The sequence below is a fragment of the Nicotiana tabacum genome, chromosome 13 (assembly GCF_000715075.1).
Source record: "Nicotiana tabacum cultivar K326 chromosome 13, ASM71507v2, whole genome shotgun sequence".
Taxonomy (NCBI): Eukaryota; Viridiplantae; Streptophyta; class Magnoliopsida; order Solanales; family Solanaceae; genus Nicotiana; species Nicotiana tabacum.
The window spans coordinates 78,805,197-78,877,285 of NC_134092.1; the positions used below are offsets into that span (position 1 = coordinate 78,805,197).

General features: G+C 37.8%; 3 protein-coding genes, 1 long non-coding RNA gene and 2 other non-coding genes across 8 annotated transcripts; 2 read left to right on the forward strand and 4 right to left on the reverse strand.

The window, feature by feature from the left end:
- The first annotated feature begins 7,668 nt into the window (after positions 1 to 7,668).
- On the forward strand, positions 7,669 to 14,882 carry LOC107818565 (uncharacterized). 2 transcript variants are annotated; one of them, XM_016644603.2, is made up of 12 exons: positions 7,669 to 7,821; positions 7,927 to 7,992; positions 8,081 to 8,251; positions 9,394 to 9,459; positions 10,962 to 11,027; positions 11,505 to 11,618; positions 11,999 to 12,150; positions 12,307 to 12,397; positions 12,522 to 12,590; positions 13,056 to 13,147; positions 13,766 to 13,829; positions 14,478 to 14,882. In XM_016644603.2, the coding sequence occupies exons 1-12, from the start codon at positions 7,747 to 7,749 to the stop codon at positions 14,580 to 14,582; spliced, it is 1,131 nt and encodes a 376-aa protein (XP_016500089.2). In that variant the 5' UTR covers positions 7,669 to 7,746; the 3' UTR covers positions 14,583 to 14,882. The 2 variants fall into 2 exon arrangements, with proteins under 2 accessions (XP_016500089.2, XP_075084157.1); XM_075228056.1 differs by having other exon boundaries at positions 12,005 to 12,150.
- Positions 8,376 to 8,460, reverse strand: LOC142168576 (small nucleolar RNA R44/J54/Z268 family). The gene has a single exon (XR_012698427.1). It is a non-coding gene; the product is annotated as a small nucleolar RNA R44/J54/Z268 family (small nucleolar RNA).
- On the reverse strand, positions 8,772 to 8,862 carry LOC142168575 (small nucleolar RNA R44/J54/Z268 family). Its single transcript, XR_012698426.1, has one exon. It is a non-coding gene; the product is annotated as a small nucleolar RNA R44/J54/Z268 family (small nucleolar RNA).
- A 15,009-nt stretch (positions 14,883 to 29,891) lies between the features above and the next one.
- LOC107828230 (two-component response regulator ARR17) lies at positions 29,892 to 33,271 on the forward strand. Its single transcript, XM_016655512.2, has 5 exons — positions 29,892 to 30,449; positions 31,653 to 31,732; positions 31,932 to 32,009; positions 32,137 to 32,207; positions 32,311 to 33,271. Exons 1-5 carry the CDS (start codon positions 30,305 to 30,307, stop codon positions 32,399 to 32,401), a joined length of 465 nt encoding a protein of 154 aa, XP_016510998.1. The 5' UTR covers positions 29,892 to 30,304; the 3' UTR covers positions 32,402 to 33,271.
- Positions 32,902 to 34,005, reverse strand: LOC107828231 (uncharacterized). The gene is made up of 2 exons (XR_001657694.2): positions 33,591 to 34,005; positions 32,902 to 33,442 (listed from the first exon to the last, which is right to left on the reverse strand). It is a non-coding gene; the product is annotated as an uncharacterized LOC107828231 (long non-coding RNA).
- A 20,597-nt stretch (positions 34,006 to 54,602) lies between these two features.
- On the reverse strand, positions 54,603 to 60,852 carry LOC107792696 (uncharacterized). Of its 2 annotated transcripts, XR_012698040.1 has the most exons (6): positions 60,353 to 60,852; positions 57,739 to 58,672; positions 57,164 to 57,259; positions 56,933 to 57,069; positions 55,105 to 55,636; positions 54,603 to 55,009 (listed from the first exon to the last, which is right to left on the reverse strand). XR_012698040.1 is itself a non-coding variant. In XM_075228057.1 (5 exons), exons 1-5 carry the CDS (start codon positions 60,601 to 60,603, stop codon positions 55,456 to 55,458), a joined length of 1,599 nt encoding a protein of 532 aa, XP_075084158.1. In that variant the 5' UTR covers positions 60,604 to 60,852; the 3' UTR covers positions 55,023 to 55,455. The 2 variants fall into 2 exon arrangements, 1 of the variants encoding a protein (XP_075084158.1); XM_075228057.1 differs by lacking the exon at positions 54,603 to 55,009 and having other exon boundaries at positions 55,023 to 55,636.
- Positions 60,853 to 72,089: the final 11,237 nt, after the last annotated feature.

A 72,089-nucleotide genomic window follows, 5' to 3' on the forward strand; every position in this document is an offset into this window, starting at 1 on the left:
GCAGTAGCCTTGAGAGTGAGAGCTTGCGTCGGTCGTGGGGATTCAAGGTAGAGTTGCATGATATCCCAGTCCCTTGGAGTCTCATCCTTTATGTTGATACTGTTAATTTTACATTCGAACAATATTGTATTTTGAATATTTCGTATGTATTCAGTTAGAGCTCATGACTCTGTACTACCTAGTTCTGGGGAGATGTATTGAGTATTGCCATTTCGGCTTGTATTAACTCTACTTTCACTTTTATGTTAAACTCTGTCTTATTATATCATGTTTTGTTGAATTAATGTTGTTAAGTGAGAGGCCTACCTAGTCTTAGAGATTAGGTGTTATCACGACCCCTTTGGTGGGATTTGGGTCGTAACAAATATATATAATTCACGAATAGGATATGTGGTATATAGCTAGAAAAGGAAAGGAGATATATGTACTCGATATCCAAAAACCTTCTTGATTTGGTGAAGAAAGATTGCAATTTGGAAAACAAAGAGGTTGTGATACCGGCACTGGAGGAATCGATCACTACCCACGTGGAAGGGTACCTGAGTGTTTACACTTATCCTTTTACGTTGGGTCCTCTCGATCCGGTCATCATCGATTTTTGCAAGAAATAGCAGGTGACTCTCGGCCAAATTCATTCTTCTTTCTGGAGGATCATGATACTGCTCCGTTTCTTCGTGAGCAAAATCGATGGGCTTCTCTTTACCCTCGACCACCTCGTAAGGTTATATAGCCCTCGACTCTACCGAGGCGGGTTGATAAAGCTTCAAAGTCGGGCCACCAAGGTGTTTACCTCGAGTATAGACGAAGATAAAGATCGGGGTTGGATGGGCCGGTTCGTTAGGGTAAAGACCTCGGACCTGATTCCAGCTGAGAGTATGCCATTCCCCGAGAAATGGAATATGAAATGTAAGTATGATTTCCTTTTAAATTTTTGTTTGTTGTTTTACTTTTTCATCTTTTCTTATCAGTATTTTTCTCGATGCAGTCGTTGCTTGGATGCCAGGTGCGGTTCCCCACCTCGAGAACTGGGTTAGGAGCCTGGTTTCGACATCTAAATACACCGAGCGCGCATGGCGCGATTTGTTAAAGGGCCAGTGAAAGGCTCGTACTCATGGTAAACCTTCTTCTTAGCTCACCGATTTGCTTACCGTTCAAGCATGTTTTTCAAGCATAAGTTTTACTTACTTTTCTTTCTTTGTAGGTCTCAAAAAAGACGCGGTTATGAGACCCCCCATCAGGTGATGAAGAATCCTTACCGCCTATTTCAAAATCGGAGAAGGTGATTAAAAGAAAAAGGGCCTCGGACTCCAAGGGTCAAAAACCTAGGAAGAGAGCGGCTCGAAAACCCAAGGCGAACATAATCCCTTTGACTATGGAGTCGGTCCTGAGTCTAAGGGAAGAAGAAGAAGAAGAAGAAGAAGAAAGTGATTCCGGGCTGGTGGCCCGTGCACGGGCTAGCATCGATACTCAAAATACTTCGGCATCGGTGGAGTTGACACTGCTCCGTCCAGGCTTGATGGGGTCGAGTAGGAGGCTTTGACCCAAGTCCCCGAGCCGAGGGAGATCGAGAATGTTTTACCTCGGGGCAAAGAGATCGTGAGAAGTTGTGGATGTCGGTGTGCGAAGAGAGCTTGAGGCTCCCCAAGACGGAGGTGGTGCTCAAAAAGACCTACTCGGGGGAATAGAGATCGGGAATTCCCCCTCTTTTCCTTCATTTTCCCAGTCGATGATACGTGACGCTCAAGCTGTAGAGACTTGTCATGGGGAGGGAGCCCATGGAGAGGAGGATCCTTTCCATGGTTATTTTATCAGGGTAGAAGATGCCACCGGTCCGAGTGACTTAGAGGTTTCGAAAAAGAGCTCGAGCGAGGTGGGAGCATCTTGCCTTTTCAACGAAGCCCAACGGACCCTGAATCGGGTAGGTTCATACTTTCTTTTACAATTTTCATACTTGTTTTTTTTTTCTTGTATAATCCCTTCCTTTTATTTTTGTAGGCTTTTGTGCTTCATCATGAGGCTTTTCTCCAATCCCGAGGGGAGCTGAGTTGGTACGAAGCCGAAGTTCGAAGGCTTACTGAGGAGAGAGATGCCTTCAAGCTTCTCAGTGAGCAGAGAGAAGGAGAAGTAAAAAGACTTCGGGGTGAGCTTGAAGCATCTCGGAAAGAACAAGCTGAGTTAGTCGAGCAGGTAAAAAGAATCTTTGGATTTAATGATATTGATTCAGGAGTGATGGCTAATAGTTCGATCCCGCAGGTCGAGCAATAGCTCGACGTGATCAGGCAGCTTCGTATTGAAGTGGACGTAGTGAAGTCGGAGGCCGAGGAATGGAAGAAGAACATGGACCGCATCACCTCAGAAAAGAAGACTGCCCGAACTCAACTGGCTTCGGCTGAGGCCCAACTCCAAAGCTTGAAAGAGAAAACCTTGGTGTAAGCCAAGAAAATCGAGGAGTTCCAGTTTCGGTTGAGCTCAGCAGATTCTGATCGAGAGAGATTGGCCACGGAACTTGCAGCGGCCAAATCGAAGGTTGAGAATGCCATGGCCAATGCTGATGCAATGGTGGTTGTTTATCGATCTGATGCCGAAGCTGCTCAGGTTCGAGCAAAAGAGGTTGATGAGGCTGCTCAGGCTCGAGCAAATTGGGTTTCCGAGCATGTTAATACCAGTCTCGAAGGGAGATTCTTGAAGAGATCCATACTCGTGGCTTCGATCTTACAGTCGAGATCGAGAAAGCTAAGGAGCTTGAAGCCGAAACTAGAGTGTTGGCTTTTTCCGATGATGATGATACCGAGAGTACGAGCGGATCTAACAGCGAAGGGGGCTTCGAGGGCGAAGATATTACTCCTGCAGAGGGCTAAGTCCTTTAGTATTTTTTGTGTTTCTTATAAGACCGTTTTGGTCTTTTGTAAAGAGATTTGATCGGGTCATGCTGCCCTTGTAAATGATTTTTGACATGTATAAAAAACTTTCTTCCTTTCTGCTTTATAGAATTGTGAAGTTGTATTCTAAGGTTGGGGTTTACATAATTTGATCAAAACCGAACTAGTGTAGCCCTTAGGCCTTTTGATCGAGTGAGTACTTACTCGAACTCGAAGTAAAGTAACCCTTAGTTTTATAGTTAAGCGAGGATGGTTTCTCGAACTCAAAGCATAAAACAGCCCTTAGGTTTTATGGTCGAGTGAGTGTTTGCTCGAACTCGAAATAAAAAATAGCCCTTAGGCTTTATAGTCGAGTGAGTGTTTGTTCGAACTCGAAATAAAAAATAGCCCTTAGGCTTTATGGTCGAGTGAGTATTTGCTCGAACTCGAATTAAGGTAGCCCTTAGGCTTTACGGTCGAGTGAGGGTTTGCTCGAACTCGAATTAAGGTAGCCTTTAGGATTTACGGTCGAGTGAGTGTTTGCTCGAACTCGAAATAAGGTAGCCCTTAGGCTTTACAGTCGAGTGAGAATAATTTCTCGAACACGAATCAAGGTATCCCTTAGGCTTTTTACGTAGTCCCCGATTCGGGGTTATAGTTCGAACTTGAATCAAGGTAGCCCTTGGGCTTTGTAGTCGAGTGAGAATTTGCTCGAACATGAAGTGACGTAGCCCTTAGGCTTTATACGTAGTCCCCGGTTCGAGGTTATAGTTCAAACTCCGTCAATGGTCGGCCCTTAAGCCTGTTTGCATAATAGATCGAGAATATGAAGCAGAAGAACCATTCTGAGGTATGAGGTATGAGATATCAGTAAAGAAAAATTTCTCTTTATTGGTTATTATACATGCGTACATATTTAGGACTCGAGCAAACTATGCGGGCATGGTTCGTTTGACCATTTGGCCCTTACAAATTTTTCCTATCGAGACCATGTTGCCATAGAGTAACGAGCTTGCCCAAACTTGATATCCGAGGGCGATGCCCCCCAGTATTCGAGGTTGATTTGTAAAGAGGCCTCTGATACTGTTGAATCGTTCTAAGTTAGCACGATCAATGGTTGTCTCGTTAAAAACCTCACCGGAAAACCCATTTGGGACAAAATCGGTCTAAGGAAAAAGGAGTGCAACATGTGCTTTCACACATAAAGGTTTTGTGTTTGAAGAATCCATCCCTGTTTCTGCTCGAACACCTGCAAGGATTAGTATCGAAATACAAACGAACATGGAAGGGTCGTACCTTAGCAGTAGTATCGTTTTATGTGTGATACGTTCCAATTGCTCGGTATTTATTTACCGCTTATTATACCGAGCTTGTAGGATCCTTTTCCGACAATTTTGAGAACCTGATACGGTCATTCCCAGTTCAGACCCAGTTTTCCTTCATTCGAATTTCGGGTGTTGAGAGTGACTTTTCTTAGTACCAAGTCCCCTATGTTAAAATGTCAAAATATCATCTCAGCTCATTGACGACCGCATTAATTTCTTCATCCAACAACTTCCTTTGATCAGTTTTATCTATTTAAATTCTTTGCTTCAACAATTAACCTAGAAATCTTTCATTTAGTTCACGCGACAGCAACAAACACACATATCAAGCAACTAAAACATAAAGTCTAGAAAAGAATAAATTATAGCTTGTTGTTTCAAAATTTCACGCGACAGCAACAAACACACATATCAACCAACTCAAACATAAAGTCTAGAAAGAATAAATTATAGCTTGTTGTTTTAAAATTCGCTAAGGTAAAAGAGAATAACAAGAGGAGAAAAGCAAAAGATAACAGACCATGTTTTTAATCAAAATTATGCATAGAATTTTCTTTGTTAACGTTTTTGTTCCTCTGATCATTTCATACCTATGAGACAAAGACCTAGTTAGAATATAGAATTTTGCAATTGTTCTCCGTTCACCATTTTGTATTAGTTGGTTTAAGATTTAAGAAAATTATGTTTGTTATATCAGATAACAGCTTCTGTTATCTTCTGGACCCGATGATTTCTTCCCACATATTACGTATTTGATCAATAAAGAACTCTAGATTATACTTACATGAATAATCCAATCCAAAACATGGTCTGTTATCTGCTAAAAGTAGGATTCACAAAAGATCTGCCACCTGACCCTGCGACATCGTCTGGTGTGACAATATCGGTGCAATCAAACATAGCCTTTGACTACGCCGGCAAACACTTGCAAGCCACAGGTTAGAGGACATCAGCGTATATATTTTAATCTTTGTAACAAAGTTTAAGTTTATTTTAAATTATAAAATTTTAAAAAAAAACATGAAAGATATTATATCATTTTACATAGTTTAAATAAGGAAATAAAGAATTAATATGAAGTAAAGTCTATTAATTTAAAGTCCAAAATATCAAGACTTTTTACGTAGGTCAATAAGGAAAGATTTAATAATTAAAATTTTAATTTGAATAAGGAAACATATAATAAATAAATTTATTTTATTTTAAATTCCTAAATATTAGGACGATAATTGTAAAAGACTATTTTGTTCAGTGCAAACTCTATTTTTAGAGAGTAAAAAAGACGAACGACATTTCGCTAAATGCCTTTGTGTGTTCTGCGTCTATTATTAAAAGGACATACAAAATATAGAATAAGAGTGAATTACATGAAATAACAATTGATGTCGAAATACATGCAATAATGTTTTAAATAAATAACAAATACTTTACATATAGATGAATTCAAAGTAATTGAATATTTTCTAAATCTTCAAAGATGAAAGATTTAGATGAGTTAGTTATTTAGTAGTAATTATAATTATATGTATTTTATTGTATAAAATAATGATATATTATGTTGTTGTATTTGGCATAATCTACCTTATTTGAGTTTTAGTTTTTCTTTGAAGCAAGGGCAAATGCCACATTTATTTTGTTACTTTTCTTAAAAGGAAAATATAAATCTATTTCTTATTTGGCTAATTTTCTTTTTTGGAGAAAAATGTTTGTATACTATTTTTTAGTAAATTGCTCATATATAGGTCAAATGACCAAATCATATTATTGTATCTCATTTTATATATTTCTCTTTTCTCATATGATTTATTTTTATTTAAAGTTTGCTATGTGAGCTCCATATAAAACATGGTTATTTCAATTTCAATAAATTAAATTTAATGAATTTCATAATGAGCACACGGTTTGGACTCCACAATAACTTTGGTATTCATTCCAAATAAACCTAGACAAATTATAAATTAAATAAGCAAAACCTAAACAAATTACTATAAACACAAATCAGAAATAAACATACATGTATTAAACAAATCAAATATATAAATAATTACAAAGAAAACTAATTGCAATGACATTCTAATCTTAAATTTTAATTTGCCCACTGACTTTAGACTTGGACATTTGATCTAAACCAAATATAAATAAATTATCAAGAAAATCAAAATAGAAACACATCGACTGAACAACCCTCACCTAGACTTTTATAGAGCAACATTCAAGTAACAATTTTTCAAAATTCAATTTTTTTAAAACTTTTTATCAATTCTATTTTCCATCTCAAAAGAGTAAAATTATGGCATTGAGAATCTAGTTTCACCTTTTTCAAATGAGAAGAAAATTACTCTTAAACTAATGCTAAATTAAAAACATAACATAAGTACAATAAGTTCACTCCTATAGGAATACAAAAAGATGAATGAAAATTTTACATATAAAATTACCCCTAAATGTAACATACAAACTGATTTTGATGGTCATATCTTTTGCTACCAAAATCAAACTTTTATGGCCCTTGGTCGGACATTTTTTTTATAGCAAGAACCATCTTTTGGTGACCTTGAAGAAATATATATAAAATAACGGACAAACACTGACAATAGTCTATAGAATAACATATAATCTTTAACCATGAATTAAGAAATATGATGAAATTAAAGAAGAACGACAGTATTTTAATCAAAATAATGGATGCTCAAAATCATATTTTAAGCGAGTGATGTTTAATTTTAAAGACCTAAATATATTATTTTAGTCCTAAACTTGTACATGTTTTACTATTGTTATTTGCAATGGGAAGCTATTGCTTTATCGATATTAGAGAACCCGTTTAACCTCATTTAAATTAAATAAGAGATCGGCCACTTTAATTTCACAAATTGTTAGAATTTTACAGTTAATTAAAGAAACTCTATTCGATTTTGTCGTTATTTATGGTAGAAAGCAATAAATTATAATCGTTCAAGTTTCCATGTTTACCTAATTAACGTTAGGTAAGTTTTTAAAGTTCGTTATTTCTGTTTTTGTAGAATAAGAAAATCTTTTAAATTGATTTTAAAGGCCTAAGCCTAATGCAAATAAGAAAAAATTTAATAAACTAAATTTTGTTGATCTTAATGTCCTAAATATTAGGAGAATCGATAAATGACAATATTATTAGATGTAAAATCATATTTTAAAGGGTAATAAATGCGAATGATATTTCACTAAGGACCTCTTTTAATATAGTATAGATATATAGACAGATATAGATATAGATATATTTTATATATTTATTGTAGAATCTGTTATTCTTATACTAATTGTAGATTATGAAATATTTTATAAATCCGTAAGTAATTATGAAAATATCCATCTAGAAATATCATTTTCACTTTGGGCTTATGATCTTCGGCCATCCAAAACAAATATGGCCCATTTTCAACATGGACAGAGCATTCCAAATTTCCAATTATGCTCCAGCCCACAAGTGAGAATAAAACCCTACAAAATCCTATTTTTGGTCGATTTGAACAATTGAAGTGAAGTTTCTAGTTCTAAAAGTAAATACACCAAAGAATCATCGAACCATGGCATCTGCAGATCAGAAGCAAAACATTGTTTCAGCTCTAAGCAATCACCTCTCCACCCTGTCATTAAACCCAGTAAGTTTTTTTCAGCCCTAACATTTTTTGCAGTATGCATGAATTAAGTTGAGTGCATGTAACAAATACAAATTGATGGATTATTTTTGGTGCTAAATTATGCAGAATTCGGATAAAGACATTAAAAGCTTGTGTACAGACATTTTAAATTCTTCCCAAAAAAATAAAGAGGTAATATTTCAACGTTCGCTAGCTTTTTGTACTGAGTTTTGGATTTATTTAGTTTCAATTTGACGTTGAGATGAAATTTTCATTTCAGTTAGTGAAATGGGTGGAGTTTGCCAGTAACTTCCCTGCTGATTCTGGGGCAAGCTTTAAAGCTCTAAGTGAGTTGAATGAGGATTTGAGTAAAAAGTCTGTTATTTTGGGCAATGGATTCAAGATTTCAGCAGCTGATATAGTTGTTTTTGCATCGGTGTATTCATTCATGGTATGTATTTCCTTCTCTTAATTGTTCTTTCGAATATTTTATCATAGGAAATCATTTTCTTGATTATATTACTAGTTAGAAAAGGTTAAGCTGCCAAAAATCACACTTGAATACAAAATGGTATAATGCATCAGAGAGATTCCCATCGATAAATCATCAATACCCTTCTGGGTTCTGATGTCCCTGTCTGTTTTATCGTCATTTGCACGGACAACATGAAAAGACATAGGATTAAAAATAATGGAAAATGAGTAATTATAACAAAGGTGCATATCTAAATTTGCAATTGTACATGACATACCAGTACAAGCATAATTATACCCATCATATGCTTCGATAAGGAAACCTATGGTATTTTCGTTTCAGATTTAAAATAAGAGCATAATAGAACAATAAACAACTATCTCACGTATTCCAATCATACCATAAAAATTGGAACAATGCAAGCAAATAGTGCTCTACAATAACTTTTACTGTTTAAAAGTGAGCCGAGAACTAAAAGAAATTTTATCTTAGCTGAATTGCATCAGAGAGATTCCCATTAGACTTAGTCATCATTCCCCATTTGATGGAGATCTGATGTCCCTGTCTGTTTTATCATCACTTGCAAATCAACAAAAGAGTTAATTTGTCATTAACAATAACAAAAAGGCTAGAAAAGATAAGTCACAATTTCATACAATGGAGATCTGAAGTGTTATTTTGGAGTATTAATGTCGGCAACAATTACTAAATGTTGACAGCAACAAGTACTTATATTTTTGATAAAGAAACAAGTAGTAATCTTGAATAAGAGTTGATATATTTGTAATGGAAACTGATTCTTCCTACAAGTGTCGGAAACTGTTTCCTCCCTTTTGTTGGAAATGGACATTTTCTATCACACCTGACACACCTTGAAGAGTTACGTTTTACGTAAACATGATCTTTATGTCCATATTGCATTGTCATGTTAGGCATAAATATTAAAGCTTTTAATGGTCGATTAGGCGATTCTTATTCTTTGTTATACTGTAGTGTAAGTGGTTTTTTAAATGTCACCTTCCACAGTTCCTTAATTGAAATATGATATAGTTTTGAATGCAAACTTCTTTAGCTCACTCTTTCATTCTAACATGCTATCATCATTCTACTGCCATCAGATCAGTCTTTCAAACTCTGATAGGAACAAATTGCCATACTTGCTTAGATGGATGGACTATATCCAGGTATGCTAGAATTTTATATCTATCTTTAAACTGAGATTAGATGATAGTAGAGTGGTAGTATCTAGAAATTGGGATCTTCATCCAGCAGTATATCGAATGTCAAAAGGAAAGGCTTACGCGATGGCCTTGATGTGTTGAGTTTGGTGATGTCCACAGGTTGCTCTACTTAGGATGGAATCTTTCTACTAATTGAGCATGAGTATGTCAGTCATTTTATCATCAGATTGTAAAAGCTGGTTTTGTTTTGGCTGTGACTTTCTTTGTCTTGAGGATTGAGTAATAGAGAGAGAAGATTAATTGTTACTAGGGAAAAAGGAAATTGGTTGCTGTTATGATTTTCCTTATTTGGTGGTTGTTACTATTTTGACAAGGAAAACTGAAAAGACTTATAGATGATTACAGAATGAACCAAAAGTTAGCTGTGAGATTTGGTACACTTGTTTAGCATTGTAGTCAAATATAGTTTTTGATTAATTTGAGTGAAAAAAGATGTGGGGCTACTATGTAGTTTTGTGCTTTCAAATTGAAAAGTTAGTCCTTTATAATGTTCAGGTATGTCACCATCACATGCAAAAATAAAACTATTCTGAACTACAAATGCTACATGGAATTTGATATAATGGACATCCGAATATACTACTCATGACATTCAAATAAAGAATAGAGCTGGGTGTAAAAGTAATTAGCTTTTTTAACCATTTCACTTCTGTATATAGCTCCTAGTTTGTTTATTCTCTGTTGAACAAAATATGAAAACTGACTTTCTTCCCTTGTTAGAATTGAACAAAAACAGGCAGAGAAAAGATTTGCCTTTCCTCTCTGGTTTTCTGAATTTCTGAGAACAAAACAACCAATTAGTAAACCTAGAATATTGCAAAGCGGAAAATTCCCTGCACTATCCATTAACTAAGGAAATGGACAAATTTTTCATTTTCTGGAAATTTTCACATCCTTAAAAAAGGACAACTTCACCCTCGATAGATTGTGATATTATTTTGGAGCAAAACCTGTGCGCAGGACATGAAGCTGGCCTACTAACCATACCATAAAATCGAAATTGGATCATTTAGTTTTGTTCTTCATGGTATGTTTAAATTGAGTGAATGAGGTAAGAAGCTGAGTTAATGAAAGAACTAAGTAGTTTAATGAAAGGCTTTCAGGGTGAGTCCGGGAGAATATTTGTTTGTTTTTAAAAACTAACCAAGCTCTCGTAGGCACAGCTGGGCTCCTGGTCCTGTTTTCACTCTCTAGTTCTTTCTATTTCTCCATCTTGGGGTTTTTATGATTACTGGAAAAAATCATTTCTTATTTCAAGTCTAATCCATTCTATGATGCTCGGCCTTGCAAAATATTAGCCAGTGTTTAAACAGCAAACCACTACTTTTAATAATTGAATTTTTATATGTTATGAGCGAACAATGTGAGGTAGTTTGATTGCTCCTGGATTTATATTGAGCAAGAAATCAGCACACATTCTATTGAATACATCTATTTTTGTGCAGATTAAAGGTGATGTTGGAGATAAATTCCAAACTATTTTTCTGGAGAAGGTCCAATTTGAGCCACCTGTGAGTAATGCTTTTACTGCATTGAGCTAGACTTTCTGAAGAACTATCTTGAGAGCAGAATTGATATGCTCTGACTTGTTTGAACTCCATTTTCCATGCATTGCTACATTTCCAGTGACCAGAACAGGAGCAGTGACATCCAGTCTACTGCAGTATTCGTTAATGGAACAATATAAATGGTTTTCTTCATTACTGAAATAAAAGTGGAGACAGAAATATGTGATAATTCATTTCTTTACTTGTGGCAATTCGTTTAATGCATATTTTATGGAATATTTACAAATTAACAGCATTAAGTTGCATTGCTCTTGGCTACTTCTGTGGAATACTTTTATTAAAACACGCTATTCTCAGTAACGCTTTTGAATTACTATACTATCTTGATTTGAAGCATTCCTTGAATCGATTAGTTTTTAGGCCCAACAAAGTCCAAGAATGGGCTATTTTTAATATCTTTTTTCCCTGGCATTGATTCAGGCATCTAAAAGTTTGAAGAAGGTAGAAGTGGAGTCAAATATAAAAAAAACTGAGTCGGAGACCAAAAAGGCTAGTAGCTCAGATGCAGACTCAACAAAGAACAGTAGTGGTGCGGTATGTTACTTGTAACACATTGGCCTTCGGTTGTTTTTATTTGCTGATAAAGTTCTTGGGTCCGTTCCTCTTACAGTTAAAACTTTTTTGTTATTTAACTTTGTTTCTGGTTCTCTGGACCGTTTGTTGCAAGTGGCAGAAAATTTTGCCTTTTCAATTAGTGACGGTAATAGAAAATATTGTCATTACTACACTTACCATTCCTCAATAAAAAAAGAAGAAAATATTGTCATTACCTATGATTAGTGTCTTTGTTGCAGTCCTAGGTACTCTGGTATGACTTGTTTGCAATAAGGGCACGTTCTTGATGCTATCAGGTTTTTGTTACTGTGAAATATCCCAAATTTTAAACTGTTTCTAACACTTATCCCTTTAAATAGCTGAAGAAGAAAGCTGCTGCAGATAATCAAACTTCTGCTGAAAAGAAGTTGCCTGAAAAGGTAGATGAGAAAGATAAAGATATCAGTGTTAGTTTGCTCAAATTACAAATTGGCCACATTAAAAAAGCATGGAAACATCCATCAGCTGATAGGTATTGTATTTTTCATTCTTTTTATTTGTAGTCTCTTTCCCGATACTTATCCATTCCCTTTTGTCCTTTTCATGTTCTGGTGATACCATGCCTTAGCAACTTTATATGTTATCTAATTTGTTTTAAAACCTTTTCCTGTGTTATCCCTGTGTATAGCTTACTGGTTGAGGAGATAGATGTTGGAGAAGCAAAATGTCGTCAAGTGGTTAGCGGCCTGGCAAAGTTTTGCAGTCCGGAGCAGTTGGCTGTATGCCCTCTGTCATTAAGCATTAGTATATGCTATATTTCTGGCTTCTTTGAATTGGTATTGCTGCATTCTTTGGGAGCTTTTATTTCTTCTAATTATTTTATGTTGGTTGTTGTCCCTGCAGAATCGCCTTGTGGTACTCGTGACAAACATGAAACCATCGAAACTAAGGGATGTAGCATCAGAGGGAATGGTATTATATTCCCATCTAAGCTATGCTTAATTTCACATTATATTTTCCAGTAGCATGGGAGTCTAATTTGGTGTAAATTAGCGTTAGCTAGTTAATTTTTGCATTATATTGAATGTTCTGCCTCCTCTTCCTAATATAATGGTAATTTAACTATTCATTTGCTATCTGCTTGTGTTGACTTCTAAGTGTCTGTTGAGAACTCTAGGTCACTATGGTACTTTCTCATTATTCGAATATCTAGCGTTCTTAATGTAGTTAGAACATATCCACTAAAGCAGTTTGAAATCCAGACAAATGTAATTTGTGCATAGGAATATTTAGGTATTATATCTGAAGAAAGATGGGTTAGCTGAATGTGTAGAGTTGTCCAGCTCAAGTTAATCTGTTTGTAGTCTTCTCTCTGTTCGCAGTACTATCTCTCATTTCTTACTGATAGTAACTCTTTTTTCCTAATTTTCTTTATAGGTATTATGTGCTTCTAATGAAGATCATACTGTGGTGGAGCCTTTGATAGCACCAAAAGGTGCCAAAGTTGGGGAGTGCATCTTATTTTCTGGGTATGTTTTTGTAGCTAAATCTGTTGGTATTGCATAAATTTCAAGGTCCACATTCTCTGGGCTTGATTTATGGCACCGATTCGCGTAATATATATTATGTGGAATGTATTAATAAAAGATTTCCTTCATAAAAAAAAATCGTTCTTTCACAAAACATCTGTCCCATGTCCTTTTTTGTTCTTGGACTCTACCTTTCTGCCATCAACCTTCTAAATTTCCCCTTTCTGTTCCTGGCCCAAGATTTTCGGAACTACTATATTTATCACCTTAAGAAGCAGAGAGAATTATAGCAAGCAAGGTCTTTCAACTAAGGTGATTTTTTAAAAAAGTACATTTGAAATTCCAGTGCCCTTAGATACTAGTCAGTTGTCAGTCCTTCAGATCGAGTGACCTCAAGACCATTGTTCTCTTTTTCTGGTTATGTTCTTTTTCTCCCCCATTTTGACAGTAATTATGGTTTATGGCTGCCCTAAAGAGCGTGTGTTTCCTCTGTTTTCTTTAAGTTGTGCCATTAGGCTGGATATAACATTATGGCTTTTGTTCTTTTTGGTACCATGTATTTTTAACGTAAGACTCAGATTCTGTTATGGTTATTAATGTCTGCATTTGTCTATCTAGGCATGATGGGAAACCAGAAGATGTTCTGAATCCCAAAAAGAAACAATTTGATAAAATTGCCGTGGTATGTATCTTTGATTTTTTCTGCATATCTAAATCTTGTTATGTTTGGTGGACGAATAAACTTACTGCATTCAGAGCTCTATCTGTCATGTTCTCTTAGTTGGCAACTACTGCTACTAGAAGGCTAGAACCCATTGGTAACTGACTGCTCTTCATGATTGAGATCTCATTCTCAACTGGCCTTTTCAATTTCATCAGAGGCTTCAGTCTTTTGGGCCAAAGTACAAATAGAAAACCTATATGATATTGTCAGGGCTGATTGACTCTTCAAATATATAATGAAACTCATTGTTTGTGAAAAACCTCATGATGTAGCTTACCATGGTTATTAGAATGAGACTGATTAGTTTACTAGAGGGACAGGGGCATTCTTCTAAGTTAATTGTTTAGCTCGAGAAAGATAGGGTCCCTTTTTGAGTTTTCAGTTGTTTAGAATTCAGAAGCTGTAAAATTAGGTTTGCATTAACTTTTCAACTATATAGTATAGGTAAATTTTCATAAATTCATATAGCTGACCTCAACCTGCTTGGAAATGATGTGTTGTATAAAACGGGGAAGGGAAACTTATAATGATAAAAATATCACATCCATGGTATGGTTGTCTCCTTATCCATTTAGATGTTTCTCATGTGAGAATCATGTACTGCAGAACCTTTTCACTGATGATAAAGGAATTGCCACATTCAAAGGAATCCCATTCATGACATCTGCTGGACCATGCACATCTTCAATTCCCCGAGCAAGCATCAAGTGATTGCACTTTGCTGAAAATGCATTGTTTAAACATTTGTTGCATTGTGCATGCAATACCGTTCTTTTCTTTTCTTTTTGGGGCACTTGCACTATTTTGAGGTGAATGAGGTTAGCATTTCTTGGGGGGGGAAAAGAAAGGTAATTTAGTTTTGTTGTATGTGTTTCTTCTGTAGTAAAAAAAAAAGTACTTTAAAATTAGAATGGTGCTTCTTACATATCATCAGAAACCCTGCAAATATTATAAGGTTCTCCTTTCTTTTCTGTGACTTAATTAAATATCTTGCTGTCTCTGGTAACAAAATAGCTAACATCTCCTCCTCTAGTGCGAAGCGAAGGTTTGAAGAGTTACTTTCACTACTTCCAGTTAGCCAAAAAGATGTAGGAGATGACAAAAGGATGAATTGACAGTAGTGGTGGAGGTTTTCCAGTTATGTGAAACGAAATTAAATCATAGGCGATAAACACGAATGTCTCTAGTCATATCCTTGACATGATTTGGTGTGCTGGCGCGAACTTGGTGTTTTCCTCGTACTAGCATAGGAAAGAAATTGGAAGTTTCCCAGATTCTGTACTAGAATATCTATCACCAAATGGCAAATAGTTGTTTCCACGACTAATAAAAAGCATTAGCATTCAAAGATTACGACAGTGTTATCAAATAGGCGGGATTGCAGCTTATTTTCTGTAATCCAATCGAATCTTCATGTATTAACAAGCACACCACTTGGACCCCTCCTTTAGGCTACCAAAAATGTTTATATATCTGTTTGGGACAAGGATAAATTTTCCCTCTTCACCCCCTCCCCCAAAAAAATAATACAAGGGTAGAAGGGAGATTAGAAGGGAGATCCACTTGGATTCATATTGATTTAGCAGGTGTAACAGATTCACAAATTAGCCTAACTGCAAGTATTTATTATTACGACCAAAACTTACAGTGTTGTGGTAATAATGGGAGTAGTTAACAGTATATGGGTGACCTTTATTTTTCACAGTCGTGGTGTGAATGGTGAATAGACTATATTTCTCTTATTTATTTCATGGAAAATTAAGTAAAGTAACAATGCTAAGGATAAAACTCGAACATGGGATCTTTGAGTTACGATGTTGTTATCTTAATCAGGAGATGATTTCTTTCCAAGTAAGTAAAGACCCCTTCTCCCTAACCCCCTAAAAATGAATTTAATAAACACAAGCCTTCTTTATTATTTATTCAAATCTATTCAGGTTGAGCTTATGAGAACCTGCATTGGACTTGATTAGGATTTGGTTCCAACTTTAAAAAAAGGTATATATTTTAACCTCAACTTGGTGCATATAGTGAGTTGTTTCATTAAGTATCATGCCTCAACCTTGCGTGATTTTTGTGTTAAGGACAGCAACAATATGCTTAAAATTAAAGGTAAAAAAAAAATACTTTCAATGATGAAAATAAGTATCACTAGTGATAGTATAGTGGAAAATGAAGTACTAGACGATCATATGAATAAAAATTATAGTAGTCCGTAATAAGTTTGAGAAAGGAATGCGATGGCATTGTGAATAAAATAGGAAAGCAAATATTTGGGAGCTTCTGGTTTAACTACTTTATCTCACCAAAGAAATGCTGCTGTATGCGTAACACATAGGAAGTGATATGAATGATGAATCAGTATATTAGAACGTACTGTATTTCTCTCTCTAGCTAAAAAGAAAGAGAAAATAAAAATTTTATTCCCTTCATTATTGCATTGAAATCCGATCCCTATAATATCCAAACCAAGCATATTTAACCTTTAATAATAGTATTTTGTACCTCTAGTCCCTCCACTAACAAATGTCCATAAATTTAGCGAAATCTTAATGATATTGTTAAAACTGTGTCCTGTGTGAGTAATTGTATTTTATGCAAGCAATTAAAAGTTACTTATCACTTCCTCCTTATCTTTGCTTAAAATATTAAATTTTAGATTTGAAAATGTGGCAGTGAAAAACCAAAAGCATGCAATTGTTTTAGTTGATGGTTGAAATTTGTTTAGTTAGACAGCAGACGTATCAAAATTAAAAATTAAGGGACTATAATTGCAATCTTTCTGTATACGGTCAAAATCGAGTCTGCCCTTCGTATGACAAATCGAGATTGGAACATAATGGTCCGAGATTCATCATTATAATATCGAGCCATGACTCGAAGTTAGGTTGTCGAGCTCGGGCCCCAGAGACCGATCAATATCGAGTTCGACCAAGATCGAGCTCGAGACCCAGAGACCGATCAAGATCGAGATCGGCTACGATCGAGACCGAGCCAAGAAACAAAAAAAGTCGTTATAGCCGCAAGTGGGGAGAGAATCTCGGCGGAAATCACAGCTTGAATCAAGGAAAAACTAATTAATTAATCTATCATGGGATCTCCACTATATATTTTTAATTATATCCAAAGTAGAATTCTTCCACTATATTAAGAGTAGTTATCATTTGTAACAGGAACATTCATTGATTCAGACACACATTCATTCTGAAATATAGAGGAAAGAGAGCAAATATTACCTTCTTTGGCTTTTGATATTTAGTCATATTATTTTTTTTATCAATCGTTCTTCATTCAATTTGGAGGTGATAAAACTTGAAGGCTTAAGTTAACTAGTTCATTCGGTTTGCATCCATTTCTTTTATAACTAATTTCGATATTCATTTGTATATTTTTTACGATTTGTATCAATTAATATCACATATCCTTAGAACTACGTATAAATTCAACTCTATCCATTTTTTGGGTAAACAGTTTGGCGTCCACCATGGGGCTAAGAATAATAGTGGTTATTTGATACGAATTTTTATAAAACGTACTATTTTACACTTGCTCTTGGAAGTATCTTTGATTTCAGGTTAAAAACATCGAACTCTCAATTAATGGCCCTACCTATCGACAACGAAGCTGGCCTTCAAGATGAGAATAAAAACCTGACGCCCGGGGAGGAAAGGCCACTCGTTGACCCCGTTGGAACTCTAGCCTAGATCCAATTGACGTTAATTCACATGTGGCCATTGAGGCGAACCAATATTCCGACCCCGAAAACAACATTCATTGTAGAACTCGATCTGCAGTTCGAAATACCCAAAATGTTGGAGAAGACGGGATCAGCCAGCATATGATTTTCGAAATGTTGCAAGCTCAACAGGTAGCGATAGCTCAGTTGCAGAGCCAAACCCAGGCACCGAGCAGGCCCGAGCCCGGTCCACCCCGGAAGTCACCCACAGAACGGGGTTAGCTATAGTAAGGTCAAATGAACAAGAATCGGGGACTAACCCCGAAATTATAAAGATGCTCGAGGAACTGACAAAACGGATAGAGTCAGGAGAAAAGAGGATCGAAGCAAACGACAAAAAAGTAGAAACTTATAACTCCCGGGTTGATCAGATCCCGGGGGCACCACCAATATTGAAGGGTTTGGATTCCAAAAAGTTCGTACAAAAGCCCTTCCCCCCGAGCGCAGCTCCCAAACCGATCCCCAAGAAGTTCTGCATGCCCGACATTCCTAAATATAATGGAACGACCGACCCCAACGAACACGTCACCTCTTACACATGTGCCATTAAAGGGAACGATCTAGAGGATGATTAGATCGAATCTATATTATTAAAGAAATTCGAGGAAACCCTGTCAAAGGGAGCAATGATATGGTATCATAATTTACCGTCTAACTCTATCGATTCTTTTGCCATGCTTGCAGATTCTTTTGTAAAAGCACATGCCGGAGCCATAAAGGTCCAGACCAGGAAGTCGGACCTTTTCAAGGTAAGGCAAAAAGATAACAAGATGCTAAGAGAGTTCGTATCTCATTTCCAAATGGAACAAATGGATCTACCATCGGTCACAGATGATTGGGCCGTTCAAGCTTTCACCCAAGGACTGAACGAACGAAGCTCAATGGCTTCACGGCAGTTGAAGCAGAACTTGATTGAGTACCCGGCTGTTACCTGGGCCGATGTTCACAATCGATATCAATCGAAGATTAGAGTCGAAGACGACCAGTTGGGTTTTGGGTCCGTTATTAAAAAGGATATCTACCGAGAATCGAGGTCGAATAAGTACTGATACCGGCCGTATAACAGAGATCGTAAAGGTAGCGAACCTGGATGCAACTCCGTACGAGGCGAAAGGAGAAGTGATCGAGGCCAAGGGTCTCGAGGGCTGATGAACAAGAATGGTTTCGATAGGCATACCGGACCTAAGGAAGCACCGCGGTTATCGGAGTATATACAACATTGATGCATCCGCCATCATGTCGGCTATCGGACGCATCAAAGATACTAAATGGCCTCGACCTCTGCAGTACGATCCAACCCAAATAAATTCTAATCAAATGTGCAAGTATCATGGCAGCCATTGCCACAGAATGGAAGATTGCAGGCAGTTGAGAAAGGAGGTAGCCCGGTTATTCAATGAAGGGCACCTTTGAGAGTTTTTAAGTGACCAGGCCAAAAATCATTTCAAAAACAGTGAATTCAATAGACAAAACAAACAAGGAGAGCCATAAAACATTATCCACATGATCATCGGAGGGATCGATGTCCCCAGGGGCCAGTGCTTAAACGCACTAAGATGTCGATTATAAGAGAGAAGCAATCTCGAACTCAGGATTACATACTTAAAGGAACCTTGTCCTTTAATGACGAAGACGCAGAAGGAATCAAGCAGCCTCATAACGATGCATTGGTAATATCTGTACTTATGAATAAAACTCAAGTTAAGCGTGTGTTAATTGATCCAGGTAGTTCGGCCAACATCATTCGATCGAGGGTCGTAGAGAAACTCGGTCTACAGGACCAGCTCGTTCCCGTAACCCTGGTACTAAATGGATTCAATATGGCATGTGAAACTAATATGGGCGAGATAACTCTACCAGTAAACGTGGCCGGGACCATCCAAGAAATGAATTTCCACGTGATCGAGGGCTACATGAGGTATAACACCCTGTTCGGGAGGCCGTGGATCCACAAAATGAGAGCAGTACCCTCGACCCTTCACCAGGTTCTAAAATTCCCAACACCAGAGGGAATCAAAATGGTCTACGGGGAGCAACTGGCCGCAAAGGAAATGTTTGTTGTCGATGAAGTGATACTGATATCATCACTATCATCAACAAAGGGATCAGATTCAAAGGAGAAACAGGACACCAAATAGCAATCACAAACGACAGCCTCGACCCAACTAGAGAAGCAGAAGACTGACGAAGATGATGATTATGGGATCCCTCGATCCTTCATGGTCCCCGATGATTCTGACGCTACCAAATCAACGATCGAAGAGCTGAAGCAAATCACGCTAATCGAACATCTGCTCGAACGAAAGGTATACCTGGGCACGGGGTTAAATCCCGAGCTCAGGAAAAAGCTTATTCAATTTCTTATAGCTAACATGGACTATTTCGCTTGGTCCCATCTTGACATGATAGGGATCCCACCGGAAATAACCGCTCATAGACTAAGCTTGGATATGAAATTTCATCTGGTAAAGCAAAAAAGAAGACCCCAGTCCGAGGTCAAACATGCCTTCATCAAGGACGAGGTAACCAAACTTCTTAAAATAGGATCCATTCGAGAAGTAAAATACCTTGAATGGCTAGCAAACGTGATGGTAGTCCCTAAGAAGGGAAACAAACTTAGAATGTGTATAGATTATAAAGACCTGAATAAAACATGCCCTAAGGATTCTTTTCCTTTGCCTAATATCGATCGTATGATCGATGCCACAGACGGCCACGAGACTCTCAGTTTTCTCGATGCCTACTCCGGTTACAACCAGATACAAATGAACCCGGAGGACCAGGAAAATACCTCGTTTATCACTAAGTACGGTACCTACTGTTATAACGTAATGCCATTCGGTCTAAAAAATGTTGGTGCAACTTATCAACGCCTAATAAACCGAATATTTGAAAAACAAATAGGAAAATCAATGGAAGTTTATAGTGATGACATGTTAGTTAAGTCCCTGCAAGCAAAGGACCATTTAAAGCATTTCCAGGAAACTTTTGATATACTGAGGGAGTACAATATGAAGCTCAACCCCGAAAAATGTGCATTCGGGTTTGGCTCGGGCAAGTTTTTTGGTTTCATGGTGTCCAATCAGGGAATCGAGATCAACCCCGATAAAATCAAAGCTATCGAGGATATCACGGTAGTAGATAATGTAAAGGTCGTGCAGAGGCTAACGGGACGGATAGCCGCCCTAGGACGATTCATTTTGAGATCCTTAGATAGGAGCCACTAATTTTTCTCACTACTTAAGAAGAAGAGCAACTTTGCATGGACTCCGGAATGCCAGCAGGCTTTGGAGGAATTAAAGCGGTATTTATCGAGCCCATTACTGCTTCATACCCCGAAAGTGGACGAACAGCTTTACATGTACTTAGCTGTCTCGGAGATAGTGGTAAGTGGAGTCCTGGTTCGAGAAGAAAGAGGCACACAATTCCCTATTTATTATGTCAGTCGGACCTTAGGAGAGGCCGAAACTAGATATCCACACTTAGAAAAATTAGCGCTTGCTTTAATAAGCGCCTCTAGGAAACTAAAACCATATTTCCAGTGTCATCCGATATGTGTTGTAACAACTTATCCTCTTCGAAATATTTTACACAAACCCGAGCTTTCGGGTCGAATGGCCAAATGGGCCATAGAAATCAGTGGGTATGATATTGAGTATCGACCCCGAACCGCCATCAAATCTCAAATCTTGGCGGACTTCGTGGCTGACTTTACGCCGGCCTTCGTACCCGAGATTGAAAAAGAACTACTGATAAAATCGGGTACCTCTTCGGGAGTCTGGACCCTCTTTACGGACGGTGCCTCGAATGTGAAGGGGTCCGGACTAGGCATCGTACTAAAATTACTCACAAGTAATGTAGTTAGATAGTCTATCAGAACTACAAAATTGACTAACATTGAGGCTGAGTATGAGGCCATGATTGCAGATCTCAAACTAGATAAAAGGTTGGGTGCGGAAGTCGTAGAGGCTAAGTATCCTCCTCGTGGTAAACCAAGTTAACGGAACATTTGAAGTCCGAGTAGATCAAATGCAGAGGCACTTGGATAAACTACAGGCGACTCTACATCGATTTAAGGAATGGACCTTGCAACATGTACCCCGAGAACAGAATAGCGAGGCCGACGCTCTTGCAAACTTAGGTTCATCGGTCGAAGATGACGAACTCAACTCGGGGACTGTCGTACAACTCATGAGATCGGTAATCAAAGAAGGTCACGCCGAGATAAACACCACAAGTTTAACCTGGGATTGGAGAAACAAATACATAGAGTACTTTAAGAACGGGAAGCTTCCATCAGATCCAAAGGAATCGAGAGCTCTGCGCACAAAGACAGCACAGTTCACCTTGTACGAAGACGGAACACTGTTTAGAAGGACGTTCGATGGACCATTAGCAATATGTTTGGGACCGGGAGATACCGATTACATCCTACGGGAAATTCAAGAGGGCACTTGTGAAAATCATTCCGGTGCCGATTCGCTGGTCCACAAAGTAATCAGAGAAGGGTATTATTGGACCGATATGGGTAAGGATGCAAGGGAGTTCGTTCGAAAATGCGACGAATGCCAAAGGCATGCGCCCATGATTCATCAACCCGGGGAACTACTCCACTCGGTCCTATCCCCATGGCCCTTCATGAAATAGGGAATGGACATCGTCGGCCCTCTCTCATCGGCCCCTGGTAAGGTTCAGTTTATTTTGTTTATGACTGATTACTTCTCTAAATGGGTTGAAGCACAGGCTTTCGAGAAAGTCATAGAAAAGGAAGTCATAGACTTCATTTGGGACCACATCATATGTCGATTCGGGATGCCCTCCGAGATTGTATGTGATAATGGAAAACAATTCATCGGCAGCAAAGTAACTAAATTTCTCGAGAATCACAAGATCAAAAGGATTCTATCAACACCTTATCATCCCAGCGGGAACGGACAAGCCGAATCGACTAACAAAACCATCACCCAAAGTTTTAAGAAGAGATTGATCGACGCCAAAGGAAAATGGAGAGAAATACTACCCGAGGTCCTTTGGGCATACCGCACAACATCGAAATCCAGTACCGGAGCAACACCGTTCTCGTTGGTTTATGGCGCCGAAGCTCTGATCCCGATCGAGGTCGGAGAACCTAGCATCAGGTTTCGATATACAACAGAGGAGTCGAATAACGAGACCATGAATACGAGCCTAGAATTGTTGGACGAAAGGCGCGAAACCGCTCTCGTCTGATTAGCCGCCCAATAACAGCGGATCGAAAGGTACTACAATCGAAGAACCAATCTTCGACATTTTAACATCGGGGACTTGGTGCTAAGAAAAATCACCATCAACACCCGAAATCCGAATGAAGGAAAACTGGGTTCGAACTGGGAAGGGCCGTATCAGGTTTTCGAAATCATCAGAAAAAGATCCTACAAGCTTGGCATGATAAACGGAAAATAACTATCGAGCAATTGGAACGTATCGCACCTAAAACGATACTACTGCTAAGGTACGACCGCTCCCATTCTCATTTATATTTCAAAACTAACCCTTGCAGGTGTTCGACTAAAAGAAGCGATGGACTCTTCAACACGAAGCCTTTAGGTCTGAAAGCACGCGTTGCACTCTTTTTTCCTTAGACCGGTTTAGTCCCAAATGGGTTTTTCGGCGAGGTTTTTGATGAGGCAACCATTGATCGTGCTAACTTAGAATAATTCAACAGTATCCGAGGCCTCTTTACAATCAACCTCGAATACTGGGGGGCATTGCCCTTGAATATCAAGTTTTATGCGAAGAAATTACTTCATGGCCGCAGGATATCGATAGGAAAAAATTGTAAGGGCCAAACGGTCGAACGAACCATGCCTACGTAGTTTGCTCGAGCCTTGGCACAAAACATGTACGCATGTATAATGATTTATAAAGAGAGAAATTTCTTATTTAACGATATCTCATATCTTTGAAAAGTTTTTCTACTTCATATTCTCGATATATTGTGCAAACAGGCTTAAGGGCCGACCATGACCGGAGTTCGAATGATTGCCCCCACAATCGAGGACTGCCGTCCAAAAAATTAACGAGATCGATTTATATAAAACTCCGAAGATCATAAGACCTCTTAGGCAATCCTTGATTTTATAGGCTACGACCACCCCACTCGGGGACTGACACTTCGGGAAAGCTTGAAGTAAAATGGGAAAACAAGCCCAAGAGGCAAATCCCGAACTAAAGAGGCTACGGCCGAATTAACAACGGATCGGAGACGTCCAAATTTCGTAACAAAACAGGCCTTAGAAATCTTTTATAAACCGGTTAAAAATTCTACCCCCGACAAAATCATAAAAGGCTTCTATAATAGCAAAGCCTCAAAAACTCTAATGAGTACAAAATTGTTCGAACTCTCAAACAATTTCTTATTTCATGCCAAGGCATTACAAGTTTCGCAAACACTAATGATAAGAAACTCTTTCAAGCCAAAAAGGGGACAAAGACATAAACAATCTTTTTTACAAAAGCCTAAGGGCTGTCTTTTATCTTGAGTTCAAGAGACCGTCCTCGCTCAAATAAAAAACCTAAGGGTTACTTTACTTCGAGTTCGAGCAAGCAATAAATCGACCATAAAGCCTAATGGCTGTCTTTTGTCTTAGTTCGAGAGACCATCCTCGCTCAAATAAAAAATCCAAGGGTTACTTTGCTTCGAGTTCGAGCAAGCACTCACTCGACCCTAAAGCCCAAGGGCTGTTTTTTGTCTTGAGTTCGAGAGACCTTCCTCGCTCAAATAAAAAACCTAAGGGTTACTTTACTTCGAGTTCGAGCAAGCACTCACTCGACCATAAAAGCCTAAGGGCTGTCTTTTGTCTTGAGTTCGAGAGACCGTCCTCGCTCAAATAAAAAACCCAAGGGTTACTTTACTTCGAGTTCGAGCAAGCACTCACTCGACCATAAAGCCTAAGGGTTGTTTTTTGTCTTGAGTTTGAGAGACCGTCCTCGCTCAAATAAAAAACCTAAGAGTTACTTTACTTCGAGTTCGAGCAAGCACTCACTCGACCATAAAGCCTAAGGGCTGTTTTTTTGAGTTCGAGAGACCGTCCTCGCTCAAACAAAAAACCTAAGGGTTACTTTACTTCGAGTTCGAGCAAGCACTCACTCGACCATAAAGTCTAAGGGATATACTAATTCAGTTTCAATCAAATTGTTTAAACCTTGGATCTTAGAATACAACTTCATAATTTTATAAGGCGGAAAGGAAGAAAGTTTTATATATATATATATCAAAAATCATTTACAAGGGCGCCATGGCCCGATCAAGTCTCTCTACAAAAGACCAAAACGGTCTTAAAAGAAACATAAAAAATACTAAAGGACTTAGTCCTCTCTGGGAGAAGCATCTTCTCCCTCGAGGCCTCCTTTTCTTTCAGATCCTCTCATGCTCCCGGTATCATATCATCAGGAAAGTCCAACACTCTGGTTTCGGCTTCAAGCTCCTTAGCATTCTGGATCTCGCCTGTAAGATGGAAGCCACGAGCATGGATCTCCTCGAGAGTCTCCCTCCAAGATTGGCATTTAGCATGCTCGACAACCCAGTTTTCTCGAGCTTGAGCAACCTCGGCAACCTCCTTTGCTCAAACCTGAGCAGCTTCAGCGTCGGACCGGTAGACGGCCCCCATTGCATCAGCATTAGCCGTAGCTATTTCGACCTCCAATTTGGCTGCTGCAAGTTCTGTGGCGAGTCTCTCTCGATCAGAAGTTGTTCAGCCTAACCGAAACTGGAACTCCTCGATTTTCTTGGCTTGCACCAAGGCTTTCTCTTTCAAGCTTCAGAGTTGGGTCTCAACCGAGGCCAGTTGAGCTCGGGCATCCTCCTTTTCTGAGGCAAGGCGGTCCATGTTCTTTTTCCACTCCTCGCCTCCGCTTTCACTGCGTCCACTTCAACACGAAGCTGCCTGATCACATCGAGCTTTTGATGGACTTGTGGGACTGAACTGTTAGACATCACGCTCAAGTCAGTGTCATTAACTTCAAAGATTATTTTTACCTGCTCGGACAAATCGGCTTGTTCTTTTCGAGCTGCTTCTAGCTCAGCCCGAAGTCCTTTTGCTTCCCCTTCTCTCCGCTTACTGAGAAGCTTGAAGGCATCTCTCTCCTCAGTAAGCCCTCGGATTTCGGCTTCATGCCGGCTCAGCTCCCCTCGGGATCAGAGAAACACCTCGTGATGAAGCATAGAGGCCTATAAAAATAGAAAGACGGGACTATACAAGGAAAGAAAATACAAGTATTAACAAATAGAAAATGAACTTACCCGATTCAGGGCCTGTTGAGCTTCGCTGAAAAGACAAGAAACTCCCACCTCGCCTGAGCTCCTCTTCGGAGCCTCCAAATCACTCAGACCGGTGGAATCTTCTATCCCAACAAAATAACCACGAAAAGGGTCTTCCTCTCCATGGGCTCCCTCCCCGTGACAAGTCTCCACGGTCTGAGCATCACGTATCATCGACTGGGAAAATAAAGGAAACGAGGGGGAATCTCCGATCTCTATTGCCCCAAGTAGGTTCTTTGGGGCACCACCTCCGTCTTGACAAGCCTCAAAACCGGTTTCTGCATCAGCATCCACCGCCTCTTCAACGGTTCCTTAGCCCCGAGGTAAAGCATCTTTGATTCTCCTCGGTCCGGGAACTTGGGCCGGAGTCTCCTCCTCGACCTCATCGAGCCTGGACGGAGCATTATCAAGCCTCGCCGGTCCCGAAGTTTTCTGAATATTGGTGCCAGCTCATGCACGGGACACCAGCCCAGAACCACGTACTTCTTCTTCTTCTTCTTCTTCATCCCTTAATATTTGGACTGACTCCACAGTCAGTGGGATTGTGTTCCCCTTGGGTTTACGGGCCGCTCTCTTCTTGAGTTTTTGACCCTCAGAATTCGAGGCCCTCTTTCTCTTAATCACCATCGCCGGTTTCGAGACATGTGGTAAAGCTTCTTCATCGCCGGACAAGGGTCTCATAGCCGTATCCTTTCTGAGACCTACAAAAGGAGAAAGTAAATAAACCAATACTTGAGAAGAAGAATGCTTGAACGATATGCAAATCGGTAAGCCAAAGAAGAAGGTTTACCATGATTACGAGCCTCCCACCGGCCCTTTGACAAATCGCGCCACGCGCGCTCGGCGTATGTTGATGTCGAAACCAAGCTTCTGACCCAGTTCTCAAGATGGGGAACCGCATCTGGTATCCAAGCGACGGTTGCGTCGAGGAAAACACTGATAAGAAAAGATGAAGAAGTAAAAATAATAAAAACTAAAAACGGGATCATACTTACGATTCATATTCCATTTCTTAGGAAATGGCATACTCTCAATCGGGATTAGGTCCGAGGTCTTCACCCGAACAAACCGGCCCATCCAGCCCTGATCTTTTTCTTCATCTATACTTAAGGTGAACGCTTTGGTGGCCCGGCGTTGAAGCTTTATCAGCCCACCTCGGTAGAGTCGAGGGCTATATAATCTTATGAGGTGGTCGAGGGTGAAGGGAAGCCCGTCGATTTTGCTCACAAAGAAACGGAGGAGTATCACGATTCTCTAAAAAGAAGGGTGAATCTGGCCGAGGGTCACCTGGTTTTTCTTGCAAAAATTGACGATGACCGGATCGAGGGGACCCAACGTGAAAGGATAAGTGTAAATACTCAGGTATCCTTCCACGTGGGTAGTGATCGCTTCCTTCGGTGCCGGTATCACAACCTCTTTGTTTTCCCAATTTCAATCTTTCTTCACTAGATCAAGAAGACTTTTGGGTATCGAGCATATATATCTCGATACCGGTTCGCATCGACCAACAACCGATAAGGGTTTCTCGACCTTAAAGTCAGAATCAATAACACACACCCGGGAATAAGTTCTTCAAGGCGTGGCTCTACCACTAGTTTCTCGCCAGCCAGACGAGATGAGGAAGTAATCTCTTTCTGCGAAAAGGTTTTAGATGTTTTTACCATTTAATTTTTGTGAATAAAGGAGATAGGAGATTAAAGTATTTGGTATTTTAAGAAGAACAAGCGAAGAAATTTGAAAACCTAGAAATAGGGAGCTTTGGAGAAGGCAAAAAACTATGAAGATAGGAATGAAAAAGATTTGAAAGTAAAAGTCCGGAATGATGAAGAAAGGAGTTATTTATTGGTTTCACAACGACGGTTCAAAACTGGTAGTGGCCGACCATCGTCTGACGCACATTTAATGCCTTGGTAACTGGACCGACGGGACGTTTGTCGCATACGTCACAATCGGGCTCGTCGATGACATCACCATCCACCAAATCGAAGTTCGGAAATTCATATCGTTTCTCGTCATCTTCTTTCCGAGAAATGAGGGGACTATCTGTATACGGTCAAAACCGAGTCTGCCCTTCGTATGACAAATTGAGATTGAAACATAATGGTCCGAGGTTGATCATTATAATATCGAGCCATGATGCGAAGTTAGATTGTCGAGCTCGGGCCCCAGAGACCGATCAATATCGAGTTCGACCAAAATCGAGTTCGGCCAAGATCGAGCTCGAGACCTAGAGACCGATCAATATCGAGTTCGACCAAGATCGAGCTCGAGACCCAGAGACCGATCAAGATCGAGATCGGCTAGGATCAAGACCGAGCCAAGAAACAAAAAAGTCGTTATAGCCGCAAGTAGGGAGAGAATCGCGGCGGAAATCACGGCTTGAATCAAGGAAAAGCTAATTAATTAATCTATCATGGGATCTCCACTATGTATTTTTAATTATATCCAAAGTATGATTCTTCTACTATATTAAGAGTGGTTATCATTTGTAAAAGGGACATTCATTGATTTAGACACACATTCATTCTGAAATATAGAGGAAAGAGAGCAAATATTACCTTCTTTGGCTTTTGATATTTAGTCATATTGTTTTTTCTATCAATCGTTCTTCATTCAATTTGGAGGTGATAAAACTTGAAGGCTTAAGTTAACTAGTTCATTCGGTTTCATTCCATTTCTTTTATAACTAATTTCGATATTCATTTGCATATTTTTCACGATTTGTATCAATTTATATCACGTATCTTTAGAACTACGTATAAATTCAACTCTATCCATTTTTCGAGTAAACACCTTCCAACAAATATCAACAGAGATATGGGAAAATTAGATGTAGACCAAACTCTTCAACAAATGCAAAAAAACCGTTCGTATATATCGTCATTAAGTGGCATATGGAGAAGGAGAAGGTGAGGGTTGGTTAAATTTGAACCTTACGCCTTTATAATAGCGAATAATTATTTTTATTTTTATTGAGCTTCTTTTACTTGAGTGTTAGTTAATCAAAAAAAGTTAATGAAATTCTATTATAGCTGTCAAAATGTACTATTCAAGTGATTTTATCAAATTGCACAAACAATTGCATGGCCCGTGTAACTTGCTCTACTAGGTTTTTCTTTCTAAATGCTTTTTAGTTTAAGTTTTGTTTCACGTTCTATAAGTTTTAAACACTATTGCAAACATCTCTTACGTATGTTAGAATATACACCATCCGTCTCAAATTATCTGTTATATTTTTCTTTTACACGCCTCTTAAAAAAGTATTAAGTAGGAGAGATTTTTGATTATTTTACTATTATTTATGTTTTTAAATATAATCTCTCTTCATTGCATATTTACTCTATAGTTGAGGAGTAGTCTTCAAGAACAATTACTAGAATTAAGGGTAAAATGGAAAAAAATTAATTAATTTTGTCTTAAACTTCTAAAACGATAAATTATTTGAGATAATTATTTTCAAAGAACACGACAAATAATTTGAGACGGAGGGAGCATATTGATAGTGTAAATACAAGGTAAATCCATTAACTACTGCAGCGAATCACCACATTAATGCAACTTAATTGAATAATGAAGTATTGAAATTGAATGAAAATCAGAACCCATTGATTACATGCTTAGTAATTACTCTGACTGAGTTCAAGAGACAACACATCTCTTAATGAAAATTTATTGTGGGAAATCTTAACAATGCAGCATCCAGATTTTGGTCCCCATTATGAGGAATTATTTGGATACCGTATCGTTTATTTTCAAAATCCTTTCTATTTTGCCAGCAGATACTCTGCATCCTATTCCATCTTTCATATGACCACATCAAATGAAATACTGAGACCTACTTGACTTTTTTTTAAAATCAAATAGTTGAGTCATTTGTTTATTGATTTAACATGTATAATGGCAATATAATTTGTTTTTGCACCATCAGTGTAATTTAACATGTTGTTACTTATACAGATGGTCTGTCTTCATTTTCATTTTACTAATTTCTCTCAACATGTGCAGTTACCTATAACATTCTTTTACACTACCCATGATTACCCTTTAATTACGTACATATACTAAGCACGAAAAAGAAAGAAAATAAGGAATGAGCTGGAGGGAGCATATGAGGAATCGGTGTGCAGATATACTGATATGGATATTGTTTAAGTGAAAATCAAGATCACGAAATATCTGTGACAATCCTTTTCTTTGATTTTGTTTTTGCTGATTCCTTCCCTTAAAAAAACCACCCCACGCCATCCTTTTAGTCCCATAATTACCTCTCTTCTTCTATCTTCTTCTTCTTCTTTCTTTCCATTACTTTTCCTTTAAAGTTTCATTCTTGATTCTTCTCTCTGCATGTTATTCTCCTGGGTAAAAGTGAAATTTCTGCGGATTAATTAAGTGAAAGAAATGGAGAGGTTTGCTTCTTCTGCTTCATCGTTATCAATTTCAAGAGGAATAATTGCAAGTGATGAACCCCATGTGCTAGCTGTGGATGACAATCTTGTTGATCGTAAACTTGTCGAGAAGTTACTCAAGAAATCCTCTTGCAAAGGTAAGCACTTTTTTTTGAATATCCTAGATCTCCTTGTACTTTAAGTGGATGGTGTGTTTCAGTTTCTATTTATTTAGACTTGATATCAATATAATGTTGAATGTTTCTCAAGCACTGCATTGTGCAACGTAGAGTCGTAGACAATAACAATATTCCCAGAAAAGTGGAACATAAGAAAGACTGGAGATGAAGATTTTATAATGTTGAATCTTTCAACAGGAGACACCCTTTAGCAAGGATGTCATCAAATACTGCTTTGCAAGAATATTTTCTAATATTGTGTGTACACAAAAATTTTCTACGTAGATAATATATAGGTCGCCACCACATTAAAACAAGGCAGATTCATCACATCGCCAGCAGGTTCATGTATTTTCAATATTGAACATTGATTTATAAGTGAAAAACTACTAAAATGTACATAAAATTAGATCTGAACCTATAATTTTAAAACTTAAATAAGATTAGTATTAAAAAAATTATAGGCGGAACCTCTCAAGTTTAACCGTGGATCTGCCTCTAGTTTAAAACAATACAAATATTAGTTGGTATATGAAGTAAAGCTTTAATAAGCACCAAAACCCCGATCTAATCCCGCTTAAAAACCAAATTATGAATATATGTTTGTGTAAGATTCTGCCTACGCTAGGACTCAAACCCCAATATAGAATAGTCGAAGGGGGGAAAAAAATGTAAAAGCGTGCCTGAAAACTAAATCGATATTGGCATTTACCTAGTCCTTTGGTCAACCTTTTGGATTTGCCAACAGCTGTACCTACGTGATCACACTGCTTTTCTTTATGTTTGTTTTACATCTTTAAATCTTTACTTTTCAGCCTATGTGGTTCATAACGTGCGTGACTGATCAACTCATGGCTTTTCATTATTTTCCTTACCCATAAATAGGAAAGATACAGCCCCGATAATATAAATTACTATATTGTATGAAGATATTGTCTCAGTTTGGTCGGAAATTAACACCATGCCTTCACTGGATTATCTGTACCTTGAACATACAAGCTAAGTTCTTTTTTTTTTTTTTTGCTGCAATCCAACTGTTAAATTACGCGATTGATTTGCGCTACACATGGCAATTAAAGATGTCTAAGCTATTAACATAAATGTGAAACATTATATTAATGCACAAGCTAGTGAAAGATGGATCAATATAATCTATCTCATGATTTGCAAGTTTCCCTTCAGTAACTACTGCAGAAGATGGTCTGAGGGCTTTGGAGTACTTGGGTTTGGGAGCACATCATGACAGCTCTACAAATTGCAATGTGAGTCCCTATTGAATAAAGATTGAGTTTGCATTTTGCGCAATGGTCACGTTATATGATAATCTCAAAAATAAAATAATAACTTGTTATATAACCAATTGATCGAATTGCAATTCTGTGTATATAACTTAAAACTCAAATACTTGAATGCAGGCTCTACTAAGTTGTGGTGTTAATATATATAGTTTCTTGTGTGCAGGGTTCGAAAGTTAATATGATAATAACAGATTATTGCATGCCAGGAATGACAGGTTATGAACTGCTTAAGAAAATCAAGGTAGTTTTCAGAGAGCTGCAACGTAGTTCAGCACATATATAATTATATTCTACAAAAACAACTCTTTCTGTTGATCTTTACTCATCATGAGTTTGAACTCAAATTTGCTTTATTGCATTGCAAGCAGGAATCATCGATCATGAAGGATGTGCCGGTTGTGATAATGTCATCCGAGAATATCCCAACTCGAATTAATCAGTAATTTTTGTCTTATAAATAACCACCTCAATATTATATATATTTCATTTTTGTAGCTGTCATATCTGATACTGAACAAAGAGTACTTGTGTGAAATGGACAGATGCATGGAAGAAGGAGCTCAGATTTTCATGCTGAAGCCTCTGAAGCACTCCGATGTCGAAAGGCTGAGATGTCAAATAATGCAATGCTGATGCATAGAGTGACTCTTTTGATCATCTGTCATCTTCTATTACCATGTATAAGAGTGATTACGAGATTCTAAAGACTCGTGAATTCAATTGTATATCTCTGGAGCTTTAGAAATTCCTGCTTTCATTAAGGCATCATCTTTTTTTTTCCAATCATTTTACAATAGCTTAGTATGACTTTTCATCCTCTACACTGGACTTATGTTACATACACATCAACATTGTAAAGTTTTTTTCTTTTACATAATCAATGTTGTTTAACTATTTTAAAACTACGGTCAATGCTTTGTCTGGATTTCATTACCACTTTCTTTTCATCTATTTTGCTCTTCTCTGTCTCATCCCAAGAAGGAGCGTACCTTTTGTGTCAGAGCTTGTAATTTGTGGCAAAATTTTGTATCTCATTAGCAGTTAGACAACATTTCTTAGTTGTTTAGCATTATATTTCTCCTTTTAATATGGGGAAGTTGGAGATTCACAATCATCATTCTGATTCTCCAAAATGATCACATCTGGAGGACTACTATCCTTGGTTTTGAATCACAAATTCCCAAAAAAGAAAAGCAAAACATATGGAACTTGGTGATTAATGTTTTGAGACAGCAAATGGTTGAAAAGATTCTATTGTTCTTCAACCCCTTTGGACTCCGAGTGAACAAACAATAACTCAAAAGTAAACTAGCAGGTACAAGATAAAAAGTATACACAACAACCAAACTGAAACACTAACAATCCTCTGAAATTGAACACAAATTCACACCTTTATCTTGCTAGAGTTGAAGACTCAAAAAAGCAACTTCTTTAATTCGAGATTAACAGAAATGGCTGTGGTGGTGGTGATGATGGTGTCTGTGTTCATCCCATCCAAGACACTGCAGAAAAGGATAACAGGCCATAAAGATACACCTGCTAAACATAGAGAAAACAGAGGAGAGTAGCAAACAAGGGCAGCAACAACATGCCAAAAATGGATCATCATACGGACTGCCTCCTTCGTGGTGGTGGTGGTGATGATGGTGGTGATGACCCATCTTCTTCTTTGACCTGAATTGAGAAAACTAATGATTACCTATTACTCAATTAGCAAATTCAAAGACACCCACTTGATCATATAATGATTATTGATCAAAAAGATGAAAATCTTTGGGGATAAAAATGAAATTCAAATCAAGAAATCAAGAGCACTACATACATTGTGAAATGAAGCTACGTTTTTTTGTTTTGTTTGTGTAATTGAAGATTGTATAAAGAGAAGGGAGATTGGCAATAATACAGATTTTTTCTTTTTGAAAAAAAAAAAGGGGCTAGTTGCACGCAGATTCCAGCTAATTTTGGAAGAATCAATTTTTTCCCATCCTATAAATACAGTTCTAATCCAATGGGACAAATTATCAGACGTGGCAACACATAGGCGGTAGAGTTGACACTGGAAATTAAAATATTAAAAAGCCCACTTCTCTTCTCATACGCGGGCAAACGCAATGATTCGTTTCTCATGGGTAATAACTCTAGAGGGAGCTTCGTAGAAAAGAACTCAACTTCCAACTTAAGGAATTGGCGTTTGCTTCAAACATTCAAGACGAGTTTTTGCAATTTTTCCTTTTAAACTTTTTTCCCCCAAAAAAATGTCTTTCCACCTAACACCAAACTACTTATAAGTATCGCTGTCCAACGGGACGGGACGGGACGAAACGAGACAGGGCGGAATTTTACCGGGACAAAAAAGGATCGAGCCTTATTCGGGACGGGATAAACAGGACGACCCGGTAGGCCCGTCCTGTCCCACTAACAAACGGGACGGATTGTAGGCCCTAAGTGGGCATTTTTTTCTAAATTTAAATATTTAAGCATTAAAGTTGACAACAACTATATTTTTTATAGAAAGCAACAGTTATTTTTTTAAAGTTGACAATGACTAATTTTTTTAAGTTTGCAACGGCTAGTTTTTGACTTTTTGAACTTAAAACTTAATAAATTATAAATAAATAAAACTAAGTAAAAAATTATAAAATATTAAAATAAAAGACTTATAGCGAAATATTTTAGTAATTGTAATAGACTTATAATTTATTTAATTTAATCTCAAGCTATAAAGTAACTAAGTAAGACAATTCATAACAAAAATTCAAGGCTAAAGCCTTTTATTTTATTAATAAAAATTTCAAATTTCACACACAAATACAAGTCTTTTGAAGAGCACCTCATCTACACAGCCACCTTCTAGTAAGGGGTCTGTTTGAACTAAAGGTGTTAACTGGACGGGCTGGTTCGGGCTGGACACGAAAAAAAATAGCCCGTCCGGTTATTGTTCCGGGGCTGGTTAGTGGGCTGGGGTTCCGGGCTGGTAGTGGGCTGAGATTTTTCGGGTTTTGGTGGGGCCGTCCGAGTTCGGGCTTAACGGGTCCGGACCGGGCTGGGTTACTTATTATTATTATTTTTAGTATATTTTATTTTTCTTATTTAATGTTATTGATACTTAAGTATTTGCAAACTTTTAAAGCTTAGAATTAAGGCTTAGAATTAAACTTTAAACATTGAAGTTTAAAGTTTTAAATTTTAAATTTAAAATTTGAAAGTAAGTGGCTACAAAAAATTATTTAATACGACCAATAAGCAATATATAAGAATCAAACTCTGAAGGCTTTCGTTTTATATTTTCATTGAATAATAAATAATACTTCAAATTAATTTGCAAGTTCTATTTTGATTTTTTTATTTTTGAACTTGCAAATTAAAAGTTTACAAAAATTATAAAAAAATAAGAAAGAGTACATCACATGATTTGCATCATTTTTGTAAGTTCATCCATGTCAACATGAGGTTCTTGGTTTCCGACATTGTTTGAATCGGAACCATAAACCATTATATCTCCAATTTCTTGGTCCTCCACTTCATCTACTTCTTCACGCCCTTGATTTCGTTGTTCTGATCTTATCCAATCTCTAAAGCACACTAGAATTTCCAAAGTGTTGCTATCCAATGAATGACGGGTATCTCCTAGTTGTTGTCTTGCTTGGCTTAATACGCTATCTGATGTCGACTATTGAAATTGGCACATTTAGCACGTCTCGACCCATGACCGAAAGAACAAAAAATTGATTTGAGTTGCTCTTCTACCAACTCAGCGGTAGAAATTCCTTTGTGCAGGTCTCTGGTGATTTTTGCAAGTAGAATTGGAGTTCATCAATGTTCCTGCTACTGGTTTGTTGATGCTCTCCTAGTGTAGACCAAATCAAATAATTTTCAACACCATCATTATCCTCTAAAGCACCAAATGTAGATGTTGAAACTGAACTTGAAGGAATATTTGCATCTACAGCAGCAGAAGCATCAACAATGTTAGCATAATAATTATATAAAGTTTGTAAATGTTTGTGTAGATCAGAAATACAAGTTTCAATATGAGGGGTTTCAGTTGGTCCAATATCCATATAAACATATAAAGCAGTGATTAATTGGCGACAAGTAGCCATTTTGATAGAAGGGTTTAAAATAACACCAATTAGGTAAACAGGGAGAATTTGGTAGAAATAATTTTTAAATTTATCTAGCATAGATTCAACAACAGAAGTATATCCTTCTTTCTTGTTCAAATTATGGTATAAAAGAGAAATTTCGGCAATATGAACTAAACCATTTGCAATAGTAGGATAATAAGCTCCTGAAAACTCAAGTGTAGCCACATAAAATTTTTGTAAAAATTTTACAACATCTTCAATGACATTCCAAGTTCTAGATGTTAACAAACGGTTAGGATCGGTACAATGAGAATTAGACACTTCAGTTATAGGCATTTTATATTTATAACAACATCTTAAGAATAAATAAGTATAATTTCACCTAGTAACTATTTCTCCAGGCATGAGTCTTGGTTTTATCCATATTGTACATATTTTTCCTTAAATGCATTTAATCTAGTACTTCTATTATTTCCTTGAATTACACCAACAGCTCTTCTAACTAAAGTGATCTCATCTCTAAATAATTCAAGGCCACTCTTCACAATTAAATTATAAATATGACATGCACGTCTAACATGAAATATTTCAGAAAGTGGTAGGTGTAGATGCAATTTTAGTATTGTAATAGCAGCATTGTTGTTAGAAGCATTATCAAATGAGATACACAAAACTTTTTCTGTAAGATTATAAAATATAGCAACTTCATGGATAGTATTATTTATAAATGCACCAGTATGACTTTGATCTTCATCATATTTAAAAGCAATAATACGTTTTTACATACAAAAATTATCATCTATCCAATGGCATGTAACAGTCAAATAATCATTTTCATTTACAGCACGACCAATATCAGAAGTAAGAGAAACTCTACAAGAAAGACTGGCAAATAAATAATGGATATATGTCTGATATTGTCCAAAAAGCCTAAAGATATCAACTCTACAAGTACTTCTAGGAATACCTTTAAATAAAGGGTTACAAATTATTTGAATATAAGTAACAAGATATGGTGAATCATCAAAACTAAAAGGTAAACAACCTAAAACAATCATTTTAGCTAATTCTTCCCGATCTTTCACTATATCGTATTTACCCATTAAATCGTCAGTACCCGAGTTAAGTTTTTGTTGCCCACCTTCCTCACCAGCACCCCATGCAATAGGGTGGTTATCTACCATGTGCCTACGAAGTTGACATGTTCCCCCTCCCTTACCTTCGGTCTCATGTTTATAAACTTCCTTATAAATTTGACATCTTACATAATTTTTATCTTCTTCTAGTCTTTCAAAAAAAATTCAACACTTACTTCTTAATCTTCGACTCCTCTTAATAGGGAGGGGAGGCCTACCTGTATTACCACGACCTCCACCCCTAATATTTTGAGTTTGACTAGCATTACCAGGTGTAGCTGGTGATGTTTCAAGATTATCAGGTGATTGAATATCATCTAAATTATCATCTATACCATAATTTTCTTGAAGTCGCTCATAATCTACATTTAAATTTTCAGGTGAACTTTCAGAAATATGTGTAAAGCTACTAGAAGAACCAGCACCACCTCTTGATTTTTTAGAAGTTTTACTCTTACTACTACCACCCCTACTAATACACTTTTTTTTTGCTGCTCTAAATATATCCATTATGTAAATTAAATTAAGAAATTAAATTAATAATTCTAAATAATAAAATAAAAATATACACCAAAGAAGAGAAAGAGATGGAACGAGTGTACCGGGATTCCGAATGTCGCACTAAATTTGATATCAAACTTCAGTTGATAGACTGATACTTGATACCACACTTCACTTGAATACTTGATATTTGATAATTGATAATTATAATTTTGTAGTGACTAAAGTAAATATTTGATGAAACATGAAATAATAAGTATTTGAGAATTTAAGAGCAATAATCAATATTATCAAGAGAGAATTAGAGTAGTAAGAGAGTAAATTGTGAGAAAAATAAAAAAAGAAGGGGGACTATTTATAGTTTTTAAAAGGTTAAAATTGTAATTTATCAATTATTAGGGATGGGGGCTATTTTCTTAAGAAGGTAGGCCGAAATGGCCATTTTTGTAAAGAAAAATGGTCGTTGCCCAACGGTCATTTTTGAATTTGACCGTTGGCAATGGTCCAGAAATTAAAAAAAAAATTGCAACGGTAATCGGGCTGTAGCCCGGTAAAAATCCGGTAACGGGTAATCGGGCTAATCGGATTCCGGGGCACCGGTTACCAAATTTTGTTCGTTCAAGCCCGGTTCCCCGCCCAACCCTCCCCAGCCTGTCCCCACCCCCTAACGTACCGGGCTGACCCGGGTCAAACTAGGCTGTGAACGGGCCAGCTCAGCCCGATTAATAGGCTTAGTTTGAACTAGGCCTCTTAGTACCTAATTACCAACTATCATACTAATATTTGTAAGTTCCTATATAACTTTGTTTTAACTTATCTATAATGTATGTTGGACATTCTTGTGGAATTAGCAATGTCGCTTGATGTTCCATGCCGTCACCTCCCCCAGTGCAAAGTATCTCATTGTATTCTTCTTCTTCCCTAGTGCTTAATTTTTCAAAATCAAAATTTCTTCTTTCTGAATTAATCCAATCTCTAAATAAGACTGAAATCTCTAGGTTGTCCTCCGCTAATGAATATCAATGATCTCCGATTTAAAATCTTGTCGCGCTAAAAGCACTCTCTGATGCTACTAATGATGCTTGAATAGCCAGTATATCTCAGATCATTATTGAAAGTGTTGGACATGCTTTGCCACACTGCCTCCACTATGCTAAAAGTTGTTTGTTGCCTTATTCGTCGTTAATAGATTATATTCCAATCCATGATTAAGATAAAAACCAAGTTTATCATCAATAGTGGAATCAAGACCTATTAAATTCTCCATACCTTCACACACATCTTCTACTCTAGCCTTAAAAGTAGTAGGAGCATTTACACCATCTGAAGTTGCCATAGTTTTATAACTATCAAATATTACTCCATATATATATATACTAGCTTGGCAGTCTTCGAGAGTTGGGTTTTTATTTTCTTTAATTTCTAAATTCTCATAAATTTTACGAACAAGTCCTTTTGTACCTATTAATTTAAAAGATGGGTTAAGCATAGTAGAAATTAAATAAACTTGGGGAATAGAAAAAATATATTTTTAAAATTTCGTACAAGTGATGTTTTCGTACGTTCAACCTTAGCCTTACCCCTTACAGGAGGTACAGGGGGTAAAGCTCCAGACCGAGATTGACTCTGAGTTGGATCTTGTGTTGCTAGACTAGTGGGTGTTTTATTTAATTCTTCTTCCTCATTTTCTTCTTCATGGGGAAATTGTCTTTGTAAAATTTCATGATCGAGTTGTTCTCCTAGATTAATATCATAAAATATGGGGGGGGTAAAGAAAGTTTCATCAACATGAGTCATTTCATCTATACGTTTTCTAACTCTAGGAGGAAGATTATGGTTACTACAACTAGTACCTTTACTACTTTTTTTAAATGGTTGGTTATGCCAAATATTTTTTAGGAGCAATAATTTAAATACGAAAATAAATACGAAAAGTTAACACAAAAATTGTACACACAAATTAAACACGAAAATAAAATACGTAAAGTAAACACAAAAATTAAGCACTAAAATGATACACAAAAATTAAATATAAAAATAAAGAGATTGAACAGAAAGACTTCGTCCTAGAACCCCATTACTTCGAGTTCGCGACCGTGTCCCCGCATTCGCGAAAAATAATTTCGTCCTAGCCCAAGTTTCCCCTTCGCGATCACGAGAGTAGCTTCGTAATCGCGAAGCACATCACACTTGTAATGACCCGACCGGTCGTTTTGAGCTCTAGCATGTTGTTCGGTAGTTTGAGGCCTTGAGTAGCTTCACTTCATGTTCTATTACTTGTACGCGTGGTCAGAATTGAATTACGGAAAGTTCGGAGTTGATTTAGATGGAAAATTCTCAATTCGAAAGTTTTAAGTTGGAAGAGTTGACCAAGGTTTGACTTTTGAGTAAACGACCTCGGAATCAGGATTTGAAGGTTCAAATAGGTTCGTATGATGATTTCGGACTTGGGCGTATGTTCGGGTTGAGTATCGGGTGGTCCGGGGGCATTTCAACGCTTATTGTGAAAAGTTAGCAATTCGAAGGTTCTAGAATTTTCTAAGTTTGTTTTGAACTGGACTTTGGTGTTATCGATGTCCGTTTGGGGTTCTGAGTCTTCGAATAGTTTCGTATCGTGATTTATGACTTGTACGTAAAGTTTGGCGTCATTTCGGAATGTTTAAGTGTAATTCGGACGCGTTCGTCGAAGTTTGAATGTTTGAAAGTTAAAAGGAGGATTTGATCATCGACTCATAATTTTGATGTTGTTTCATATGATTTGAGGCCTCGAGTAGGTTCGTGTTATATTTTGAGACTGTTTTGTATAATTGGACGGGGCCTCGGGTGTGTTTCGAATGTGTTTAGGTTGTATCGCACTCATATTTGATGTTTCAACGTCGTTTCTTTGGACATAAAAGGTATCATATTGAGAAAAGGATCTTTGATTTGTGATTGGATTGAACCATTAGATCCGTATCGTAATTATGGAACCATAGTAATAAGAATCGTCAAATTCCGAGATCGTATGAGAGAGTTATGTCCATTTCCGTGTCGGGAAAGATTGATGGTTTCTGGTACGGACTTTGTTCTTTGCGAACGCGATGGAGGTCCCGCGAACGTGAAGAAGAAAATTTGGGTTGACCGGTCAATGCGAAAAATTGCTCTTCGCGAACGCGAAGGTGTCCCGCGAAGGCGAAGAACAAAAATCGCCTGGATAGTGTTTTAAATGGACAGACTGAGCATTTTAGTATTTTGAGCATATCTTGAGTTCTAGAGCTCCGTTTGAGGTACTTTTCATGGCGTTGTTCTCATATAAACAAAGGGATAAATATATGACCTTTATTTGGATGTTTATTTATGATTGTTTTCGTTGGTTATTATTTTTATCCGTATTTAGATTGTAGAAATTGGGGTTTTGAGCCCCAAAGTTATGAGATGGTAAATCCTTGATTTGAGGGTCAATTCATTGAAGAAATTGGATGATTTTTGAAATAGAAATTATATAAGTTATGGGTGATAATTATTTTTGATAATTTTCGAAATTCGGATGTGTGGGCCCTGGGTTGACTTTGTTGACTTTTCTTGAGGGGTTGGGAATTTATTTCTAAATTTTAAATTACGAGTATTGGATTATATTTTGATTGGTTTTCACGTTGTTTGATTAGTTTCGGATCGTTTGTCATCGGTTTGAGGTATTAGAAAGGCGTTGAAGTCGGTTATCGAATTTCGGAGCGAGGTAAGTCTCTTATCTAACCTTGTGAGGGGGAAATTACCTCGTAGGTGGTATATTTGTTATGTGCTACATGTTGTGGGAACTACGCATGTATGAGGTGACGAGTGTCCGTGCGTATGCTAGAATTCCTGATTATGTCCGGGTAGACTTAGACTCACCCCATGCTTTAATTGTATTATTTGCGTTATTCTTGTCTGTTCAATTGCTTTAATTCGCATTATGACCTAAGACTAGACTCGCGTAAAGTAATGGACTCGCTACTTTAAATACTTGACAAGCTACTTGTTCAGCCATAGAAATTGTACTTCCCTTACTGATTTTTTTCGCGTTTTGCGTATCCATCGAAAAGTTTTCTTGAATCTCATAACTCACACGTATATTCGTGAGTGGGGTCAAAGACCCCGTAAAAGTTTCATATTCTTATGGGATCGGGTCGTTCGTCTCGACAGTACCACACTCTTATGGGATCGGACCGTTTGCCTCGGCAGTACTACACTCTTATGGGATCGGGTCGTTCGCCTCGGAAGTATCATGTATCATATTCTTATGGGATCAGGCCATTTGCCTCGGCAGTATCGAGACATTCGCCTCGACAGTATCACACTCTTATGGGATCGGGTCGTTCGTCTCGGCAGTACTACACTCTGATGGAATCGGATCGTTCGCCTCGGCAGCATCATATATCATATTCTTATGGGATCGGGCCGTTCGCCTCGACATTTCTATAAAACCACTCTTATGGGATCGGGCCGCTCGCCTCGGCAGAATCGTGCAAAATACTTGATAAGAAGTCCGTGTATTCATGAATTTTCCAAACTTGAGATGTGACCGTTGATTTGGTGTTGACCATTACGTACTTCATTTGAGAGGTATCCAGTGTTTGATGAATTTGTGTTCACTGTTCAGCTGTAGACCGTATTATTCACCTTTACATGTACTAATTGTTACCTACCATGTTTCATATTTGCCTACTTTATTATATTTGATTTGCTGGACCACTAGTGAGTATCAATGTTGACCTCTCGTCACTACCTGTTCGTAGTTAGGCTAGATACTTACTGGGTACACGTTGATTTACGTACTCATGTTGTACTTCTGTACTAAATGTGTAGGATTTGACAGGTTCATTTGGTGGTCGCTTGGGCTCAGAGGCACAACTACTGAGGGGACTCTATAGAGAGTTGTATTCCATGCCATGATTCACAGCACACGGAGTTTCCATCACAATTATTTACTTTATTATGTCTACCTTGTATTCCAGACAGATGACGTTTTGTTATTGTACTTCCTAGTTGGTGCTCATGCACTTGTGACACCGGATTTTGGGGTGTTCTAGAATTTGTTTATGATTTTTCTTATCATTGAGACACTTCTACTTTATATTTTACTTAAATCACATGTATGTACAACTTTTGATGCATCAATCTCTCTATCTTATAAGATTCATGATTTTAAAAATAATAAAATAAACAATTGAGTTGGTAGTTTACCGCTGGCTTGTGTAACGGCGACGTTGGGCGCCATCATAACCTATAGTGGGTTTTGGGTCGTGATAGCTTGGTATCAGAGCCTTAGGTTCACTTAGGTCTCACGAGTCATGAGCAAGTCTTGTAGATTCTTGTGGATCGGTATGAAGACGTCTGTATTAATTGTTGTGAGGCTACAGGACTGTTAGGAGCACTTCCCTTCTTGATTCATCGTCATGCGATTTGATTCCATTGGAGCTTATGCCTTTATTTACTTCCTACTAATTCTTATATGGTATGGAGTGCTTGTTATCAATTGGGAGACGACGAGTTGTGAAGATGCTACAGATGTGGTACATGATGGTTTTCCCTACGAATGTGGGCGGACCATTAGCGTCGTCTTGTGAAGGAATATTCTGTCATTTCAGCCCAGTGTTGGTATTGCCTACGGTCGAAACTTGATACCTCCAAATTTGGTAGAATTCTTGTTAATATTGTGGTAAAGCCATCCTTGATTGAATGCATTGAGACTCATCTGCATGTTGGTCTTCATTTGTTGCCTCAGGGCAAAGTGTTGTGAGATGGAACCTAAGAGGAAGGTAGCTGGGATAATTGTGTGTTGCGACTTCAGGATTGAGTCTGCGTTTTCAGTGTTGATGGTTCGAGGGAGATGATCTCTGAGGTGTTTTCTACGCTTATGAATTTTGAAAGTGACGAGGAGGGCTTGATTGAGTGCAAGAAAAAGTGAGGTATTCGATCATTGTCTTGGGTGCAATATGTCTTCGAGTTTCCAACCGAGGTAGGGAACAAGGACGTCCCAGAGTGGCACCAGCTATACCACCAGCGGATCCAGTAGAGGATCCCATTATTGAGGAGCAGGGTGAGGTGCCTGCAGCAGAGCCAGCCCCGGTAGATTTTTTGTCAGCACCGGGCTTTTGGGAGGTTATAGGTCGTATGTTACGGTTCATGGATACTATGACCCAGGATGGTTTATTTCCAACAGACCCAGCCACATCTCATGCGGGAGGGGGAGCACATACCCATACTGCTCAGGCTCCTGGACATGCAGATGTTGTATATCAGACCCCGGGCACACTACCCGTGGGCGTTGCCCATCCAGTAGCAGCAGCCATACTTGAGCCCAGACCAGCTGCGGTCGGTGAGCCGCAGAAGCTATTGGACAAATGGACTAGGCTACACCCTTCTGTCTTCGGGGGTGAGTGACATGAGGATCCCCAGGACTTCATTGATCGATGCAGGGACAAACTGCACGACATGAGGATATTAGAGTCCCACGGGGTGGATTCCACTACTTTCTAGCTGGAGAACAGGACCCGTAGATGGTGGCAGTCATATCATCTCGATAGACCAGTAGGTTCTCCTCCCATTAGTTGGGATTAGTTTACAGGTCTTTTCTTGGATAGGTCTATTCCACCCTCCCAGAGGGAAGAGTTGCGGTTTCAGTTTGAGCAGCTCCAGCAGGGTCAGATGTCAGTGACCGATTATGAGGCGAGATTCTCTGAGTTGTCTCGCCATGCACTTATGATACTTTGTACTGAGGCGGAGAAAGTACGGAGGTTTGTTGCGGGGTTGCACTCTGGTATTCAGGCCACTATGGCCCGAGAGGTTGAGATGGGTACTTCTTACTAGCTAGTTATGGAGATAGCTCGGAAGATTGAGGGGTATCGTTAGCGGAGCCGAGAGCAGATGATGCGGGACAAGTGATTTCGCTATTCTGGAGGGCTCAGTGGTGCCCCATCTGGGGGCAGAGGTCAACTTGGGAGAGGTCAGCCTAGCAGACCCACATATCCAGTACCGCCGTCTCCTTGGGGTGCTCCAATTTGACCTTATTTCAGTTCCATGCCTCAGAGTTCATACCGCCCACCAGCCATTCAGGGTTCCTCCGGTGGGTATTCAGGCCATCAGGGTCAGACTTCAGGTTAGCAGCCCTTCGTACCGAGAGGTTATTTCGAGTGCGGGGATTTCAGCCACGTGCGGAGTTCTGCCCCAAGCTTCGGGGCAAGGCAGTACAGCAGGATTCTCAGCCTATGATTATAGAACCAGTAGCCGCACCAACCGTCCGGCCGCTCATAGGTGGAGGGCAGGTGGGTAGGGATCGTCCTAGAGGTGGAGGCCAGGCAGGTGGCACTCCAGCTAGATTCCATGCTTTCCCGGCCAGACCAGATGCAATGGCCTCAGATGCCGTGATCACAAGTATTATTTCTGTCTGCGGTAGGGATGCTTCAGTATTATTTGATCCAGGGTCTACCTATTCCTATGTGTCATCCCTGTTTTCTCATTTCCTGGATGTTCCTCGAGAGTCCTTGGGTACTCATGTTTATGTGTCCACTCCGGTGGGCGATTCTGTTATTGTGGATCGGGTCTATCAGTCATGCATTATTACATTCTGTGGTTATGAGACTAAAGCGAATCTTCTGCTGCTTGACATGACCGACTTTGAGGTTATCCTGGGCATGGACTGGTTATCTCCATATCATGCCATCCTTAATTCCCATGCAAAGACTGTTAAATGCTAGAGTTGCCTAGATTGGAGTGGAAGGGTTCGTCTGTCAGCACACCTAGTCGGATCATCTCTTTTATCAAGGCTCGACATGGTCGAGAAGGGTTATTTGGCTTATCTAGCCTATGTTTGGGATACTACCGCAGAGGCTCCGGCAATTGATTCAGTACCCGTAGTCCGGGAGTTCTCCGATGTGTTTCCTTCCGATCTTCCAGGCATGCCACCAGATCGTGATATCGATTTTTGCATTGATTTGGCTCCTGGTACCCAGCCTATATATATCTCACCGTACCGTATGGCTCCGAAAGAGTTGAAGGAGTTGAAGGAACAACTTGAGGAGTTGCTAGCAAAGGGGTTCATTAGGCCGAGTTTATCGCCTTAGGGTGCACCAATGTTATTCGTGAAGAAGAAAGATGGGACTATGCGGATGTGCATTGATTACCGCCAGTTGAATAAAGTTACAATCAAGAACAAGTACCCGTTGCCGCGGATTGATGATTTGTTTGACCAGTTGTAGGGTGCCAAGTTGTTCTCTAAGATCGACTTGAGATTGGAGTACCATCAGTTGAAGATTCGGGATTTAGATGTCTCGAAGACTGTTTTTCGGACTAGATATGGCCATTAAGAGTTTCTAGTGATGTCCTTCGGTCTGACTAATGCCCCAGCGGCATTTATGGATTTGATGAACATGGTGTTCAGTCCATATATTGATTCGTTCATCATTGTCTTCATTGATGACATTTTGATCTACTCGCGCAGCATGGAGGAGCATGAGCATCATTTGAGAGTGGTGCTTCAGACCTTGCAGGAACAGAAGTTATATGCTAAGTTCTCTAAGTGTGAGTTTTGCCTAGATTCTGTAGCATTCTTGGGGCATGTTGTATCAGGCGAGGGTATTAAGGTGGATCCCAAGAAGATTGAGGCATTTCAGAGTTGGCCTCGTCCTACTACAATAACTGAGATCAGGAGCTTCTTGGGGTTAGCAGGTTATTATCGTCGGTTTGTGGAGGGCTTCTCGTCTATTGCAGCACCTTTGACTAGATTGACCCAGAAGGGTGCTCTGTTCCGTTGGTCCGATGATTGTGAGGCGAGCTTTCAAAAGCTCAAGTCAACTTTGACTACAACACCAGTTCTAGTGTTGCCTTCCGGTTCGGGGATGTATATAGTGTATTGTGATGCTTTACGTGTTGGCTTGGGTTGTGTATTGATGTAGGATGGGCGAGTTATTGCATATGCTTCACGTCAGCTGAATCCCCATGAGAAGAATTATCCTGTACATGATTTGGAGTTGGCCGCTATTGTTCATGCTCTTAAGATATAGAGGCATTATCTTTATGGGGTGTCCTGTGAGGTTTACACTGATCATCGCAGCTTGCAATATTTGTTCAAGCAAAGGGATCTCAATTTGAGGCAGCGCAGATGACTTGAGTTACTAAAGATCTATGATATTACTATTCTTTATTATCCGGGCAAGGCGAATATAGTTGCGGATGCCTTGAGCAGAAAGACGGAAAGTATGGGTAGCTCGGAATTCATTTCAGTAGAGGAGAGGCCATTATCTTTGGATATTCAGTCCTTGGGTAACAGACTTGTGAGGTTGGACATTTCAGAGCCCAGCCGAGTTCTTGCATGCATTGTTGCCCAGTCTTCACTATTGGAGCAGATCAAGGCTCGGCAGTATGATGACCCGCACTTGTTAGTTCTCAGAGAGACGGTACTACAGGGTAGTGCCAAGGAGGTTACTATCAGTGAGGATGGTGTTCTACGACTCCAGGGTCGCCTATGTGTCCCTAATGTTGATGGATTGAGGGGAGGATTCTAGAGGAGGCACACAGTTCTCGGTATTCTATTCATCGAGGTGCCACGAAGATGTATCGCGACCTGAGGCAACATTATTAGTGGCGGCGGATGAAGAAGGACATAGTTGAGTATGTTGCGAGGTGTCTAAATTGCCAGCAGTTTAAGTATGAGCATCAGAGGCCAGGTGGCCTACTCCAGCATATGACTATACCTAAGTAGAAATGGGAGCGCATTACTATGGACTTCATAGTTGGGTTACCGCGGACCTTGCGGAAGTTTGATGCAGTTTGCGTCATTGTTGACCGGTTGATCAAGTCGGTACACTTCATTCCGGTGGTGACCACGTATACTTCAGAGAGGTTGGCCCAGATTTACATTCAGGAGATAGTTCGGTTGCATGGTGTGCCTATTTCCATCATATCAGATAGAGGCCCTCAATTTACTTCGCATTTCTGTAGGGCAGTACAGAGTGAGTTGGGGACCCGGGTAGAGCTCAGCACAATATTTTATCCACAGACCGACGGGCAGTCGGAGCGGACAATTTAGATCTTGGAGGACATGCTCAGAGCATGTGTGATTGACTTTGGAGGGCAGTGGGATCGATTCTTGCCTTTGGCCGAGTTTTCTTACAACAATAGTTATTAGTCCAGCATCGAGATGTCTCCATTTGAGGCTTTATATGGTTGGCAATGTCATTCTCCCATCTGGTGGTCTGAGCCCGGCGAGGCTAAGTTATATGATACTGATTTGGTGAAGGATGCCTTGGAAAAGTTAAAGCTGATTTAGGAGCGACTTCGCACAGCACAGTCCAGACAGAAGAGTTACGCGAATCAGGTATGATTCTAGACCCATTCGAGAACGAATGTTTGTTTAAGAAGTGGAGAATGTAACGACCCGACCGATTATTTTGATTTTTAGAACCTCGTTCTCCAAAATAAGACTCCTCGTATGTTATTTTACTATTTTATGACTTGCGGTGATGGTCAGTTCGGGATTTGGAAGGGTTCGGGTTGAAATCGGAACACTTGGTTCCTTAAGATTGGCCAAAAAGACTAAGTTTGACTTCGGTCAATATTTTGCGTAAACGACCTCAGAATTGGGATTTGACGGTTACAATAGGTTTGTATGATGATTTCGGACTTGGGCGTATGTTCGGATAGGGTTTTGGATGACCCGGGAGCGTTTCAGCGCTTGATAGTGAAAGTTGGCTCTTTGAAAGTTTTAAAGTTCTTTAAATTTGGTTTGGAATATATTTTGGTATTATCGAGGCCCAATTATGATTTCGAGATCATTAATAGTTCCATAATGTCATTTATGACTTGCACGCAAAATTTGACGTCATTCCGAGTTGATTTGATAGGAACCGGACATGCGAAAGTATTTTTAGAAGTTATGAGTTTCATGAGTTAATCCATGCATTTTGGCGTCTGATTCGTGATTTTAGATGTTATTTCGGTGTTTCGATCACGCGAGCGAGTTCATATGATATTTTTAGACTTGTGTGGATGTTTGGTGTGGAGCCCCGAGGGCTCGGGTGAGTTTCGGACGCGTTCGGAGGGTGGAAGGACTGCAGTTTTTCTGATTTCTGGGATGGTGTTGCAGTTCTCGCAAATGCTAAGATTTGATCGCATTTGCGAGCTTGCATTTGCGAAGTACCCTTCACATTTGCGAAGATGGGAAGGCACTGTGGAGTTCGCAATTGCGAAGTTTCTACCGTTTTTGCGAACTGGCCCTCTTCGCATTTGCGACGATTTTGGTCGCATTTGCGACGATTTTGGTCGCATTTGCGACCAAGGAAGAGATGGCCAGCCTTCGCATTTGCGACCTTTTTGTCGCATTTGCGAACCAGGTGTCGCAAATGTGATATCTGCGACATGTGCAATAGCTTTATTAAATGCGGGACTTAAGCCATTTGGCTCATTTTCATTCATCTCTTGGGCGATTTTTGGAGCTCTTGAGGGGGGGTTTCACCTAGCACTTTGACGTAAGTAATTTCTACACAATGTGAGTTAAATACATAGATTATGGGTAAATTAACATGTAAAATTTATGAAATCATGGGTTTAGATAAAAAATTTAAGTTTTGAATAAAAATAGAATTTGACCACGAAAATGGTTACGGAATTTAGTGAAAATCATATATTTGACTTCATGAGGTTATGTGTAGCAACTTTCTTCGAAAATTTCCGAAATCTAGCCACGTGGGCCCGGGGGTAAATTTTAGGAATTCTTCAATTGGGGTTGGGTAATCACTTTAATAGTTGGGATATGAACTTTTGAATATGTATTGACTATTTTATATAATATTTGACTAGTTTCGAGTTGTTTGGCACCGAATTGAGAGTTTAAAGGACGATTTTGGACCGGAAAGTAAGCTTGAGATGAGGTAAGTCTCTTTTCTAACCTTGTAAGAGGAAATTAACCCCATAGGTGAATTGATTTAATATGTGCTCCTATTTGTGAGGGGCTACGTGCGCACGAGGTGACGATAGTCCGTACGTAACTACTAATTATGCTTATGTCCGGGTAGTTTAGGACCCAAATCATGTGATACTTGCGATATTTGCACCATACTTGCTAATTTAAATGCTTAAGTCATATCGGAACTTGATAAAGGAATTGTAAAAGGTCGAATTTTATTTGCTTGAGTTTTTGGACGGGTAACTTAACCGTTAATGAGAATTAATGTTTCCTTGAATATTAGCCTCTTAATAATCTTTGAATCGGTTATTTATAAAGTATTTTTCTTCTTGTGGAGCGGGCCGAACGCCTCGGTAATAGAATAGATGCATCTTTGGTTTGTGTCGTTCGACACTCGGCAATGCACAGTTTATATATTTGTATGTTGGATTGGGCCGTACGACCTCGGCATAATTCGTGCGTAGTAGTTCTTGAAGCCCAACTATAATTGATATTGTTTGAGAGATTAATTTGTTAAAAGATGGAAATTAATTGGGGTTTACTATTAGTGAAAGAATTGACTATTTATTTCATGTTATTGAGTTTTCAGTTGTATTTGTATAGCCCATGCTTAATTATAATTTCGGTATTTTTATTGTTAGCCCATAGTAAGTGTCGAAGTCGACCCCTCGTCACTACTTCTTCGAGGTTAGACTAGATACTTACTGGATACATGTTGTTTATGTACTCACGATACACTTCTGCGTTAGTGCAGGATCTGAGGCAGGTGCATCTGGATATCAGTTCGACGCGCATCCTTGATTACTACGAGACTTAGCGGTGAGCTAACTTCCGAACCCGTTCTGCAGCAGCCGAAGTCTTTCTTTTGCTTTTATTTCCTGTCCATTTCACTTCAGACAGTAGTGTAGTATTCTTTTGTATATTCTACTAGTAGCTCATACACTTGTGATACTAGGTCTTGGAGATTTATGCCAGTTGACACTTGTTGATTTTTGAGTAATTACTTCATCCCATTGCTTTTAAAATTATTTACTTTCTCATTTTACTAACTTTTTCACTTCTTGAATTCGGAATAATTAAAAATCAACTATTTCAAATTTCTAAAAGAAAAGATCCCAGAGTTAGTTCACTGTTGGCTTGACTAGCGGTAGCGTTGGACACCATCATGACCTATAAGAGAAATTGGGTCGTGACATAGAGTGAGTAATAAAAGTTCTTGTAACAGTTGCCTCTGGCCTCCTTCGATCACAAAGTAGAAATTTAAATTAAATTTTTTAAAATTAAAATTGATAAAATCTTACTTAAGATCAATCATGGTGCAAAAGAGATTGAATGCATTAGCTATATTATCAATTAAAAAAAAATATTAAAAAAAATTAATTATAAAATAATTATCGTAATTTTGCATTTCAAAAAGTTAGAAAAGTAGATTTCAAATAAATAACATATATGAATTTTTTTATACGAAAAAGTTAAAGGCCTCTTACGAAAGTTTGGCTTTAGGTTCCCAATAGTACTGAGTCTCCCCTAGATCAGTATCATAACCGACTTGTAAATATCCTAGCAATCATTATATTGGTCACAAGTTCATACCACCATCATAATTTTTTTGGAAAATATTTTGGTAAATCGTCATAATTGGCCATAAATTCTAACCATTACCATAGATGCCATGCGAAAAATTCACCAATATGTTTAGCTTCGAGAATGATCCAAATCAACTCCAAATGACTCCAAATTTGAATATATAACCTTCTAATATCAATTTCAACTCCAATGGTTAGATTAAACATAAACCTTAAAAAATCAATAAATTCACTTTGTTTTCTTCAAAAAGATTTTTTCAAGCTCGAACAAAAACCAACAATGGTATTTATTTTTTTATTTTCTCCAACCAAACTAATCCAAATCATTAAAGACAGACAATATAAGTTCAATGAAATATTACCTACTTAATTTTAATCACAAATAAGTAATGAATCTTCAGTTTTCTATATCACATTTTATTCTTTTTTAAATTTAGTTGTGTCATAATTTATTGGAAGAAAAAGAAGGAAAAGGAGAAAGAAGAATAAAAAAAATGCAGAAGGATGAAGTAGGAGAAGAAGAAGAAGATGGAGAAGAAAGAAGAAAGAGGAAAGAGGACAAGAAGAAAATATAACAAAGAGCTAAAAAAAATTAATGAGGTCAAAATTTAAGGGTCTGTTTGGAAAGCCACTCGGTAATTGGAATTGGTATAATTACTAGGTAGTAATTACACAGCCTAGTAATTACACAATATAGTTATTACGACGGCCTGTTTGTTTAATTGTCATAACATAATCACAGTGTAATTACAAGCATATTGTTTGGTTGCACAAGTGTAATTACACAATTAGATTAAATTTTAAATGAAATAATTATCAAAACTTAAAAGTTAATATAATAAATATATGTTTATAAATAATTTTTTATAAGTATAAATAATAATAGATTTGGTATTTAAGATGCATATTTTTTCTTGAATATACATTAATTAGTAATCATATATTTATAACTAATATTGTAAAAATAATTGATATATATTTTCCAAATTAATAATATTTAATTTAATAAATTATAAAAACTAAAAACATATGTTTTGTAAGAACATCATGGAATGCATGTTGGATAAAATAAATTAATATTTATAAATATAATATCATAACATTATTCAATTATTTGACAAAACTAATCTAGCAATTCTAACTAAAAATGAACAACATGCAATGTGAAATAACAAGACAATACTACTAAAATAAGTAAATTGGAACCATAAATATAACACAATTTCAAAATCCAAAAAAAAAAAAGGTTTAACATATATCAAATTCTAACATAATAAAAATAAGTTCCAATAACCACTTAAGATTGGGAAACTTAATAGTATGTTTATAACCTCATTTAACAAAAAAAATTTACTTTAATGATATCACTCATTATATGCCAAGTTTGTTAATGACTCATTATTTCTAATATTAGGAGATGTAGTTCAAAAACTAGAATAATAATACAGTTACGCTAAGTGACGAAAATAAAATAAATAAGAAATAAATATACGAGCAATTACATGGAATCATAAGAAGTCAAGGTAGAGAAAAAGTAAATAATGTACAAAGAAAAATATATTCTAAAAAAATTAAAAATTAAAAATAAAAGAAAAAAATTAAAATAAAAAGAAATTAAAATAATAAAAATAAAAAGTTACAAAGAAAATAAATAAAAATAAAAATAAAATAAAAGAAATTAAAAAGTAATCTTGTAATTACGCCGTGTAATTACCATCAATTATCACCTCTCCTTCAGAATTGAAGAGTGTAATTACACCTCTTCAATTACACTCAATTTCATACTGACCAAGTAATGCCAAACTGTGTAATTACATTCAATTACACCCAAATTCAATTCCTATATGACTTCCAAACAGGCTCTAAATGATGTTCTTAAAGAAATCACGCAATTATTGGTTTTTCATGGGAAATAATTCTTTTTCTTTTCCCGGAGGGAACTTCGTAGAAAAGAACTCAACCTTCAACCTCCATCTTAAGGAACTGGCGTTTGCTTCAAATATTCAAGCAGAGTTCTTGCAATTTTTCTTTTTAATATTTTACAAAAACCTGTTTTTCCACCAAACATCAAACTAATTTATGGGTTTAATAGACATTGAATGTGAGTAAGTTTTTTTATTCTTGTACCTACGAAAACTTTTTACCAATTATATACTCTCACTTGTAGCTAGTGTTGGGCATATATCGGGTATAACCGATATCCCGAACCGATAAAAAAATATTAGGTTATCGATATCGGGTTATTGGGTAAATAGTTCGATAACGATTTAATGTTATTTGACTATTGGGTTATCGGTTCGGGTCTCGGTTTGCCCAATGTATCGAAAATATGACACCGTAAAAATAATAGCCAAAAAAATATATAAAATTTGTATATATTTTGTATATATACACATTAAGAATGTTATATACAAAAATTATATAAAATTTATACACTTTTTCGGCTACCGGATGTAAATAGTTTCTAGCGCGGGATAAAAGTGATAATACCCCAATTTTATTAACGGTGTAACCGATAGCCCAATAAGCTTTAACAAAATTATAATTTTACCCACTAAGTATATAAAGCCGCCTTATGACTTCATTCTCTCATTCTCTCAATTCTCTCGGCGATTACTCTTCATCTTCAGACCTTAATCCTTATAGTAAGTTTTAAACTTTTCTGAATTTCTCATCTTAATTTTTCAGTTAAGATTTTTAGTTTTAAACCTTTAAAGAATTAATGGTTCAGATTTTTAGTTTTTCTATTTGTTTCTTTTGTTGCGGTTATTCTTTAGTATTTACAAGATTAGGTATTATTATTTTCCTGTGAATTATGCCCTCCCGCAATGAGATAGTTAGTAAGATTAGATTGTTGAATGTCTTATTCCTTACTCCTACTAACTTATAACTTTGAATATTGAGATCATTCATTGGGATATTTTCAAATGCAAAGAAAGTTTTCTTTTCTAAAGTTGAAATTTAATCCCTCTTTTCTTAAGAGCAAAAATTCAGTTTCTTTTTCTTAACAGTATGATCACGATTTTTATAATAAAAACATGAATTTTTTGAATATTTTTTATTCTTATCGGTAAACCGATAACCGAACCAATAAGGATCGATAAACGACTGACCAATACTCGATAATCGATATCTTATCGATTCGGTTATCGGTTTAGCATATTTATAAATCGACAATAAATATGCTGAACCGATAATATTTACAACCAAACCGAACCGATCGATACCCACCCCTACTTGTAGCATCCTTGTGGAAGATCTTACATCCTTAGTAAAATTGTAGAAAGTTTATAGGCTATTATATGAGATAGATGAATAGTTTAATGTGAGCACTTACCACTTAGAATTTGACGTAAACTAAATAATTTTAAAATCACAAATATTTGAATTTTAATGCTTGAAGCTTAGTTTAAAACTTTAAATTCAAACAAAGCTAAAGGAATTATTTTCTATCGAAAAAACTGCTTGTTTCTTAGACTTGCGCAAACCGACCTCAAATTTACAAGTTGATTACAAATTTGTAACTGAACATAAATAATCCTCCAAGTTTTCAGTTCGGGTCACTTTTGGTCCAGCCACGAATGGCGTCTTTGAGTTTAAAAATGACCAAAGTGAGAATTTTAAGTCTTTATCATGCATTCAAGATTCATCTTAGCATATTTTCATCTAGGCATTTTAGATGATCAGACTTTTAGGTTTCATTCTCTCCTCGATACATATTTGAAAACTCTGTTGCACACTAGAGTTTATTTGATCTTCCTATTCTTAGGTACTTTTCACAATATCCATCTTACTACTCTTATAAATTCAGCTTGGTTATTATATCATCATCATACCAAACATGAGGCAGACTGATTATATGATGCTTTAGCTTAAATTAAGTTTACCATTTCTTTTTCTTTATTCTTGTTTCTTGCAGGCTCTTTTTGCTTCCTTTTTCCCTTCTTGGTTATGCATATAAGGCTCATCAGATTGGTATACCAAGAGCTGCAGCAACGAGTACCTCAAGCCTAAAAAGGAAAGTGACAATACAAAAGTATTATAGCACAAAATAAGTAAGCATTCATAATTGAATTTGAAGCTTTGGTTATCACATATCACTGACCACAAGGGTCTTTCTGCATCCTCTAAACTGGCATGGAGCCTAATCGACTTCACAACACGTCTGAAGTTTCAATTACTAAGCCTAAAATTGTGATTGCCTCTGAGAACTGGACTTCAATGCCAAGCTCACCCGGCTGGCCTTCTCCGGCTATTCTTCAGACAAGAGAGATGCCAATCTTCCCTGCAATGTTGTTTGGATTTCTCCGATCCGACTTGCTAATTTCCAACCGCCATGTATTTCAGTCTGTTCTTTTACGAAAAACAGGAAAAGAAAAGGAGGTATAAATATTATCTGGGCAAATTTCTGCGTCCATGAATGAACGAGTGAAAGAACAACCCGAAATGAATGGCATCATTCTCTTTTATCCTCCTCAAGAACTTCTCCTAGCCCAAACACATGATCTGCTGCAATAGATGCCTTCCTCTCCTTCCTTTCCAGTTTAGACACAAGATCTCCTCCCACTATTACTCCACTGCCTGTGAGGGACAGACCCTCCTCCTCATCATCAAGAGTCTCCCCTGAATATGCGTATCTGTAAAATTGTGAAGAGATAACAAATTAGAGACTATTTTCAGAAAAAACTACCAAATAAAGGACTAACCCAGCAGATCAAGGACTTCGTAGACGAACCAAAACTTTGCATGAGTGAGAGAATCACAAGATACAATATGAAAATGGAACAGACAGATTTCTAAGTTTCAATCCTTTTCTTTTGTGAAGTAAAAAGCAGTCGCCACCAGCAACACAAGAGGGATATATTTTACAGACCCATCAAAACTCATCGAAACTTAACCTTAAATAAGAGAAACAAGGCAGTTTAGGCTTGCCTAATCTTAGAAGAGTTGGGAAGGTACATAAAAGATGCCGACGGTTCAGATATAATTACTGGCACATGAAATTCATCATTACATGTATTGATTTAATGACACCCCGCAACAAAGAAAGTGCAACAGAAGTTCCTGTTTCCATAACCATACAAAAAGAGAGCCAACGGAAAAAAATGGATTATCTTTGTTCCCTGCTTAGGGCAGGGACATAGAGGTTTCATCTCATTAGAACTTGGACAAGATAGGCAGATTGATTTTCCTCACTTCAGTAAACTTATTCAACTGTCGGAAAGGAGGAGATTCAGAAACTGTACTCAAGCAAATATTGTAGGATTTTATTCCAATTAGTTCCAACGGCCATCTATTCGTGCATCATTTTCAATTATAAGATACCGTTTTCTGTTTCAAATAATTAAGATATAAGTTTTGCCCCTTAAAGGACAGCATTTTACTTTCAATTAGCATGTTCAAACTAATTGGAAATAAGTAAAATGCTCATTCATTTTAATATAACTTGTCAATTTAGGAGAGAAATATCAAAAGAACCACTAACATCTTTAAACTCACATTGTTATACTCGTGCAAAACAAAACAAATTCAGCAAAAACTATTTATACAGATAAATATTAACAGCAAAAAATGATTCCAAACAAGTCCTATATTTCCATCCAACTCCACATATTGAAGGCAATGAATATTTGTTACTCTGGGCACTTTGTCTTTGCATACTCAATATAGATCTCTTATATTCACTGATAATGGACAGTGCAGTATCATTTTCTTCTGTAAGCCAAAGACTCGATTAACAGCAACAGTCACATACTCACAGCTAGTCATGCTTTCCATTTATAAATGAATTCAATAGCCATCACTAACATGAAGCACATTTAGAAGTATGTCTTAATCCTCAATCCATTTGCAGTAATCTTCAGCCAGTAACAATAGAAGTAAGCTATACTAACTGCACTGACAAGAAAAGGAAGGGGACAAGGATTATTCACCTGGTTGGGTTATTCGAAGGAGCCCAGAGAATGCATATCACCGTCAAAAGCAAGTACGCTAGTATGGTCCAGAAAGCAGGGATAATCCAGGCTCTTCGCCACAATTCACTCAATGGATCACTTGCATTAAAGTACAGCTGCATAAACAAATATATTAATTTCAGAGAGTAATCAAGAAAAGAAACTTATAATATTGAGGAAAGAGAAAGGGAATACAACCATAAAGAATACCTCATAGCCAATCCAAGCAACAGAGAGCAGAACTGAAACTGCTAGAGAATTGGTAAACTTTCGGTACAGTTCAAGCTTGGCCACGCTTCTACGAATCTGAGGTACATATGGGCAAAGAAGGAAGCCTTCAGATTCAAGACAAGGATGTTTGTGTTTTCCTCGCACATTGAACAAAACCAACACTCTCCAGTCAAAAAAGAGAAACAAAAACTTAAACTGTTGAAATTATATAAAACTTCTCCTTGGGTTAAGAAGACTTAAAGAGAGTGATGAACTATGATGGAGTCAAAGATCAGTTCAATTGTTGAGATTCTCTATATCTCCAACATAAGTGCATTTGTAATCAACTATACATCAACCAGAGTTTAAAGACATCAGGTATCCACCAAACAATTCAAAAGAGAAAAGGAGTATGTTTATGATGAAAATGCAATTATCTTGTAGTTTGAGCAAAAAAGAGATTCAGAAAGCAGAGACTACGACAGTATATAACTGATCAACCATCTTGTATTTCTTATTAGTATTTTTGACCAATCTCTAACTAATAGAATACAAAGAAAGAAAGTTTTCATCACCTGAAGCTTCTCTAAAGTTTTGGATAATGAGGAAAATATCCATACAATGAAGCAGGAATCTAATAAAGCAACGGGTAACACCAAAAAGATTCTCGCTTTTCCGGAGAAGTCGTTGATATTTCCCAAATGTTCAACCAGCTCCAAGGCTTCAGAAGCTAGAAAGTATACCACACCCAGAAGAAGTACCTTTGAGGTTATACCGCCCAGTGTGGGCCGTACAACACCATAACCCATTGAAACCACTAGAAGAAGTAAACGTGAGACGGTCTTCTTTATAGCACTGAAGGTAACGGCCCACATGGTAATTCCCATTGGCCTGCTACCTGTGGCATTAAAATTTGCATATTCAAAATACCAAAGAGCCATTTCACACATTCCAAGACCTATCACGGCAGTAATGTGATAGTGCAACTGTATTATATCCTTCCAGTGTTGTACGAAACGTAAAAACCACAAGAGACCAAGAATGAGGTACGCTAGAGACATCAAACCATAAAATGTCATTAGTGGTGCCATCTTCCCAGGTAGATAGCCTTCTGGGTTTCTCCAAACACTTCTACCACTAATTAATGTCCCCTGGAGTTCTGGATTGCAGAACATAAAATAGAGATAATACATTCCAGTCTTGTTGATCTCGACAGTCTGGAGTACCATATTAGCCTCTTCATTGTTTCCTTCAAAGGACGTCTGAATCCGCTTTGGCCACCCAGGGTTCTCAGAATCTTGATGGATTATAACCTCTCCTACCTTGCAGGATCCATCCTTGGCAAGAGCAGGGGTGCAACATATTGCCTCAGAATTAAGATAGGATCCTCCAATCATATTCCTGTCTTTGACCTCGACTATTATGGCTTCAACAATTCCAGTACTCTGCTGCATCTCATTTTGCTTATTTGCAGCCTCCTTTGTTCTTCTAAAGGTGATTGTCTCAAACCTGAAATCATTATGCAAGAAAGCAATGAGTCACTAAAATTATTCATCACATATTTTGGACATTCTATTTCTAAAACACAACAGCCATCATAAAGACAATAGCGAATTCAGTTCAATCTATTAAAGATAGAGAAAGAACTAGGTCATGCGAGGACAAATATCAAAACATTTTATTTCTGGAAAACATCTTGAAACTTTCGGCTAATTAAAAATATCCAAACTTCTACTCCATATGACTTATTTCACCTCAGAGTTGTTGTCAATCTCTAACCATAAAAAGTCTCATCAAAACACTATCCTAATGCTGATCCTACAATTTGTAGAATTATTTTATGCCATCAACTTTTATATGCAACCAACAACAACGATATACACATTGTAATCCCACAAGTGGGGTCTGGGGAGGGTAGTGGGTATGCAGACCTTACCCCACCTTGTGTAAGGTAGAGAGGTTGTTTTTTATAGACCCTCGGCTCAAAGAAAAAACAAAGCAAGTTTGAAAAAAAAACTTAGCAAAGAAGCCATGTTGAAAATACTAGAGAAAAGAAACAGTAACGACAACAAAATAATAAGATACCGACGCAAAGTAAACAACATGTAATATAAAGAAATGCAGAATAGGATAATACGAGAATAATAATAATAATAATAATAATAATAATAATAATAATAATAATAATAATAATAATAATAATAATAATATTGATATGTAGAAGGAGGAGTAGATAACGTGCTCCAAACTGTCACCATCTCTCACTCACACTCTCAAGAACGTGAGACATCGCTCCTCGACTACCTACTAACCTTCTACCCTAATACTTGACCTCCATACCCTCCTATCTAGGGTCATGTCCTCGGTAAGTTGAAGATGTGTCATGTCATGTCTAATCACCTTATCCCAATACTTATGATTAATAGATGAAGAGAATGTTAGTAATGAAGTTACAATTGTAGGGGAAGTGGCGAGGATGAGGAAGAATGGGGGGCGTAACCGTGTAATTAATAGAAGTTAATAAGTGAGTTCTTTTTTTTTTTAAATATAGCACATAAATAGATATAGACTGAAGTTTGCAAAGACCCATCGCAGCTTCCTCAATTGCTGAATAAAACACTATTGTCCTGTATGGAAAATCTCCCACTTTACTGTAATCTAACATAAATGGTTGAGAAAACCTGCAGCAATGTGTAGTTACTTCTTCTGAAAAATGATCCATAAATTGATTTCCAGGTCAAATATTTTTTTAAGAAAATAATTTCCATGAAGAACATTTATCCCTACCAATTGCTTAACTAACATAACTTTCGTGTTCCACACTTTGTATTCTTAATCCCTTTGAGTGTCAAATGTGCTATGCAAATAATATGTACATATCACCCATATTTTCAATAACTTTTGCTGGCACACTAAAAAGTCTGGTTGGACATACTTTTCCAGAATAAATTTATCTACCTAACTCATTCACTTTGTAAAATTGCATTCACAAACCATCTCCTTATTTTCAATAACTGTTGCAATCCTCCTTTCAAATCTAGTAGAATCTCAAGTTTCTTCCTTGTAATTTTTCTAGCCAGCTTTGATTCAGGATCACACCTACATCTACAACTTGCAAACAAAAATAAATTCTCAAAATTGACAAAAATAGCCAAATGTATAAACTGGAAAAACACAAAAATTGGGTACCTGATGAAAGACTTGCCATTAAGGGGTTTATTATTGGTGTCATCAGAAAGGGGAAGGGGAAGGGGAGAATCTTGCACCTTAGAAGCATAAAGACCTTCACTACCACCATGGAAGAAGAATGAATTAAAACGAGGAATAAAAGCTTCATTCTTGTACTCATGGATCGACCCTTTTACTCCCATTACCCAACTGCCCACAATTAACACTAGTCCTCCAATTATCAGATCACATTTATCCTTTCTATATCTCATCTTCTTCTGGTTCAGTAGATGTGTAATCGTCGTACGTTGAATGTACAAAAAAAAAAAGGGGGTTCTTTGAGAGTTAGCGTGAAAAAGGAGGATGAATGAAGAAGAAAGTGAGAGTTAACCCCGATTAGGAGGGTGTTTGGATCGGCTTAAACTTAAAAGCAATTTTGGGCTTATTTGAGTGTTCGCTTTTGAGCCAAATACTTTTAACCTAAAATAACCTAAATAAACCAAAAGCAATAAGTTGGTGTTATTTGAGCTTTTAATTAAGTTGGCTTAAAAGCACTTTTATAGTCTTAAAAGTATTAGGCTTGAGTCTATCCAAACACTCATTTTAACTCCAAAAATATTTTTAAGTTGGTTTGACCAGCTTTTAAGCCAATTCATACCCCTCTATATTTGACCAAATAATTTACCCTACTATTCCTTTCACTTTTTCTAAACCCCAAAACTACCATTCCCTAACTAATTAAAGTGTCAGTTCTCATCACCAATTTTAATTTTATCGTTGATGCTATGTACACCAAAATTAGTCAACTTTTTTGAAGTTCTAAAAGGGGAAGTCAACGGTAGCTTTTTAAATAAATATTTAATATATTCCAATATTTTGTAAATATTATTCTTTAGCTTCTTTTTTGGTTTCATAACAGTTTTTTTTTTGTCGTTGAATCCATCCTTTGTTTAATTGCTGAAACTATATTCTAAATCAAATATTTCAATGAGTTTACATGTTACCTAAGAATCTGAAGATATGAACGAAAAAATCGCTTTTTTGGTCAAATAATTAATTATTGTATATTATTTAAAGAAATAATTTATATTTAGATAATTAATTAAAATTGAAAGTGATTTAATTATAAATTATTTGTATATGTGTTAATTTAGAATAAAATATTATAATAACATCTCTATAGTGTTAACAACTTTAAGGATATTTAGTCATTTTAACAGGAAAAAATGCTTACTAGCATTTGTTTACCAAATACTCCAACAACTTTTTTTCAGTTTCAGCACTTTTATCTAGCAACATAAGTTTTTATTTATAAAACAAGCTGTAGCACTTAAAAAATACTTTTAAGCACTTGTGCTTAAAAGTCACTTTTTTAAGTCAATCCAAACGGGCTCTAGATATCCAGTGATGAAAAAAAAAGAAAAAAAAGACTAGATATCCATCTAGTTGTTATTTTCTCACAGCAGAAAGGAGGTTATCAAGTCTAAGGGGTCATTTAGTTGGTGAGATAAGGGATAATAATCCGAAATTAGGTGGAAGACTATTTTATTTCGCGTTTGATTGAATTTTTTAATTCGTGGTTAGTTGATCCCACTATTGTGGTATTATTCTATCCCATATTGAGGGTGTGGATAATAATCCCGTAATTAGTTAATCCTCGGATAAACACTAAAATGATAAAGATGCCATTCTCCAAGGCTCTTCCATATAGTCTTTTAAAAATGTCAAGGTTAACATTTAAAAAATAAAAGTTTATCCCAACTTATCTAGTATATACAAACCTATGTTTATAGTTTATCCAGTGTATCCCATTTTTAGTCAAATAAATCAAATATTTTCCAATAAAAATATATTCACTAAATAGTCGTATTATTATTATTATTATTATTATTATTATTATTATTATTATTATTATTATTATGATTATGATTATTATTATTATTATATTAATGGTATCAGAGCCTAGGAACTTTCATGGTATATATGAGATAGATCTGAAGTATTCGGCATAGATATGTTATTTTTTGTTATGAATTTAGGAGGAACTAGTATGAAAAATACTAGATTTGAAGAGGTAGATATACCTCAAAATCTTGATTTGTTAAACAAATGGACAATTCCTAAAGTCCCTATCAAAACAATTTATGATTATGGATGGTTTGATAAACTTTCTTCAAAACAACTAGTTAAAACTACTGAGCAATCTTTAGCTTTAAACTCGTCTGAACAGATTATTCGTTTGTTAAACAAACAAGATGTAGATTTATATAAAAATCAGTATACTTATCTGCATGTTGGTATGGTTGGGCAGTAATAATTTGCATCATTCCCAAATGAATTTCACATATTGAGATTATATCCAAGCCTTTGATAAAGTGCTTTATTATAATAATGAGAGACATAAACATACCTGGTTCATAAAGGTATGTGCAAAGATATTTGCAGGTCTCATTCCTAATTGGTTCTTAAATTGGTGGTCATAACACGGCCCAACAGTCAAGATATTACCTGACCCATTTCTTATGTTATACAAAGAATGGACTAAAGTTTTGCCAGATTTGAACGAGTTATATCACGCATATCATATCTGCTATTTGAAAAAAATTGACCAAATATATTTCTTTATAGAGTTCTCTATTCCATGGATTCATAAATGGACTCCCGAGTTGGGGTTCACAGAAGAACATATTCTTTGCTTATATAGGATATTTTACCATAATTTCTGGGATAAATTAATGAAAAAGGATCCCAAGACAAAAATGTTATACGGTCAAGAATTCTTAAATTCTATTGGAGCAAAAATCCAAGAATACTCAACAGCTCCCCAGAAAGGAATAATTGATGATAGCTCAGTCAAGCATATTGCTAGAAGAATCTCTTTTGAAGAAGGAGATAAAGATGAGATGATTAATAAATATTTAGAAGAAGTAAAAAGAAACTTGCTTCAATCTACTAATCAGTATGAATGTCACGACCCGAAATTCCCACCTTCGGATCGTGATGGCGCCTAACATTTTACTTGCTAGGCAAGCCAACGTTAGAATAATATTATCCATTTTTAAAATAATTTTAAATTTATTAATAACAAAGAAACAAATGCGGAAGCAAAGTTTGAAATATAGTGAAATAATCCATCAAACAACGATGTCTAAATATCATCCCTGAATTGGTGTCACAAGTGCACGAACTTCTAGAATAAATATAAATAAAGGTCTGAATAATATAAAGTTGTCTGAAAATAAACACACAGCTAAAGTACAATAGACGGGGACTTCAAAACTGCGGACGCCATGCAGTTATACCTCAAGTCTCCTCTGATAGCTAAAATTCGAGCAAATCTATGGTACGCCGCTGGGACCAACTCCAAAATCTGCACAAGAAGTGCAGAGTGTAGTATCAGTACAACCGACCTCATGTACTGGTAAATGTTGAGCCTAACCTCGACGAAGTAGTGATGAGGCTAAGGCGGTTCACTTACATTAACCTGTACGCAATATTGATAATAACAACAAATAATATAAATAAAACAGGTAACTCATTTATAATAATTGAAACCAACCCAGCAGTCATAATCTATTATTATTTCAACCAATTCTATTGCAGCGTGCAACCCGCTCTCATAATATATTCATATTCAATTCTATTGCGGCGTGCAACCCCATCCTCCAATATTGACTTTTAATAAGTCTGTTGCGGCGTGCAACTCGATACTCCAATATTGACTTTTAATAAGTCTGTTGTGGCATGCAACCCGATCCTCCAATATTGACTTTTAATAAGTCTGTTGCGGCGTGCAACCCGATCCTCCAATATTGACTTTTAATAAGTCTGTTGCGGCGTGCAACCAGATCTTCCAATATTGACTTTTAATAAGCCTGTTGCGGCGTGCAACCCGATCCTCCAATATATTTATTATAATTAATCATGTTGCGACGTGCAACCCACTCCTCCAACATTTTTATTTACCAATTCTTATAGATGAAATTTTCCCAATAAAGGTAACAATTAATATAAAATTACGAGACAACAAGCATACAATAATTATGATTTAATTATGAAGCAAACAATGACAAATAGCAAATTATTATGAAAATCAGGGAGCAATTAGGCAGTTTAATATTTATTATGCTAAATATCAAAAATCAATTAAGGCACATAATTCAAATAGCATGTAACAATTAATGCAGGAATTTAAGAATTTATATTTGCAAAAAATAAGAGAGAAACAATTATTATAATAATTAATTTATGATTAAAAATAATTTATGATTTTTCAAGTAAACAGGCAAACAATTAATTTGACGACGTATAAACACTCGTCACCTCGCCTATACGTCGTTTACATGCAATTCACATAACAAATAATTTAAGGGTTTTGTTCCCTCAAGTCAAGGTTAACCCCGACACTTACTTCGCTTTGCAAATTCCAATCAATTATTCAACCACAGATTTTCCTTTTAAATTTGCCTCTGAAAGTTTCAAATCTATTCATAAATAATTCAATATATTCAATACTAATCATAGGAATTAATTCCATATGAATTTATAAATTTTCCGGATAAAAATCCAAAATTTATTAAAATATTCGGCAGTGGGACCCACGTCTCAAATCCCGGAAAAACTTACGAAATCCGAACACCTGTTTCGATATGAGTTCAACCATACCAAATTTGTCCAATTCCGATATCAAATGGACCTTCAAATCTAAATTTTTCGTTTTTGGAAAGTTTTACAAAAATTCTAATTTCTTCCATCTAAATCCGAAATAAATGATGGATATAGACATGAATTTGTGAAATATAATCACTTTATGATAAAGAACACTTACCCAGTTCAAAGTCGTGAAAATTCTCCTTGAAATCGCCTAAATTCGAGACTCAAAACTCAAAAATGAGTAAAAATGGCTAAGACCCGATTTTATGTATTCTGCCCAGCATTTTCGTATCTGCGGTGCCTGGGCTCGCACATGCGAGCTCGCATCTGCGGACAAAATATCGAACATGCGACGTCCACTTCTACGCAAAAGGGCCGCACATGCGAAGGCCGTATCTGCGATGGAAGTCTCGCTTCTGCGAGCTCGCACCTGCGGTCAAAATTCCGCAGGTGCGATTATACCACAACCCAAATTTCAGATTTTTGCTTAAGTCCAATTCTTGTTCCGATTTCAATCCGTTTCACTTTCGGGGTACTCGGGATCCCGCTCGAATATACCAACAAGTCCCGTAATATAATACGGACTGACTCGGGGTCTAAAATCACGTCAAACAACACTGAAATTACAATTCGCACCCCGATTCGAACTTTGAGTTTTAAACTTTCAATTTGCAAATCTCGTGCCAAAACATATTAAATGAATCCGGAATGACTTTAAATTTGGCACACAAGTCATAAATGACATAACTGAGCTGTTCAAATTTCCAGAATCGAATTCCGGCTCTGATATCAAAAAGTCAACCTCGTGGTCAAACTTAGAATATTTAGCCTTTAAATTGCTAGTTCCGTTAAATGGTCATAAATTGAGCTAGGGACCTCCAAATTAAATTTCGGGTATACTCCCAAGTCCCAAATCACGATACGGAGCTACCGGAATTTTCAAAATACTGATCCGGATCCGTTTGCTCAAAATGTTGACCAAAGTCAACTTAGTTGAGTTTTAAAGCTCTATTTCCCATTTTAATCCATTTTCACATGAAAACTTTCTGTAAAATTTTACGGACTGTGCACGCAAGTCGAGGAATGATAAATGGCATTTTTCGAGGTCTTAGAACACAGAATTACTTATTAAATTTAAAGATGACATTTTGGGTCATCACATTCTCCACCTCTAAAACAAATATTCGTCCTCGAACGGAGTTAGAAAAAGTACCTGAGTTGGAGAAAAGGTGTGGATATTTACTCCGCATGTCCGACTCGGACTCCCAGGTAGATGCCTCTATCAGCTGACCTCTCTATTGCACCCGAACTGAAGGATAACTCTTTGATCTCAACTGTCGGACCTGCCGGGCTAGAATAGCCACCGGCTCCTCCTCGTAAGTCAAATCTTTGTCCAATTGGACTGAGCTGAAATCTAACACATGGGACGGATCACCATGATATTTTCGAAGCATAGACACATGGAACACCGGATGAACCGCTGATAAACTAGGTGGTAATGCAAGCATGTAGGCTACTTCACCCACCCTTTCAAGAATTTCAAAGGGTCCGATATACCTAGGGCTCAACTTGCCATTCTTTCCGAACCTCATTACACCTTTCATAGGTGAAACCCGGAGCAATATTCATTCTCCAACCATGAATGCAATATCACAAACTTTACGGTCGGCATAACTCTTTTGCCTAGACTGAGCTGTGCGAAGTCGTTCCTGAATAATCTTGGCCTTATCCAAGGCATCCTGTACGAAATCGGTACCCAATAACCGAGCCTCTCCCGGTTCAAACCAACCAAATGGTAATCGGCATCGCCTTCCGTATAATGCCTCATATGGAGCCATCTGAATACTCGACTGATAGATATTATTATAAGCAAACTCTGCAAGTGGCAAGAATTGATCCCAAGAACCTCCAAAGTCTATAACACAAGCGCAAAGCATATCTTCCAATATCTGAATAGTGCGCTCTGACTGTCCATCTGTCTGTGGATGAAATGTTATACTCAACTCCACCTGCGTGCCTAACTCAAGTCGTACAACCCTCCAGAAATGTGAGGTAAATTGCGTACCTCGATCTGAAATAATAGACACGGGCACACCGTGAAGTCGGACAATCTCACGAATATAAATTTCAGCTAACCTTTCTGAAGAATAGGTAACTGCCACTGGAATGAAATGGGCTGACTTGGTCAACCTGTCCACAATGACCCAAACTGCGTCAATTTTTCTCTGAGTCTGTGGAAGCCCAACAACAAAATCCATAGTGATACGCTCCCACTTCCACTCAGGAATTTCTAACTTCTGAAGCAAACCACCAGGTCTCTGATGCTCGTACTTAACTTGCTGACAATTCAGACACCGAGCTACATGTGCAACTATATCCTTTTTCATTCTCCTCCACCAATAATGTTGCCGCAAATCTTGATACATTTTAGCGGTACCTGGATGAATAGAATACCTGGAACTGTGTGCTTCTTCAAGAATTAATTCACGAAGCCCATCCACATTAGGCACACAAATACGGCCCTGCATTCGCAAAACTCCATCTTCCCCCACAACAACCTGTTTAGCATCACCGTGTCCTTAAGGACAAGTAAATGAGGATCATCATACTACCTCTCTCTGATGCACTCATATAAAGAAGACCGAGCGACTGTGCAAGCTAGAACCCGACTGGGTTCTGAAATATCTAACCTCACGAACTGATTAGCCAAAGTCTGAACATCTGCAGCTAATGGCCTCTCACCAACCGGAATATACGCAAGACTGCCCATACTCACAGCCTTTCTACTCAAAGCATCGGCCACCACATTGGCCTTTCCGGGGTGATACAAAATGGTGATATCATAGTCTTTCAACAACTCCAACCATCTTCTCTGCCTCAAATTAAGATCTTTTTGTTTGAACAGATACTGAAGGCTACGATGATCAGTAAATACCTCACACGAGACACCGTAGAGGTAATGCCTCCAAACCTTCAGCGCATGAACAATGGCTGCCAATTCTAAGTCATGAACCGAATAATTCTTCTCGTGAACTTTCAACTGCCGCGACGCATATGCAATTACCTTGCCATTTTGTATTAATACTGCACCAAGCCTAATGTGAGATGCGTCACAATATACCGTATACGATCCTGAACCTGTGGGTAATACCAATACTAGCGTCGTAGTCAAAGCGGTCTTGAGCTTCTGAAAGCTCAACTCACACTCGTCTTACCATCTGAATGGAACACCCTTCTAGGTTAGTCTGGTCAATGTGATTGCTATAGATGAAAATCCTTCCACGAACCGACGATAATAACCTGCCAAACCTAAGAAACTCCAGATCTCTGTAACCGAAGTAGGTCTAGGCCAATTCTAAACAGCCTCAATCTTCATAGGATCCACCTTTATGCCTTCTGTCGATACAACATGTCCCAAAAAGGCAACTGAGTCTAACCAAAACTCATATTTTGAAAATTTGGCATATAACTGATTATTCTTCAAGGTGTGAAACACACTTCGAAGATGCTGCTCATGCTCCTCTCGACTGCTGGAGTAAATCAAGATATCATCAATGAATACAACCACAAAAGAATCCAAATAAGGCTTGAACACCCGATTCATCAAATCCATAAATACTGCTGGAGCATTTGTCAACCCAAATGACATCACTAGGAACTCGTAATGCCTATACCGAGTCCGAAAAGCTGTCTTAGGGACATCAGATGCCCTAATCGTTAACTGATGGTAACCAGATCTCAAATCAATTTTCGAAAATACCTTGGCACCCTGAAGCTGATCAAATAAGTCATCAATTCTTGGCAGCAGATATTTGTTTTTGATAGTGGCCTTGTTCAACTGCCGATAATCTATACACATCCGCATAGAGCATCTTTCTTCTTTACAAATAATACTGTTGCACCCCAGGGCGAGACAGTGGGTCTAATGAATCCCTGATCAAGCAAGTCTTGTATCTGCTCTTTCAATTCTTTCAACTCTGGCGGGGCCATACGGTATGGTGGAATAGAAATGGGCTGAGTGCCCGGAGCCAAATCAATACAGAAGTCAATATCTCTGTCGGGTGGCATCCCCGGCAAATCTGCAGGAAATACTTCTGGAAATTCACGAACAACTGGTACTGAGTCCATAGAAGGGACATCCGCACTGGGATCGCGAATATAAGCCAAATAGGCTAGACACCATTTCTCTATCATACGCCGAGCTTTCATATAAGAAATAACCCTGCTGGCAGAATGGCCAGAAGTTCCTTTCCACTCTAACCGAGGTAACCCCGACATGGCTAGGGTCACTGTCTTGGCATGACAATCCAATATAGCATGATAAGGTAATAGACAATCCATACCCAAGATGACATCAAAATCTACCATATCAAGAAGTAGAAGATCCACAGTGGTCTCAAGATTACCAATAGTAACCATACACGAACGATAGACATGATCTACTACAACAGAGTCTCCCACCGGTATAGATACACACACAGAAGCACTCAGAGAATCACAAGGCACAACCAAATATGAAGCAAAATATGAGGACACATAGGAATAAGTAGATCCTGGATCAAATAGAACTGAAGCATCTCTATGGCAAACTGGAATAATACCTGTGATCACAGCATCAGATGACCCGGCCTCAGGCCTAGCTGGAAAAGCATAAAATAGGGGCTGGGCCCCACCACTCTGAACTGCATCTCTGGGACGACCTATAACTGGCTAGCCTCCACCTCTAACGGTCTGACCTCTACCTCTAATGGCCTAACCTCCACCTCTAATGGCCTAACCTCCACCTCTAACTGCTTGACCCCTACCTCTAGCTGGTTGAGCAGGCGGTAAAGCAACCGGTGCCGGTATGATGGCACGAGAATCTTGCCGAGATCTGTTACTCGCCAATCTAGGGCAATACCTCCTGATGTGACCAATGTTTCCACACTCATAACACCCATCCTGATGCCATGGCTGCTGAAGCTGAAGCTGACCCAGATGGGCCGGATAACCACTGTAGTAACTCTGGAGTGGTGGTGCATTGATAGGAGCTGAATGTGCACTGAATACTGGCTGCCCAAAGTAAGGCATAATAGGACCGTGACTCCCTGAAGCACCGGGAGATACATGAAGTGCTGAATGAAATGGTCTGGGAGGATGACCCCTACCAAAATTACCCCGGCCTCCATACGAGGCAACACTATAACCACCGAACTGACGAGGCCTCTTATCGGACCTCTGCCCTCTTTCCTGTGTAAGAACCATCTCGGTCCTCCTTGCGACATTAGCAGCCGCCTGAAAAGAAATCTCACTTCCAGTCTCCTTGGCCATATGAAGTCTGATAGGGTGAGTGAGTCCCTCAATGAACCTCTTCACTCTCTCTCCCTCCGTAGGCAGTAAAAGGAGAGCATGGCGGGCCAAATCCACAAAGCGGGACTCATACTGAGTAACAGTCATACTGCCCTGCTGTAGGCGCTCAGATTGCTTGCGGAATTCCTCTCTCAGTATGATAGGGAGGAACTTCTCCAGAAATAGATGAGAGAACTACTCCCAGGTAAGTGTAGGTGATCTGACTGGTCGGGTCAATGTATAATCTCTTCACCACCTCTTGGCGGAACCCGTCATCTGGAATACAGCAAAATCAACTCCATTGGTCTCAACTATACCCATGTTTCGCAGTACCTCGTGGCAGCGTTCAAGATAATCTTGTGGGTCCTCAGAAGGTGTACCACTGAAGTGAACTGGAAAGAGCTTAGTAAACTTATCCAGTCTTAATAAGGCCTCAAAAGACATGGCGGGCCTATCACCGGTCTGTGTCACAATAACTGGCCGAACTACCCCAACTGGCGGGGCTGCTGGAGCCTGATTCTAGGGAGCCATCTGCTCCGGGGCGGGAGTAGTAGGAGTTTGTGCTCCTGCCCTAGCCTGTGAGATGGCTGGTGCCACTGGAAATATACCATCCTGGGCCACACCCTCCATAAGACTCACCAATCGGACTAGAGTATCCTGAAGCACTGGAGTGGCTATGAATCCTTCCGGGACCTGAACTGGTCCAACTGGTTCATTCTGAACTGGGACCTCTTCCTGAAGGTCTATCTGAGATTCTTCAATAGGTGCAGCTGCTCGAGCTCTGGACTGAGCTCTACCTCTGCCTCGGCCTCTAGCATGACCTCGGCCTCGACCTCTACCCCTGGCCATAGTTGCCACCGAGGGTTCTGGCCCCTATCCATAGATAGAGGTATTACGTGTTCTCACCATCTGCGAGAGAATAAGAGTAGAATGGTTCAATCATCGATGATAGAATAAAATCGCATGACAGAATAAGAAAGAAGTGATATTGTTCCTAAACTTCATAGCCTCTAAGAGATAAGTACAGACGTCTCTGTACCGATCCTTCAGACTCTACTAAGCTTGCTCGTGACTCGTGAGACCTATGTAACCTAGTGCTCTGATACTAATTGTCACGACCCGAAATTCCCACCTTCAGACCGTGATGGCGCCTAATATTTCACTTGCTAGGCAAGCCAATGTTAGAATAATATTATCCATTTTTAAAATAATTTTAAATTTATTAATAACAAGGAAACAAATGCAGAAGTAAAGTTTGAAATATAGTGAAATAATCCATCAAACAACGATGTCTAAATACCATCCTAGAATTGGTGTCACAAGTGCACGAGCTTCTAGAATAAATACAAATAAAGGTCTGAATAATATAAAGTTATCTGGAAATAAACACACAGCTAAAGTACAATAGACGGGGACTTCAAAACTGCGGACGCCATGCAATTATACCTCAAGTCTCCTCTAATAGCTGAAATCTGAGCAAGTCTATGGTACGCTGCTGGGACCAACTCCAAAATCTGCACAAGAAGTGCAGAGTGTAGTATCAGTACAACCGACCCCATGTACTGGTAAGTGCTGAGCCTAACCTTGACGAAGTAGTGACGAGGCTAAGGCGGTTCACTTACATTAACATGTACACAATATTGATAATAACAACAAATAATATAAATAAAATAGGCAACTCATTTATAATAATTAAAACCAACCCAACAGTCATAATCCATTATTATTTCAACCAATTCTGTTGCAGCGTGCAATCCGCTCTCATAATATATTCACA

Coding starts and splice junctions, on each gene's coding strand:
- LOC107828230 (XM_016655512.2), top strand. CDS start 30,305: ATGGAGAGGTTTGCTTCTTCTGCTTCATCGTTATCAATTTCAAGAGGA. Junction 30,450..31,652: donor CAAGAAATCCTCTTGCAAAG/GTAAGCACTTTT, acceptor GTTTCCCTTCAG/TAACTACTGCAGAAGATGGT. Junction 32,010..32,136: donor AACTGCTTAAGAAAATCAAG/GTAGTTTTCAGA, acceptor CATTGCAAGCAG/GAATCATCGATCATGAAGGA.
- LOC107818565 (XM_016644603.2), top strand. CDS start 7,747: ATGGCATCTGCAGATCAGAAGCAAAACATTGTTTCAGCTCTAAGCAAT. Junction 7,993..8,080: donor CTTCCCAAAAAAATAAAGAG/GTAATATTTCAA, acceptor TTTTCATTTCAG/TTAGTGAAATGGGTGGAGTT. Junction 12,398..12,521: donor GCAGTCCGGAGCAGTTGGCT/GTATGCCCTCTG, acceptor TTGTCCCTGCAG/AATCGCCTTGTGGTACTCGT.
- LOC107792696 (XM_075228057.1), bottom strand. CDS start 60,603: ATGAGATATAGAAAGGATAAATGTGATCTGATAATTGGAGGACTAGTG. Junction 58,673..60,352: donor AATGGCAAGTCTTTCATCAG/GTACCCAATTTT, acceptor TAATGATTTCAG/GTTTGAGACAATCACCTTTA. Junction 57,070..57,163: donor TTGCTTGGATTGGCTATGAG/GTATTCTTTATG, acceptor TTGTTTATGCAG/CTGTACTTTAATGCAAGTGA.